The following is a 72,089-nucleotide window of genomic DNA, read 5'->3' as shown; positions in this document are numbered from 1 at the left end:
CTCATGGGGCAATGTAGGACTGGATGATGATGATGGTGATGTTCTTTTTTAAACCCTCTAATCATATTATGATTTCCGGTTACTACACAAAACCTCAGAATAGAGGTCGTCTTCTAGGCGGCTTTAGAGATTTCATAACACTCTTTTCTTGGCAATTTATTCTGCACATTACACCTCAGTATCCGCTTGTACCAGTGCAAAGCATGACGATATTAAAACCAGCATATAATATTTAGGTTCAATACGTACAATAACTCGCAAAGGAAGATAGAGTAAGGATCTACGAGGAGGCTATGTGCACAAAGGTAGCAAAAGAAGGATGGACAACTTAATTAGATCCAAAATACGCTGAGCAGAATGAAAAGCAATTATAACAGAAATAGAAAATGTAGGAGAGTTACCAAGGAAATCAGTAAGCAACGAGGGGGGAGGGAGGGGGAGGGAGTGGTAATAATGAGAGGAAGGGGAAAGCAGAGCAACGGATGTGGAGTAGGAGCGGGCAGTCGAGAAAAAGGTGTCGGATAGTCAGAGGGAAGTTACTGGAGGGCTGGTGTTTAGATGGGCCTGAGGCCACAACAGGAGGCTTGCTATTGCACCTTTTCCTTAACGACTTCTTTTTCATAGTTTAATATTCTCCTTAATAATGCATATTTCTCTTTAATATCTAAAAATCCGTATAAGTAACCTAAAATGTTTAACATACAAAAGATGCTGGGAAGCCTCCTTGACCCCTCCAGTCTCGTGATGTGTTTGAATAACCTTTGAACAGCCCTACATGATTTTACACAACTTCTGTGAGACCTCTTGGAGTGAAATGATAAATGAATGCTGTATTTATCCTATCACGTTCGAAGTTTCTCCAAAGCCGTATATATAGTCCAGATAGAGCAAAAACTAAGTAAACTAATGTTGCATTTAGCTCCAGTTCGAGGAGCTTCCCCAGACTCGAATATAATAATATAGAGATGGCAAAGACGAGGTGAAAATACGTCACGGGAGCGAAGTGGTTACGAACTGATGAAAATACGGGGAGCAATGTTGTGGCAGGGGAAGGGTGGAGTCAGGGTGGGTGTGCCTAGGTGCAGGCAGAGAGGCGGAACGGGGCCGTAATTACCAAGGATCTTAACTATACCACGTTTGTTCTAACCTAACAGATATCACTATCCGCTTTTAGCTAACATGATAGCCAGGTGTTGTCATATTTGAAGACTGACTTGTCTGGTAACAGAAGATTCGTCCCCACCTTATAACTAAGGGTACTCAAATTTCATGCAATCATGCCTTAATATTCAGGTTCGGAGTGATCCAGTCTGTCAGGTGAAAAGAAGCGACTATAATTTCTACCATAAACAAATTTCCAATGCAAATGATTAAGGACAGAATTACATCAGTTTTTTTTTTTTTTTTCCTGTAATATCACTCGCGTGGCACAGGTGTTTAGTAGCTGCACCTTCGGTACGATAACGTATATTGTTTTATTCTTTCTACCTTTAGACAAGTTTACTCAGATAAGGGAGAAAAATCAGGGTGTGAAGGGGTAAATGGAGACAATCTATCCCCCTCACCAGATTTTTTTTTTTTTAATGCAAGAAGGAACCAAACGCCAGGAGCCCGCAAACCGTTCTCTCCAAGAAAAAAACAAAAACAACATGAGAGCCAAATTCAAGCTCTGTTAATTTCGAGATGCCTGGACACACTGCGTCTGACCATAGGATGTAGTAAAAAAACACACAGGGAGACAGTTCCAGGGTCAACCTGTTGCATACATGAAGAACTGGGAGTAGCGGTTAACTCTAAAATTAGAGAGCTGGACTGAAAAGAGATGAGAGTTTGTTGCTAGACGGGTGCTACACGCCCGTCGTAGTGGTGGAGGGATGCAAGCAGAGAGTTCAGACGAGCAGTGACCACTGATGTACCGAAAGAAAAGAGATAAAGATGCAACAGTGCGTCAAAGAGACAGAGGTTGAAGGGAGCCATTAAGAGGAGGAAAGTTAATAAGACGAAAAGCCTTTGACTCCACCTTGTTGAGAAGAGCTGTGTGGGGAGCCTCCCCATACATGAGAGTTGTACTCAACACATGGGCGTATAAAACCCGTGTATAAAGTCTCAACTGTGCAGACAAAACCGTCTTGAGGCAGCAATAACAGAATACAAAATACTTAATCGATTGGAAGAGGCTGAGACAAAAGTATAAACAAGTAGCTTTATAGTATTATAATACTTAAGATAAAAAAATAGGAAAAATAGTTTGTAAATATAGAACCAGGATTCTTCACAGTGTGCTGCTACAAATGAATGCTGTGGTTATGGCACGACTGTTCTAGCCTGACAAAGATCTCTATCCCCTTTTTAGTTGATGGTCAAGTGTAGTCAGACTGGAAGGCCGGTAGGACTATACTTTGTTTACTTTAACTAAGCGTTAAATGTCATGAGTCTAAAATGGTGGCATGGTGAAAGTCATGAAAGTGTAATGAAAAGGATGCGGGGCCGCAGGATCGCGTCATCCTGCCACTGACCTGCCGGTAATTCAGTAGGTTACGAAAAGAAACTCTCCGCCTTGTTAATGGAAATAAACTCTAGTAACCATGGAGGCTCATTCCTCCCTCATAACCAACGCTCGTCGAATTACACAAAACCTCGATATAGTCATCGCGTCAGTATTCTCGCTACCGTCAGACGATTTTATTCACCCCATGTGGGACTCTGAGGATGGGACGATATTGGTACAGACTTTCTAACCCAATCACTTAAAGTTGGTGATACGGCAGCCTGACGGTGATGGACATGATAGCAAGGAGGCGATTCATGTGTAGTCAACTCTTCTGGGATTAAGGCGTCTGAATACACAGAGAAACAGACAGATATAGGATGAAACAGACAAGTAGATATGGGTAATATAAACAGATATAGGCACATAAATGGATAGACAGCTAGACAGCCAACAAATAAATAGATTCAAAGGTCCTTTCCCAACATCAACAAAATTGTCTGTACTAGCCTGAGAAAAACGTCACGTCATGGTAGTGAAGGGGTGAAAAAAAAAAAAATCAGAATATTAAGGTGCACTAGGCATATCAAATAGCTACGAAAGAAGAGCTACGAAGCCTCCAATGCCAACAAGAGTACAGATTATATCATTACAACTGATTACCCGCTGTATGAACCCTCTATTTTTCTTTTTTCCCCTCGAATGTCTACGGAACGCTTATGATTACTATAGTTCTTTTGCTTTGACCTGGTCCAGACTTTCGCCTTTTTTTTTTTTTTTCAGATACCTCCATCCAACTCAAAACCAGAGAGAGAGAGAGAGAGAGAGAAAACGCTACGGCCCTACATCCTTTCTGTAGGACTTTTTCGTGACAGGCACCACATTCTAGTGTTAAAATCTTGGTACAGTTCAGCACTGAAGATAGAGAGATGGCAATTTTACGCCTACTTAGGACGAAGGAGGAGGAGGAGGAGAAAAGAAAGCACGAATGACTAAAATACGGCACTGGAGTGGAGGGGTTAACCCAGTGGTTTCCAATCCGTGGGGCGCGCCCCCCTTGGAGGGCGAGAAGGCCTGCCTGGAGGGGGGGGGGCGCGAAGGCTTGATAAAGAGGGTAATTATATATGAAAACTATGAATTATGATGGAATTCAGTAATTTCTAAATATGGAGAAAATATTTCAGAAATGAATAAGAAATATAGTTATCTAAATAAATAAACAAGGATTAAGAATCTATGATATTTATTGACATGTGCCAACTATGCCAGTAAAATACAGTATTTGAGGAAGGGGGAAGCAGGAAACGTGTCATTCAATGAGGGGGGCGAGAATTAGAAAAGGTTGGAAACCACTGGGTTAACCTATTGGTGGGCAGAGTTCCTGTAAGAGGGATTTTATTGGACGGGTACTGAGCGTACCACCCTCTGCCTATCGGCTCATAGTCGCGAAGCTCATAGGTCTCTACCCCGGGGTTACCTTCTTTATTAGATTTTGGAAATGTCCAGTTCTGTCCATTATATTGGACGCTGGGCACCAATGGGTTAAAAACACGGACCTAAACTACAGTCAGGGAAAAGTTTCCCTGCTATTCCTCGGCGTCAACTCATGGCTTATCGTTTATCCATCACATTCCTCTCTAATGCACCGTATCACTGAGCACCATCACTAAAAAGGGCAGAGAACATATCAATCCTCTCACAGCTTTGGAATATTAACCACAACAGGAAAGTACGAGGAGTAAGGAGTAATTTTTGCCCATGACTGTATGGCTGAAGTATTTATAGTTTCCTAAACACTTCTTACGATGAACAGGTCGGCGTAGCATTTTACTATAATTACATATTTATTTTTCGTATTTTCCCAGTAATACTCCTAATTTGGCTGTGAAGTATTAGGTGCTTATACGTGAGTGAAAACAATCATATATAAAGAGGCAGCTTGAATACCTTAATATAAGCAGTCTTCATACAAGCCGGATGACGTTTTTCCTTATTTTTATCACTTCTAAACGACTTGGTGAATTTTGGAAGAATCATTTTCAGTGACTGGGTTACAAACAGTATTAACTTCCCTTAAACCCTGATTTCCCTCCTAAAGCAAAGTAAAATCGTCAGGAGGCACCAAGAATAAAATAAAAATACATCGCCGAACTGAAGGGGACAGCTTCCGAATGTTTATAAATGCTGCTCCTGGTGGTGATGCCCTCCCTGGGAAACTCCACCCATTCGTTGTTCTGAACCGCAAGTCAGACACCACAGTCACTCCAGGTTACGACCTGGAGGTGAAAAGGCCTTCTCTCCATTTCCACTCTCCAACTTCCCCTCTTCCAACCGTACACTTCCCTCCATTTCCACTCTCCACCTTCCTCTCTTCCAACCGTACACTTCCCTTCACTTCCACTCTAGACCTTCTCTTCCTACCGTACACTTCATTTCCATACAATCCTCCCTCCCAACCGCACACTTCCCTCCATTTTCACTCCACACCTACCTCTCTTCCAACCGTACACTTCCCTCCGTTTCCACAAAACACCTTCCTCTCTTTCAACCGTACAGTTCCCTTTATTTTCACTCCATACAGTCCTCTCTCCCAACCGTACACTTCCCTTCATTTCCACTCCACACCTTCCCCTCTTCCAGTCGTATACTTCCATTCATTTCCATTCCATACAATCCTCCCCTCCCAGCCATACTTTCCTCCATTTCCACTCCACACAATCCTTCCTCCCAGCCATACTTTCCTCCATTTCCACCCCATACAATCCTCCCTCCCAGCCATACTTTCCTCCATTTCCATTCCATACAATCCCTCCCTTCCGGCTTCTTCCATTCTACTCCAAACAGTCCTCCCTCCCAGCCATACTTTCCTCCATTTCCACTCCATACAATCCTCCCTCACGGCCATACTTTTCTCCTTTTCCGCTCCATACATTCCTCTCTCCCAACCGTAAAGCCATCTTTATAAGTTCTCTTCCCTCCATTTCTCCTTAACATCTACCTCTATCCCAAACACACAGTAACCCACAAAAGTTCCCTTCCCATCACATCCACTCCATACCTTCCTTCATCCTAACCGTTCACTTTCCTTCAATTCCACTTTACGCCTTCCTTCCTCCTAACCATACAGCCACCCACAAAAATTTCCTTCCCTTCATTTTCATCCTTTACCTTCCTCCCTTCTAAACGTAGTCATCCTCAAAAGTTCTCTTCCCTTCATTACCTTCCTCCCAACCATACGAATACAGTCATCCCCAAAAGTTCCCTTCCCTTAATTACCTTTTTCCCTTCCCATGCGTACAATCATCTACAAAGGTTTTCTTCCCCTCATTGCCTTCCACCCAAATGTACAGTCACCCCCAAAAGTTTTCTTCCTTTCATTATCCTTTTCCCTCCCAAGCATAGTCATCCACAAAAGTTCCCTTCCTTACAGTTCCAGGCTACAGCTTCCTCCCAATAGTACAATCACCCACAAAAGTTCTTTTCCGTTCATTACCCGTATGCACCTTCTTTCCTCCTTACTATACAGTCATGCACAAAATTCTCTTTCCCTTATTTCTTCTCCACACCTTCCTCCCTCCTAACTACATTACTGTATTTGCGAATGCGAATATTCGGACCATCAATAATATATATATATATATATATATATATATCAATCCATCCATCTTCTAATCCTACGTTGCCCCATGAGAAGCGTAGAAGCCAGGGGCCAGGCAAGTTGGTCCTGGCAATTAAGATGAGTGAATAATATATATATATATATATATATATATATATATATATATATATGCTTGATTGATTCTGTGCTCGTAAAGAGGTCGATGCTGGGAATGGTCGCTGATAGGAAGGCCGTAAGAGGACGATGTGGAGGTCTGTCAGATCATATGATTGTGGTATGCAAGATCAAGCTGTGAGGGGTGAATGGACCAGGAGAGAAAGAAGCAGTCAGGGAGAAAGACTGAAAGTCGAGAAGCTGAGGATCAAAGAAATGGCAGATGAATACAAGACCAAAGTAGGAGAGGAGTTGGAATCAGTGAATTGGAATGAAATGGATCTGGACAGCCTGTGGAATGCATACTGAGATTGCTTGGTTAGATTAATGCTAAAGCAGTGTGTGGTGTGGCAAGAGTAACAACAATGAATAAAGGTACGGCATGGTGGGATGAAGAGGCTGAAAGAGAAGTGGAGGAAAAGAGGAAGAAGTGGCTAGACTGGTTACAGAACAGGGATTCAACTGAAAAAAGAACTGAATATACTGACAGCCAGAAGCACGTGGTAGGTGGGGGGGGGGCGCCCATCATCCACCCACTTAGTGTACTGGTGCCCCTCCCCAGAAAACAACTACCTGTAACTAAAAATCCGTACGAACAAGAAGCCTCGAACCAGGACTGACCAAAAGGTGAAGACAAAGGACATGGTACGGATAGCTGCATGGAATGTAAGGGGTGCAAATGATGAGGTGAAAGGAAGAGAGATTGTCCAGGTGTTTGAGGGTGTGAAAGTAGATGTATGTGGATTAATTGAGAGAGTAAGAAAATGGGAGTATGGATGGGGTATGTGCACGAGAGTAGGTGAGAATGAAAGGGCAAAAGGAGGAGTGTGTATTGCTGTGAGTACCAGATAGAAGGCGAATATAAGAGAGTATGGATCAGTTAGCTCAAGGACTGTGTGGGTAAGACTGAAAGTTGAACTACAAATATGGGCGATTCTGTGCATGTATGCGCCATCGCAAGATCGTACAAGCAGAGTGAGTGAAGAGTTCTGGACAAATGTCGAAGTGTGCATGGAAAAGTATGAAAGGAATGAGAGAGTGTTTTTTATTGGAGATATGAATGGAAAAGTAGGGAATGTGAAGGTGGATGGAGGAGTTGGTGAGTGGGGTGTGCCTGCAGAGATGGATGAGAATGGCAGTAATTTAGTGGACATTTGTGCCGGGAGGGGGTTGGTGATAGCCAATGCCCTCTTCAGGTACAAAATGATCCATAGGCATACGTGCCGTATGATCATAAGGGTGGGTGAACTGAATGAACAGAAGGCAATGACTGATTATGTAAGTGGATAACAGGATGAGAAGGTGTGTAATGGATGCAAAAGTATGTAGAGGTTGGGGGAGTGGACTTTCTGACCACCACTTGGTGGTCATTCAAGGAGGGAGGAAAGGTTAAAAGAGGATGGAAAAAGGGCAGAATATAAGAGGGAAGTGGAGGAGCGACTGGGTAAATATGGATTGGAGCAGATGGAGAACATGGAAGGTGTGTGCAAGATATTCACAGAGGAAATCTGTGCAGCATGTAAGGTGGTGTGTGGGGTGAAGAGAAGACGAAAGGGGGGTGCAGGGAACAGCATGGTGGAATGAAGAGATAAGAGAGGCTGCGGCACAAAAGAAGAAAGCATATAGTGAGTGGATGAGAAACAGGGGCGTGGAAGAAGGTGAGAGACAGAAGAGAGAGTTATATAGAGAGTGGAAGAGAGAGATGAAAAGATTAATAAGAGAGAGTAAGAAGTGAGTGGATGAGGAATCTGGAAGGAATCTGAGTGTAAAGTGCAGGGAATGTAAGAAAATGTTCTGGAAAGAGGTAAAAAGAGTTAGACAGCGTGCCAACGAAGTTAGTTGGGGAGTAAAAGATAAAAATAGCAGATTGCTAGTGGAGAAGGGAGAAAAAGTGAGCAGATGGAGAGAACACTTTAAGGAATTGTTGAACATACAGAAAGAAAGTAATGCGAGTGTAAGTGGCTAGAGAATGGCTGGGAGACGGAGGAATGTGAGAAGAGAGAAAGAAATCAGTTGGATGGAAGCTGTGGAAGCAATGAAGAAAGTTAAAATGGAGAAAGCCCCAGGAATTGATGGAGTGTGTGGTGAAATGCTGAAGCACGGGGGAGAGATAGTAGTGGAATGGATGTGGAAGATGTGCAGATTGGCCTGGGAGGAAGGTATAGTCCTGGAAGATTGGATGTCAGGTATAATATTTTACCTACACAATGGAAATGGGGAAAAAGAAGTATGTAGTAATCATAGGGGCAATTGTCTTCTTAGTGTAATAGGAAAAGTATATGGCAGGATACTCACTGACAGTTAGGGAAATAACAGAGGAATTACTCGGAGAAGAACAGGGAGGTTTTAGGAAGGGAAGAGGTTGTGTAGATCAGAGTGTCATTCTTATATCTTTAGTGGAAAGTTTCTAGAGAGGGGAAAGAAGTTGTATGCATCCTTAATGGATCTGGAGAAAGCATATGACAGGATGGATAGACAAGGATTGTGGAAAGTAATAAAAATCCATGGAGCAGATGGGAAGCTGCTGAATGCCGTGAAGAGTATGTATGAGGGGGGCTAAAGCTGCAGTGCGTGTGGATAGTGAACTGAGTGAATTTTAAGGCTGGCTTGAAACAGGGATGCATCAAGTCTCCATGGTTGTTCAATCTGTATATGGATGGGGTTATAAAAGACACAGTACAAGGTAGGGCAGTGGATGCTGGTGCAGCCCTAATGAGAGAGGGCAGTGTGGGGAAACTCCCTCTACTGTTGTTTGCTGATGATACTGTGTTGTTAAGTGAAGACGAAGAGGAGCTGCAAGGCTTGGTGGATGAGTCTGGGAACATATGAAAGTAACGGAATCTAAAGGTGAATGCAGAAAAGAGTAAAACTGTGGTCTCTGAGAGAAGTGAAGTCAATGAATGTACAGTGAGGCTGGATGAGGAGGAAATGGAAAATGTGAGTGCGTTTAAGTACTTGGGTAGTGTGATGAGTAAGGATGGAAGTTTAGAGGGTGAAGTGCATGAAAGGGTACAACAAGGAAGAAAGGTTGCTGCTTCCTTGAAAGCAGTGATAAGAAACAGTGAAGTGAGCAAGGAAGTGAAAAAGTTACTACATGACAGTATTGTGATACCAGCTCTAATGTATGGAAGTGAAACTTGGACCTTGTTGAAGGAACAGAAATCAAGAGTGAGAGCAGTGGAAATGAGCTATTTGAGATGAGCATGTGGAGTCACAAGGAGAGACAGACTGACAAATGAGGAAGTGAAGGAGCGTTGTGGAGTGGATGTGGATGTGATAGGAAGCATTATCAGAAACACACTGAGGTGGTTTGGCCATGCGGAGAGGATGGACAGTGAGAGACTGCCGAGGAGAGTGTATGTGAATGAGGTGGAAGGGGAAAGGGAGGGGGAGGCCAAGGATGAGATGGAGGGATGGAGTGGAGAGGTATATGAGAGAGGGGGGTGTGAGCTGAGAGCAGGGCAGTGAAATGGCAGGAGACAGGGTGACATGGAGGAGCTTTGTTTGTGGCCACCCCTTGCAGGATTAAGGCATCTGGCAATAGATAAACAGATAGATAGATGAAGCATGTAAACAGACTAGTGAAGAGGAAAAAGGAGGTAAATGATGATCTAAGAAGAAAAATAAATACAAATTACTCTGAAAGTAGGAAGTTATTCTGGAAACAGGTGCAGAAATGTAAAGAGACAGCAGAAAGAAATGTGAAAGTGTGAACGATGTAAGTGGTAGACCTTTAACCCATGAGGATGAAGTAAAGACATGGAAAGAAAATTTTGAAAGCCTGATGAACAGAGAGAGCAGAGCTGCTGTAAACATGATTGGTTTTGGTGTGCAGAGAAGGAATGCAGTGATAGGAAATATGACACTCACACAGGTGAAGAACGCTGTGAAATGGCTGAAAAATAGGACAGCAGCTGGGGTTGATGATGTGTAGGCAGAGATGACTAAGTGTAGTGGAGAGAGCAGAATGAAGTGTTTGTTGGAGGTACAGTAATCCCTCATTTATCCAGACATAACAGAGCCAAAGGCATGTCCGAGTAGTGGCAACATCCAGATAATGAACACTATTCCCCTACCACACCCAGACTCTACCTATCCCCATCTCCAACCTATGCCTAACATATTTGTACAGTACCTATGCTTAATTTGGCAGTGTTTTCTGGTCATTCAGGCATATTTAGACATCAAAACACACATTGGAATATCCAAAATAATACTAAAAGCCAAGAAAACCATGCAGGAAAAAACACTGAAAACCAAAAAACACCCTACCTATACACAACTGTATGTACAGTACCCTTCCTAATTTGGACACTGTTTTCAGGCCAATCTGCCACATTTTGACATCAAAACACACACAGGAGTATCCACAGTAATGCTAAACACCAAGAAAACCATTAAAAAAAAAAAAAATACTGAAAATCAAAAAACACCCTACCTATACACCACTATATACAGTACCCCTCCAAATTTTGGCACTGTTTTCAGGTCAATCTGCCACATTTAAACATCAAAACACACATAGGAATATCCAAAGTAATGCTAAGTACCAAGAAAACCATGAAAAAAAAAAAAATGAAAACCAAAAAACACCCTCCCTATACATTACTGTATGTACAGTACCACTCCTAATTCTGGCTCTGTTTTCATGTCAATCTGCCATATTCAAACATCAAAACACACATAGGAATATCCAAAGTAATGCTAAACATCAAGAAAACCATTAAAAAAAAAAAACTGAAAACCAAAAGACACCCGACATACACAACTGTATGTACAGTACCCATCCTAATTTTGGCACTGTTTTCAGGTCAATCTACCACATTTAGACATCAAAACACATATGATTTTCCATATTAATGCTAAACATTATGAAGACACATAAACAAAAAAAATACACACACAAAAAATGATGACGGTTTGAAAATCCGTTGTCTGTGACAAGTGATTGCTCCTGGGACTCAAAAAAAAATTCCACAGCCAAATATGCCACCATAAATTTTTTATACAGTATTGTATTGGTGTAAGTCATATATCATCATCTTCGCTGGTGTTTATACTATAAGATAAGCTAATAAAAACACACAAAACTGACAAGTAAGAGTATGAAATTCAAACAGGAATAAAGTGTTCAAGAGTAAAACTTACCTTCATATAACATCCCAGCATCCTAATTCAAAATCTTGCCAGCATCGTCCAAGAGTTGAGCATATGTCTAGATGCAGAATTTCATGAGCTTTCTCGTGGTTACCACAGAATTTCCATACGACCAATTATAGTCAAATAAATGGCAAAAAATTTTGAAAACTCATGGGCCAATGCTATCACAAAGAAAGAGGGTAAGGATTGAGGGAGTGAGGGGGGAGCCAGGAGGGTATGGAGCAGGGAAGGGAGGGGGGGCAAAGGCATGGTTGTGGGCAGGATTCTCTCTCTTCTGTCAACAGGCAGACGGACGCTTTCGCCATACATTTACTCGTGGCTTGCGGTCTGTTAGATGCCAAGTGGCCATGCAGAAACACAACGCATCATGACCGGAGTACTTTCGACCTTCGATAGAGAGGTGGACAGCCGCTGTCGCCAAATCTGTACTCATGGCTTGTGGTCTGTATTTGATGGAGGTGGCGGTTGGGAAAGACTTAGCCCCCAAGGCCATGCGATATTAGATATTCAGTGAGGAATGTGCACGGATGTTTTGACACTGCTTGTGGGTTACAGTTATTACTTGGGTGCTGAATTTACTTGCTGTTATCTGGACGAAAAAGTCCCCAAGAGCTTCTGCCGGCCAGCTGACATGTTCAGACATTCAGCATCGTGGCCACTGGGCTTGAGCCATAAGCAGGAAGAAGTGTGTAATCCACAACCAGAGCTAAAATGTCCGTCCATCCCTCTACTGGATGGTCAAATACGCGTGCTCGTCTAATCACTCCCAACGAACCTCCAGCACCCAAGTAATACAACCGTAACCTGCAAGCAGCGTCAAAACGTCCATACACATCCCCACCGAAAGTCCAATGTCGCGCGGCCACCGGGCTAAGTCTTTCTCAACTGCCACCACCATTGAACACAGACCACAAGCCACGAGTGCATGTTCAGTGACCGGCTATCCGCCTCTCAACCAAATATCCAATTTCACCCAGTCAACGAACCAAGTCTTTCCCAACTGCCACTGAGACTGTAACACAGACCGCAAGCCACAAGTACATGTTCAGTGACAGTGGCCATCTGCCTCTCTACCGAACTTTCAAAGTCCACCGGTAACAGTAAGTTGTGGTTCCGCATGGCCACCTGGCATCTAACAGACCGCAGGCCACAAGTAAATGTACAGTAAAAACACCCATCCGGTTCCTGACAGAAGGGTGAAAATCCTGTCCACAGCCTCGCTTCTCCCCCCCCCTCCTCTCTCTTCTCCATATCCTCCCAGATCCCCCATCACTCACTCAGAGCCTACCCTCCTCTGTGGTGATAACACTGATTCGTGAGTTTTTACAGTTTTCTGTGATTTATTCGACTACTCTTGGTCGTGTCGAAATTCTGCAAAATCCACAAGAAAGCTCATGAAATCCTGCATCTAGATATATGCTTAACTCTTGGAAGATGCTGGCAAAATTTTGCACTAGGATGGTCGGAAGTTACATGAAGGTAAGTTTTACTCCTATTGTTTTATTCTCATTGCATTTCTGTACTTTTACTTATCAGTTTTATGTTTTTTTTATTAGCTTATAGTATAAACACCAGTGAAGATGATGGTGTACCATTTATAACTATATAACCAATTTCTGGTGGCATATTTGGCCACGGAATTTTTTTGAGCCCCGGGAGCAATCACTCATCACAAATTACTGATATTAAAAACCATAAGATTTTTTGTGGATAAGTTTAGGAGACTTAGTGAATAAGTTTAGGAGAGTGTGTATGAAACTGAATCTAAAGGTAAATGTAGGGATGAGTAAAGTTGTGGTCTCTGAGAGAAATGATGTCACTGAATGCACAGTGAGGCTGGATAGTGGGGAAATGGAAAACAGTGCATTTAAGTAACGTAGTATGATGAGTAAGGATGGAAGTTTTGAGGATGAAGTGCTTGACAGGGTACAACAGGGAAGAAAGGTTGCTGATTCTTTGAATGCAGTGATGAGAAATAGGGACACAAGCATGGAAGTAAAGAAGTCACTACATGACAGTGTTGCGATACCAACTATATGGAAGTAAAGCCTAGAACTTGCTGGAAGGGCACAAGTCAAGAGTGAGAGCAGTAAACATGAGTTAGTTGAGAGGGGCATATGGAGTTACATGGAGAGAGAGACTAAAATTTGTGGAAGTGAAGGGGCATTGTGCCATGGACGTTGATGTGACAAAAAGTACTAAGAGAAATATACAGTACTGAGGTGGTTTGACCATGTGTAGAGGAAGAGAGACTAATGAGGTCAGTGTACGTAAATGAGGTGGAAGGGAGGGGGATGGAGGGGGAGATCGAGGATGAGATGAAGGGATGGAGTGGAGAGGTATATGAGAGAGGGGGATGGTGAGTTGGGGGGAGAGCAGTGTAATGGCAGGGGACAGGCCGACATGGAGCGATTTGTTCGTGGCCACCCCTTACAGGATTAAAGCATCTGGCTGCAGACAGATACAAAACTTTAGAAATACTGGATACTAAAGCAACTGAGCAACAGCTAGAGGGATGGTAAAAGTCATCCTTCTTCTGAAAAGACTGGATAAGAGCAAATTTCAATCAAGAAGGGAAGCCACATGTGTCGACATACACAGGCAAAAGAGTTTATCTTTACCTAGGCAGGATGTAGGTACAGAAGAAAACTTCTTGAATATAACAGGAGGGGCCCCTCAGGCCTGTGCGATTTCTTAGTATTGAGACATTTAATAAAGTCCCTGAAACTTTAATTTCAAGAGATGTGTAACTGGTATTGGAAATGAGATGCAGTTCTTTCACCAGCACAGCACTGAGTGAGCACTAATTGATTATCTGCATTGATCCAGCGATCATGCTGTCCTAAATAACTGACCATGTATTTTCAAATCTGATTTAACTTAATATTTGTTTTCTTTTTCCACTTTCATCTTAAATGTCAGGACCAACTTGCCTAGCCCTGGGCTCTTATGCTCCTCATGGGGCAACATAGGATTGAATGTTGGATGGATGGATGTTTACTTTTTTCCTGGCTGTGGGGTCACCTTATGAGAAAAGAATTTAAAAACAAGCTTTGAATGCTTGAATAATTAAACATTATTACGGAGAAAGCAATAATCCCAATTGAAAAACTGAACCAAAAATTAACTAGTTTAGAACACTACATTCAATTATCTTCAGTGCTGAAGGAGACTGCTTTTAAAATCTGATGTAACTGTGGATAAATTGTAATGAAGTGAAGACAGTAAGTGCTAGGTTTCACTTACATTGGTGTACAGCATTAACAACAAAAACAGTGAAATTATCACCCTGCACTTAAGCAGAAATAAATGTATTCTCATCATTCCGACCTATTTTTCCCACTCCACAGCTTGCTGGGAGTGAGCAGAGGGTACCATTTTTCCAGGTGGAGAAGGAGACGTATATTCTAACAGACAGCACTGACATAGCAACCAGGGGTGTTATAGAAAAGCTTTTATGCTAACTATAGTATAGTATTAAGTTTTCCACTCAGGTTTCACAGTCTCTCCTGCTGTTAGGATGACCTGCATAGTTTTGCTGTGCTTGTTTCCAGTGACCAGAGAATGAGAAAAAATCTTATACACAAGCTTAGAAAACAGCATGCCGATCAACTATCACCACAAACAGGCTCAAAATAGCCCCAGCCAAATCTACAGTGACTCTTCTCACAAACTGGACAGCAGAACACAGTCACATCCCACACCTCACCATAAACAACACCCCCCTACCACACACACACACACACCCAAAATCCTTGGTGTAACATACAATACATCAATGTCATTTAAACAACACATCACAAACATTAAAAATAAAATAACACCAAGACTCAATGCTTTGAGGTCACTTGCCCATACAACATTTGGACACAACAAAGAAACCACCACCACAGTATACAAACAATATATACGTTCAGTGATGAATTATGCAAGCCCTGCCTGGGCTTCTAACCTCACCAAAACACACTACAACACTCTACAGACCATACAGAACAAGGCCCTAAAAATAATCACAGGCTGCACAGCTACTACACCCACAGACCACGTACATCAAGAAACCAAAGTCCTCAAAGTCAAGGATCACCTAGACATGAGAGGCACTCAGTTTCTTGTTGCAGCCTCCACAAACCCACAACATCCACTACAGTACATGGCAGCACATCCACCCACACCAAGGAACATCAAAACAACACGCAGCACACGATACCATACACAAATACTGTCATCTCTCCCCCTTCGCCCACCTCAGACCAGCTTCCAGAAGCATATCCACACTCAGATCACTCGCCGCTCCATTCAGTCACTTAAAGACAACACACAGCAGCATGCACGGCCTCCTGACATCCACCCTTCTGAATCCTACCTTCCTCGTGAGGACAGGGTCCACCTGGCCAGGCTGAGATGTGGGCACCATCCAGACCTCTTAAGCTACCAGAAGAGGCTGGATGACTCCGTTGCTGATGCCTGTCCAGGATGCAACACAGCACCCCATACTATTAAGCACATTATGGAGGACTGCACTGCACACAATCACCTACGCCAACAACACAACATACACTCTTTGAGAGCTCTGTGGGAAAGCCCAGTCTCAGCTGTGGCATTCCTAAGGGACTCGGGGCTGTTCGGCCAGACTGCCTAGGGAACAACTACTACTACTACTATCAAGCCACTTTATTGAATAAAACCAGGGGTTCTAGACCAATGTCAACACTAACAACACAACTTCAGCCAAAGTACCTGATTTGGACCAGTAACCCTATGATAATAATATACGTAATCAGCGAAGCTTCAGAATAACATAATAAGCCAAGCCTTGGAATAATGTAGTCAGCAAAGCTTCGGGATACGAATGACAAAGTTTTTGCTTCAGACAGTGTGGTTAATGTAACTTATTAAGCAGGCATTAAATGTACGTGATGGACCAGTAACCCTATGCTAATACAGTAATCAGCAAAGCTTCTGGATATGTATAATGAGCTGGCTTTACTGTAAATGCATGTGATTTTTTCTGCACATTTTACAATGATTTTTACTGTCTTAACTGCAGATCAGTAGATGGATTTCAGTGAGAAATAAAAATTTTAAAAGCCTATACAACAGACCGTTTTTATCTTAAGACTTAAGTGTTGTTTTACATTCTGAGATAAAAGGTACAGTACTGTACAAGTATATGAAATGTAACAACCATACCACTTGTCATCCTATCATTCCATGTGTCAGGCATATTCCATGTAAGACTGGTCACTCTGACAATTTTCACTAATTAGATAAAAGGTCGAGTAAAAATAATTAAAACTGTACCTGTATTTTATAAAGCATGCAAATAACTGACAACATGTAACAATTTTTAAAGTTTCACAAAGGGTCATGTACAGTAATAATATTTCTGACGTGACAGCACCTGGATTGACTCTATCAGATACGTTTATGTGAAGCTACAGAACGTGGTGGATATTTTTGGCTTATCAGATTGAGCCACGATTCCGGGGGCTTGAATGGTGAGCGAATGGAAGGGTGGCCCATTGGACTGGGCAAATTTGGGCTGTCTAGACATTGCTACTCCTCACCCTGCCCTAAGGTGGGAAAGGAGGTCCGGATGACAATGATGATCTATATTATATAAAGCATGCAATAACTGAGAATACGTAACGATTAAAGTTTCAAAAAGGACATAATCGAACATAATACAATAACAACATATAAACCACTGATATAAGTATACAAGTTAAAAAATCTTACAAGTAGTAATAACAGCCTTCTCTTTGGTAGGATGAAAAAATGTAAAAACTTTTAATAGATGAACAAGATTATCATAACTCTTCTTCACACACATTCACTGTACTTCAGGATGTTGTTACTATAAAATTACTGTTCACATCTGTTCAAAATACTGTAGACTCAACATAAGATATACAGCCTGCACACAATTTATGTCATCATCACACACTATAGAAAACATCTCAATGTAAACTGTACTGCTTAACCACTTCAAAAGATAGATTTTTGGTCAAACTATGCCAAAAATACAAGCACCTTCAGAGTGGCAGAAACGTTAAAATGCACGCATGCACGCATGCACACACACAACACACACACAGCTTGTCTTCTCCAACTCACGTATGTAACCAGAGAAACATAACGTATTAGCAAGACTACCAGAGAGGCATTTGAACTAATGACAAACATTAGGTTAGCTTTTAATTTTATGGATGAGGAGATGCTGAGAGATATTAAGATACTGTATACTGTATATGATATGACAAGACTTGTGTACACAGCATTGATATTGTCACCACATTTTAAAATACACATCAATAACTGTTGAAGGTACAAAGGATGGCCATAATAATGATTCCAAACTTGAGAGCTTTCTCGCGAAAAAAGACCAGAGAAGTTAATATTGCCCACATTATAGGAAAGGAGAGAGAGGGGAGACTTCATTATCATGTAAAAAGGTATAAGAAGTTTGGAATGACTGGAGAGAGAAGACCTTTGTTGCAATCGATGATGGAAGAAAAAGAGGGCATCAATACAATCTGCGGAAGAGTAGGTGTCTCAATGATGCAAACAAATTTAGTTTCCAGAGCAGAAGTACTGTACAGATATCTGGAATGTGTTGAAAGAGATGCTGGTGCAGGCAAAGAACAACTATGTGTTTAAATCAGATAAAAGTAGATGTCAGGGGAGGACAACAGAAGCTTATCTCAAAATCTGTAAACTACAACTAGGTGTAAACACACAGACACGTGCACGCATGCACACCCACGCATGCGCACAAACACGAGCGCACACGCGCGCACACACACACACACACACACACACAACAATTCTCTCTCCCTCTGTCTGTCTGTCTCTATCGTGATGGTAACTTGTCAGCTGGAAGCACTTCAGCCACAAAATTAGTGCAAATATATTTCATTTGCAAGATAAATGTCACAGTCACCTGCCATATATCTTGGAATTTTTATGCATAAAAGTGCTCTTAGTTAAGTAGACAAAGGAATAAGCAACAGAGAATATTAAAATAAATCAACAACAACAATTATAATTCCTGAATAAATTAAGTATGATGCAAATTAAATCTTAACCCTTTCATGCACGGAGTCCAATCAAGTCATTAAATACCATCCTGTACAATGCATCATGATGCACATCGTGTCAAACAAAGGAGGACACAACGTTCCCAACGATGTGTGTCATATTTTGGTATTTCTTTTACCCGATTTGTGTCATGGTGCGCTTTACAGGTTATTAAACAATCTAACGACTCAAACCACCTGCACCTGACAGGGTTATAAATTTAAAAATAACTACTCACTGTACAGTATCGAGTATGCTGTAAAGCACCAACTTTGCTACAGATACAATATCAGTTACCATATAATGCATTTCAAAGGTCATACTCTGGGACTGGAGACCTGGAGAAGTAATGCAGAAATGAATAAATCCCATTAGCTGAATTACTTAAATCTATGTCATATGACGATATAAAACATCGTTAGTGTCACTGTCAGCTACATTTACAAGTAACTCACACAAACTAAAGAGACCTCTATCCTCTCCCTTCCTTTCCAGTAAAGATAACTAAATTTCATTATGCATGCAATAACTGACTATCCTACATAGGGTACCATACATCTTATATTTCTATGTACATAATTTCAATAGCAAATAGTAAAAACTATGGCTACAATTTAATAAACCTCTCCACAGATGTAGGAATACTAGATAATAGTAAATCCTTTGTGTAGAACAGTGGGAACTTAATTCTCAGGATTCTTAATCTTAAGAACATCATGATGATGATGTGACTATTCTTAATGTGTTGTGCAGTTGTGCTTCCTTATGCACTGTACTCTGAAGTGAATGGATTACAGTATATATCTGTAGTGTTATTATTAATTATGTGTTTTAATTGTGAGATGTCTGTAGACGAAACTTACTTGGTGAATGATGCAGATATGTTGTATTTTAACTACAGTATGAGTGCTTATGTGTGACGGAACAAAGACATACTTACCATAAACTATATTAGGAATTAGTTCATAAAACTATATGTATGAGTAATATGTTTTTGTTATAAAAATACAACCTTCATACAACTACAGGTGTCACTACAGTTCTCACCAGATTAACCTTGTACCTAAGCATTTTTAAATTTTATTGAACTAGCTTGCAAACTGGTACTCTTTCTTAAGATCCAAAGAAATATGTTTTCCATTAATGTGATATGAGTACTGTATCAACATTTACCGTACGAGGGGGGGGGGGGAGGAATAAAAGTGTTGTGATGAAACATGAAGAAGGGGGGGAAGGAGGGGAATCATAAGTGTTGCAACAAAACATGAAGGGGGGGGGGGGGAATCATAAGTGTTGCGACAAAACATGAAAAGCAGCAGACATAATCAAGGAACTTAATGTATGACTAATAACAAAAACCAGTGTTGAGATTCACTGACCTTTACCACACACTATCTTCCATCAAGAATCATAATCCAACACTAAAATAAAAGATTCAGTTGGATCCCTGCACTTCAGCTTTTACAAACGAATCCGGAAAGAGCTGAAAAAAAATTACAAAACAACATCATTAATCGACACAGGCAAGGTCATACTCATTAGTTTAGTTTTTATATTGTACTATCATCATCTAAAAACTACTTTCAATTAAAAAATGGGTGGGAAAGTATCCAGAAAAAGCAAACAGAAGGCACAAACGTAGGAAAACTTAAAAAAAAAAAGTACTCCATGATGTGAGTCAAACAAGCACTCAAGCCTCCAAAATGTAGACTAAATCTCTAAGAAAACACTGTACTCATAATACTTTTTTTTTACAACACATATTAACACACATGAATAACAAAGTGATTCATCCATTCTGTCATCCATCCATCCATCACTCAATCCATTAATGCCCCATCAAGAGCACAGTGGCTCAGGGGCACACCCACAAGCAGTCTTACGTGGGCAAGAACCAGAAACACCATTCAAAATAAACTGTTTTAGGTCATATATGGTTACAGTGTCCTAATTCATTACCTCACCAAGCACCTTTAAAAAAAAACTCAAGTATAAAAGCAATGAACTACTGCACCATGTCAGTACACAGCACAAAGACTCATCCTTGATCTCCCTGTGTGCATCACAGAACTGTCAAACAGGCCAGTACCCAAATGCAACAGGCACACAAACAAATACACCACTAAAAACTATCACCTGATGTCTTACCATGCAGATTGTGAATTAGAATAAGAGTTTATTCATGACACTGTTTTAAGTTTTCTCTGGCTGGGACAATTTTTGCAGACTATAAGCCTGCATGGGAAAAACAAGTACTACTATGCCACATGACCCTAGTGATAAGTAGCCAGCTAGTCTCATGCCTTGTACACAATGCACTCCTGAATATCAACAATAAGAATCTGAAAATTATTGTACATTACTCATAATTAGGGCTGACAAAAAGATTTAAAAATGAAATCTTGGCTTTGAATTTTCAGCATGTATGCCATACTGTACTTTGATGGCTTACAGCCACTGCAACTTCTCAGAGATCTAACTAATAATTTGTACTATGCAAATTCTTAAATTCTTTACACATACGCTAATCATCTGACAATTTGTGCTTGCTTACCAAGTTATGGTGAATACAGAGACACTTGACACTTTGTACTTTTTCAAAAAAAACCTGGTGAACACACCACCAGATTAAACACCAGTATACTTACTTTGCAAAATCTGGGGACTTCGAGATGACGTGCTCAAACTCAGCAAAGGCCAACATGCCATCGTCGTCAAGGTCAGCCTCCTCTAGCACCCTTGAAACCAGTGCCTGCATCACACCAGCAACCAGCATTAACAAAGCTCTAATCACATGTTACTGAGGTCCCAGGCTCATGTGAATGTGAACCCGGTGGACTGTATGCTGGTTACCATTCTCCTTCACTCCATCATTCTCCTTAATGATGATAGGAAGCATGCTGAAGGATGTCTGCTTAACCATGCCACTCAGTTACTGTATACTGGTGCCACTGTGCAACAGTCTAGTCAGTCTCTTTACACTTGACAAAACTGGGCCATTCCCACAACTTAAATACTGAGCTGTGATTGCATTAAATTAAATGAGATTTAGCTATGAGGGAAGTGTGATTCTCTTTGGTTACTAGCCAAAAATCAACCCTGCAATGGAATAACACTTGTCCATCAACTGAACTAAATGGGGTTAGGGATCTTCATGGGTCAAAAGAAATGTACTAAAATTACCAACATAGAAATTACATGTATGTCTTTCATCACATAAGCTATGACAAGTTGATGGGTCTTGTCAATATTATGACAAAGCAGTAGTTTCTCAGCATCATAAAATCAATTAACTCAGTCCATCCGATATGAACAAATTGACGGATTTTATCTGTTTCATAAAATTTCACACACTATATATAGTTCATTAAATCAAAATAACAGATTTTAACTGCTGTGCCAAATTAGTATGTGATGTATCATCATCATTTACCTTTGATAAGCCCTGGTCTGTCTGGCTGAGCAGACCCATCAACCACAGGGAAGCAACTGCCCCTACAGAGTTGTCCGGTGCAGTGAACTAATGTTCCTTTGCAGCTGACAGCACCTCATCACAGTGAGGTGTGGGGAAAAGTGTGGAGGCTTGGTTCCTGGATGGATGCAACATTTGCATCTCTCCACCCAGTTAGCAGGGGCACCATAGCAGACTTATCACCCTGTTATTTGGTTATATGGTAACCATATAACCAAATTTTGGCGCCTGGTGGTTTAGTGGGTAATTATTGTGCTCCAATCGGATTGAGCTGGTGAAGGTTTATATCCAAGGGGTGGTTGGAGTTTATTGCTCACGTAATGCCACTCAGGGATGAGTGAGGTTGGTCACTCTCATCTTAAATGTCAGGATCAACTGCCTAGCCCCGGGCTCCTATGCTCCTCATGGGGCAACGTAGGATTGGATGATGGATGGATGGATGGATGGTTACTACCCACAGTTGTGAATGGTTTCCTGGGTTACAGAAAACCATCAGACTTGTTACTAACTGCAGTGCCACCTGAGGCAGATAGAAGAGTACAGTAATAAAAATGGGTCAGGATGGAAAGGAAGAAATAGGACAGTGGAGGAAAGACATAAAAAGAATGATAAAGGTGAAGAGGAAGTGGGCAAAACTACATCAAGTGAGTGGATGATAATTGCCTCCACCTACCACTATTTTGTGTGTATATCCTTATTATATGTTATTCTGAAAAATCCGTGTCATTACCAGTTTACATATTATGGCTGAAAATGAAATTCATTACTGAATCTCAATCATATCTTGACAGTCATGGTATACAATAGTTTAAGTCTTTGTCTTCGTGACATGTCACTCAATACAAGTACCGGCAACTACCACTGGAGCCTCACCTGCATGTCTGACTGCGAGAAGCTCTGGGGGCTGACGAGCCGAGTTATTGTTTCCTCTAGGTCACTGCGACCAAGGTACTCATCACCATCAAAGTCTGTGAGATTTAAATACAACACTATCATCAATTTATAATCATTACTTTGCATATACAGACAGTTGATTACAAAGGATGTACTAGTTGTTCCCCTTAAATTTACTATACAGACTGTGCTCTTGCACATTTAGGGTGTAATACAGTTGGTACCCCTAAACCCTCACCAAATTCTACAGTAAAAACATAGAATGTGATTCTGATAACTTACAGCACAGGAAAAAAGCAGAGAAAACTCTCTCTCTCTCACTCTCTCTCTCTTTGTGTGTGTGTGATATATACATACTGTATCGTTTTCATTTCGTTTTTAAAGGCTCGAACATGCTTGCATGTGTCGGCCTTGGTCACCTAATGGCGGCTCTCCACGCTGCACGATCCATTGCAGCCTCCCTGTTCAGTCCCTTAACCCTAAGGTCACACTTAATGACCTCGTCCCATGTCTTTCTCGGTCTACCCCTCATAACCCCACCCCCAATATTAACACTTCTCACCTTCCTCACCCAATTATCATCCCCCATCCTCTCCACATGTCCAAACCACCTCAATCTACCTCTCCTCATCACAACACCAATACACTCCATATATATATATATATATATATATATATATATATATATATATATATATATATACTGTATATACAGTATATATATATATATATATATACTGTATATACAGTATATATATATATATACTGTATATATATATATCCATCCATCCATCATCCAATCCTACGTTGCCCCATGAGGAACGTAGGAGCCCTGGGCTAGGCAGCTGGTCCTGACATTTAAGATGAGAGTGACCAGCCTCACTCATCCCTGAGAGGCATTATGTGAGCTATAAACCCCAACCACCCTTTGGATATGAACCTCCACTGGTTCAATCCGAATGGAGCGCAATTATTACCCACTAAACCACCGGGCGCCAACATTTGGTTATATGGTTACCACCCAGAGTAGTAAATGGTTTCCTGGTGTACAGGAAACCATTTGGCTTGTCACTCAGTGTAGAGTCACCCACAGGCAGAAGGAAGAGGAGAGAAAGAAGGAAAGAAAGACAGCAGAGGGAGTGTAAAGTCAACCGTAGGAAGAAGGACGAGGAAAGACTGAAGGAAAGAAAGACAGAAGGGGAGGGAAGGAAAGAAGGATGGAGGAGAGGAAAGGGCAGACACCCGAGAGAAGCACTACATCGAGTGAGTGGATGGTGAGTGCCCCCACCTACCACAAAATATATATATATATATATATATATATATATATGTATGTGTGTGTGTATTTTGGGCAGCTGAAACTACACATTCAAATCACACCAAAATTGGCAAAAAAATCGCAAAAAAATCGCTGATGTAAAAAATCTTAGTCCCATCATGATTGAAGAACTTTTGCTATATTTGCTGATGTAAAACATCTTAGTCCCATCACGACTGAAAAACTTTTGCTGTATTTAATGAGCGATCACATTTTGACCAAAAAACGCTGCTCCCGGAGGCCGGCATAGGGTCTCCGTAGAATTTTTTGCCCAGAGGTAGAACTAAAATAAACTGTAGCAGTAGCCATGTGTCTGTGTGTGTACTTCAGACTTGCGTTTGGACAACTTGAGTTCCATTCTCGAAGCTGCAAATAACACAATCAGTTGGTTAGCTGGAAAAAATTCAAGTGACAATGTTACACTAGAACAGCACATAAACGCGAGAGCCCTCCGCAAGAGCAAGTGCGAGGGGCCCGAAGGGCCGACGAGCACATGTTACTCACTAAATCACCAGGCGCCAAAATTTGGTTATATGGTTACCACCCAGTGTAGTACTGTAAATGGTTTCCTGGTGTACTGGAAACCATTCGACTTGTCATTCAGTGCTGAGTCACCCACAGGCAGAAGGAAGAGGAAAGAATGAAGGACAGAAAGATAAAAGGGGGAGAGTCACCCGTAGGCAGAAGGACATGGAAAGAATCTATCTATCTATCTATATACCTAGGCTGCTTCCCCCAAGGAAAGGGAGGTAGCCGAGACAGGACGACTCACTCTCCATTTACTCATCCATTCAAACACATTTATTCGCATCTTAGCCCCAAAGGGGAGAACGGACAGATCCTCACCGCATCACACCGCACAAGGGTCAACTGCGCAATGCAATCAGTGACATCCACAGCAGGGCCCGACAGCAGAACTGGTTTACCCCTGCCACATCATAACAGACCCATCCCCTTACCCGCACCTGACCTGACTAGCTGATCAGAATAAAGTAAAGAAAGACAAGAGGACGGGAGGAATGGAGGGAAGAGAGGAAAGAGCAAACACCCGAGAGCAGCACTACATCAAGCGAGTGGATGGTGAGCGCTCCCACCTACCACATACATATATGGTACTGTTATATATGTGGTAGGTGGGGGCGCTCACCATCCACTCGCTCGATGTAGTGCTGCTCTCGGGTGTTTGCTCTTTCCTCTCCTCCCTCCATTCCTCCCTTCCTCTTGTCTTTCTTTACTTTATTCTTTCCACGTCCTTCTGCCTACGGGTGACTTTACACTCCCTCTTTTATCTTTCTGTCCTTCATTCTTTCCTCTTCCTTCTGCCTGTGGGTGACTCAGCACTGAATGCAAGTTGAATAGTTTCCAGTACACCAAGAAACCATTTACAGTACTACACTGGGTGGTAACCATATAACCAAATTTTGGCGCCTGGTGGTTTAGTGAGTAACTTGTGCTCGTCGGCCCTTCAGGCCCCTCGCACTTGCTCCTGTGGAGGGCTCTCGCGTTTATGTGCTGTTCTAGTGTAACGCTGTCACTTGAATTTTTTCCAGCTAACCAACTGATCGTGTTATTTGCAGCTTCAAGAATGGAACTCAAGTTGTCCAAACACAAGTCCGAAGTAAACACACAGACACATGGCTACTGGTACAGTTTATTTTAGTTTTACCTCTGGGCAAAAAATTCTACGGAGACCATATGCCGGTCTCCGGGAGCAGCGTTTTTTGGTCAAAATGTGATCGCTCATTAAATATAGCAGAAGTTTTTCAGTCGTGATGGGACTAAGACTTTTTACATCAGCGATTTTTTTGCAATTTTTGTGCCAATTTTGGTGCGATTTGAATGTGTAGTTTCGGCTGCCCAAAATACACACACACACACACACGGCTACTGCTATAGTGTATAGGTATTACATTTAAAAAAAAAAAAAACAGTAGCTGTGGTAATCCAGAAATATTAGTAACAAGTATCAGTAACCTATGAAAAGCTAATTTCAATATGGCATGGCCATGCCTATTCAGTAAATAATTAAGATCAGAGTAAGTCTTTATCAAACAGGCATGGCAATTCCATCTACAAACGGTAATAACAAACTCACAATCTCAAGTTAAGTAATTCTGGTACATATGCTTTATCCTTCATTCTTTCCTCTTCTTTCTGCCTACGGGTGACTTTACACTCCTGTTTTTGCCTTTCTTTCCTTCATTCTTTCCTTTTCCTTCTGCCTATGGGTGACTCTACACTGAATGGCAAGCCAAATGGTTTCTAGTACACCAGGAAGCCATATACTGTCCTGGGTGGTAAACATATAACCAAATTATGACAACTGTGGGTTTAACGAGTAATTCAGGCATCCAATCAGATTGAGCTGGTGCAGGTTTAGATCCAAGGGGTGGTTGGGGCATACTGCTCACGTAATGCTACTCAGCGATGAGTGAGGCAGATCACTCTCATCTTAAATGCCAAGACCAACCTGCCTAGCCCTGGGCTCCTACGCTTGTTCATGGGGCAACATAGGATTGGATGATGGATGGATGGGTGAATGGAGGGATGCAACACAGATACTTAACTGCTGAATTAAGACTGCAAGAAGTGAGTGGAATAAAACAAAAAATATACCTATATTTTGGGGTATTCAAGGAAGCGCACAGATCGCCAGTGTTTACCAACAATCTCCCCAACTGGCCAAGTTTTTTACCAACCATCATTGCAACTGGATGCGCCAGTGTATCATGCACTCTAAATCCTCATTTACAGCTTTCAAATGTAAGTTTATAAAAATGCCCAGTAGCTGTGGTAATCCAGGATTAATAAGTAGCTAACCTGTGAAAGACTGATTTCAATAGAATATATGGAAGGGCCACTCCCGTTTGGTAAAGAATTAAGCTCAATGAATTGATGACTTGTAGGACAACATGGAGGCAGCTAAGGGCGACGACAACACTGCTTCCATTGTCTACACACTGGACTTTGAAGGGTTCCTGAGGGAGGCTGATGAGGAAGTGACACAGAGGCGGCAGCATGAGGCAGTGGCACACTCGTCTTGTGCTAAGAGGCCATAGTCCACCTCAAGTCTCAGAACCCTTCCCCCCTCCCCCGTCCATACAAGCAATGTCATCAGTCAAAGTCAGGTAAGAATCTTACAATACTGTTTATTCTCATTAAACATGCTTTGCTAATTTCTTTTCCAGGTTGTTATTCTTTGCTGGTGACCAGTTTGATGTTGGTTTGGGGGTAAGGGGGGCAACTTTTCCAATATGACAGACCCACAAGTAATTTTCTCCATAATATTAATTACGTCTAACTCACATAATTCTCAAATCATGCAGTGTGCTCAGTCTCATAATGCCACGAAGGCCTGAGATTTAGGAGATTCCACTGTAATTTAAAGGAGAACAACTTTAAAATGAAGATTAACTGCAAGGAACACTCTAAATATTTGCTAATTTGTATGCAGCTACAGTTTTGACTTCACAGACTTTGCCTACAGTTGCTGCTTTTCATGTCACATATTCAAAGAAGTCAGGATTTGTTCCATGAGAGTTCTTCTTGTTGCTGTAAGGCACTGTACATACTGAATTTACGTATGTTTGGGATGGTGGGTACACAAGTACCAGTACAGTAAGCCCTTAATTCACGCGAGGGTTACATTCCCAGACCCTTCACGTACGGTATGTGGTAAATTCATGTATATGTTCTGCCCATGTGTGCACATAATTACGCACGTGTATTAAGTATATTACATCTGAATAATACTGTTTATATACTACATATACCTTATAAAACTATCATAAAGTATGAAAAACAACAAATATGTAAGAAACTTAACACTGAAAGCTGACAAGCACAGGCATAGGTGGAGACATTTCAGCAGTTTGGTGCCCTAGCCCTCACTGCCTCCCGTATGCTACATTCTGCCTGAGAACATCTGACTCATTCACCCCAAACATATGGCTCCGAGACAGTTCACAACCGTAGGTGGAGACACTTCAGCACAGTCTGGTGCACTAGCCCTCGCTGCCTCCCGTATGCTACGTTCTGCTTTCTTTATTGTATGAACAGTTGACTCACCCCAAACATACGGTTCCGAGACAATTCACCGTCAAAACATGGACGATTCCCCGTCATTCTATAAATATACTTATTATTGATTAATTAATACTTTAATAACTAATTTTCAGGGGGATTTTATAACTCATATAAGTAAAAAACTAGTGTATTGTACTTGCTAAATAAACTGGTATGTAAATAAATGACAGGGAATCATCCTGAGGGCGAATTGTCGCCGACATTCCTTCCCTAAGTTTGTCCAACACTTTATCTTTCTCTATCAGCGACATCACTTTACGAGCCCATTTTGGTGTGTTACCACATGCATCACTAGCACTACGTTTAGGCCCCATGTTGGCAAACAAGGCAAGCAATCACTGGAAGGCAGAAAAATAAGCCACAAATCACGATTCGCGAGTCACGCATGGTTCGACCGTCGGATTCAAACTGATTGTGTGGTGCGTGGTAGACCGACCTCAAACACACACACACACATATATGTAAGCACATGGGCAGCAGGTAGGCATTTTTATATTTTATTTATTTATCCAGTATATTAAAATTATTTATTTGAATACTATAATTTTGTTTTAGTTATTGTACAAAAAATTCATGGATAACTGAAATCGCATGAAAAAAGTTTGCATGAATCAAGGGATTACCTGTACTACAGTCGTTCTATTTTATGAAGGCAGTTTGGGTGGGGCACTCTGGGCCCTCACTCTGTTAGCTCTGTTGCCACATCGTCGCCACACAAGTGCTCTCTCTCTCTCTCTCTCTCATATTTATATTAACGACTACTAATTGTATTTTCTTTATTTTTCTCTTGTTTTCGACTTTTTTTCCACACCACCCCTGAGGTAAAAGTCTATAGGTCGTTTTTTTTTATAGCTTCCACTGCGGGAGACTGACCGAGTATGACCCGCTCACGCAGGGCTGTCCCTCGTGTCACCACCTGACAACGTCGCAAAAGCAACTCTGACAAGTCCTATGAGATTTATACTATAGTATAGCTTTTTTATTGAATTACATTTGTGCAGAGTGTTTAAAATTCATTTATAAGTAGTTACTAGCTTAAAATAGGAGAGTGAGAGAGACAGAGAAAGAGGTGAGCATAAATAATTACACGTGTGTCGGCGGCGATGTGACAACACAGCTAACAGTGTGAGGTCCCAGATCGCCCCACCCAAACTGCCTTCATAAAATAGAACGACTATAACCTTTTTAATTTTAGTGTGAATGCATTTCTTATTACTTTCTACTGTACTGCACATACTTATACCTGTTCTAACATCTGTTTACTGTCTTTTAGGGAAGGGAAAGAGCTCTTAACTGCTATAATGTAATCTGTGTACAGTAATCCCTCTACTATCCGATGTAATAGAGCCAAAGGCATGTCCGGAAAGTGGTCCCGTCCGGAAAGTGGGCCCCTAGCTCCTGGACTGGTACTTAAGGACCCTAACCCAGCCTAACTTTGAAAGCCACCTAAATAACTCCCTACTGGACATGCATAGCACCTATTTAAACCTATTTAAGACCCTATTCACACCAATAATGGACATAAAGCATGAAATAAATGAAAAGGAACCAAAGAATGAGGAATTAGAAGTGACTGTACCTCAGCCAGGGTACTTACAGCACGTTTGTGGCCGGCTTTTCTAAGGTTTTGGCAGTGGTGAAAATGCTCTTGAAGCATGTACAGTAATCCAGTGTTGTGCTGCACTTAGTTCTTTGCACTGTGAGTTATAATTGTTTAACACTGCACACTGTTCTTAACTGCACCACGCCAGTTTCAACCACCAATTTGCACTCCACAGTTAATCCTTTGCACTCTAAATTCTAATTTCTTAACACTGCACAACACTGTAAATTCCCATGTGGTATAGTGGCGAGGTATTGCAGTTTATTCACAAAAAATGAGCATGTGTGGCTTCCATTGCAGTAGGCATCTACTTGCCATCGAAGTTAGGCAGTAACTGATGGAGCGGTGACGGGGAAACAGAGTTGCCAGATCGCAATGGCCACATTACCAAACTCCTCAATTTTCATTACCAAAGTTAACTTTTCATTACCAAATTCGTAAAGCTAGCATTTATTCTTCATTAATTATATATACGAGTGGAAATACATGTAATCACTCTTCTCATAATTAACAGCATGTTGCTTATTTTCATGCTATGTTGGCTAGCAGATTAATGAGAGAGAGCAAACAATCCATCTCCATCCTGTGTATCCTTATACATGTGAAAAATCAGTTTGGTAATGCATTATTCTGATTCATTACCAAATGAATTATTCATTACCAAATTGGCCCACATTTGGTAATGAAAAATACCAAATGGCAACCCTGACAGGGAAGGAGGGAGGGGGGAGGAAGGAAAGGGTGAAGGGGCCGTGGTGTAAATCAGCTGTTTGGCGTGCAGCAATTTCAAATTACGGGTGGGGAAAAAATTAGGATTTTGGGGGGATTTTTTTTCTTTTTCTGGCCATTTTTGGGTTCGGAAGGTCCAGGCCCACAATGTCCGGTAAGCGGGGTGTCCGGAAAGTGGGCGTCCTGAAAGTACGGGGATTACTGTACATCATGACTGCAGATGACTTTTGTATGATTATCAATAAATTGCAGAAAAATTTATCATCATCATCCAGACCTCCTTTCCCACTCAAGGGCAGGGTGAGGAGTAGCAACGTCCAGATGGCCCAAGTTTGCCCCCCAAATTTATATCTACAAATATCAAATTTAGGTATGTGACGAGTATTCTAAGTGAATTTGAAGGAGGGAGGAGGTGAGGTAGGCCAAGGAGAAAGTGGAGGGATATGGTGGATGAGTGCATGAGGAAACGAGGTATGGAAGTCTGTGAGGCTAGGGAACTGACATGAGATCGAGCTGGCTGGATAAATGTTGTGAGAAGACGTGCATGAACAGGGATTTGGCACCCCTTTTTAACATGACTGCGTCTCAGATACGTTTGTGAAGCTACAGAATGTGGTAAAAGTTTTTGACGTATCAGATACAGCCAGGATTCCGGGGGCTTCAATGATGAGTGAGTGGAAATGTGGCCCATTGGATTGGGCAAACTTGGGCTGTCTGGACGCTGCTACTCCTCACCCTGCTCTAGGGTGGGAAAGAAGGTCCAGATGATGATGATCATGATGATGATGATAATGAGGGGGAGTATTTGCAGGTTTTTATTGTAACATGCATTCTAACTGTACTATGCTGGAAATATTGCTTACCAAATATCCTGAAGGCATACTCTGCTTTTACTGACTTTGGTGCAGCCTCACTGAAGACCGACATCATATCCAAGAAGTCCTCAAAGGTACAGTCACCATCCTAAAACAAAGAAATGAAATCTTCAGTGTGTGTGCATATATATACAATCACATACCATATGAAAAAAAAAAAAAAAGTTTTAAGCCAGGTATCCCCAGAAGGCTAAGGCATTGCCCCTGGGTAGAAGACTTTTGGACTAGAGCGTGTAGCATTTTATGACCGGTTGCCCTTCCTGATGTCTACCAATGACCCTTGGGTGGATTCGATCCTCAGACCCTTCGGTCAGAGCGGAGCGCTCTAACCCACTGAGCCACGGCTGCTACAATCACATACCATATGCACCCAAGAAAAAATCTTTAACACAAAGTAGCAACTGTTACTGTCTAATTGCTCATAATGGCTGCAACTACCACTACTTTACTGATGAGTATATACTGAAATCAAATCACCTACGAACTTTTTTTGAGTTACATAATCAATACACATTTGCCCAGCTTCTAAAAATATACTGAAAACCTTATATGTTCTTAAAATATAAATGGTAATTATTTCAAGCATTAAATTGATACTGCATTATTAAGTCAATATGAATGTCAAAATGAATATAAAATTTCTTCATAAAAATATAACATCTTTGGTGTAAGCTTATACAGAGTTAAGCATAATATTTGTACACGAACAAATATTATTTGATTATACAGTATTAATGCCACACAATTTTCTTCAGCTGAGGGAGAGCCCTGTCGACAAAAGGTTACCGGGTATATGCTAACAATGACTGCCTGACGGAGTAGAATGATACAGCATGCCCTCATTTTACGATGAGAAAGGGTTTGAAAAAATCCACTGGATAATGATTTATCATATATCATAGGTTCAATGGGAACACGTTTTTGGCAGAGGGTCATCCACACAACAAAGTCTAAAACAAGTTTTCAACTCATCTCAACTGGTAGTTATTTCACTTCACTCCACTTCACTTGTCCCTTGCCACCAAAAGTCTAAAAAATAGTTTCCAATTCACCTAAGACAGTAGATGTTTCACTTCACTGATATTTACTTGCTGCTTGAACTCAACACCACACTACTGTCCCACCACTAACACTTAAACACCCTATCAAGACTGACTTCAAACGCTACCTTGGAACAAACAAATGACTGTAAGCTTGCGGCTGGTGATCGTACATCAATAAGTGAGGCTTTGTACAGGATCAAAATGATCATATGAGCGAAGATGGTATCATATATTGAAAAAACTATCCCAACTTTTTTGTCATTGTATAAGCGATTCATTGCATACCGGCTCATCACATAATGAAGGGCTGCTGTACTCTCATCTTTTCACTATGTGTGGGCTCTCCTTACCTAAACAAAATCATCTAGCAGTAGTATGATTAAACTACAAAGGTCATCACCACAGTGAAAGGAATAAGGAAGACTACAGTATTTCTAATGCTGTCATTAAGTGAGGTATCTCCAAGGATGAGTAAAACCACCTGGAAGAAGCACAATACTGTGCAAAAGTCACACTTGTAGCAAAATGATTAAAGGATCAAAGTATGATATAGTGTGGAAGGGCTGTCCACGGTCAGTACTAGTTTCTCAATGCAAAACATTTTCATAATCTTATAGATTCATTATTTCATTCATCTAGCAGCTCAAGTATACACTGAACAAAAATGGACTTTTTATAGAAATCACAGTGGCCCCAGGTTCCTCTGAACAGCAACTGGATGGACTGCAAGTTGAGACTGCCCTTTTCCTGCAATCCACCATCCTCCTCTCAGGAAGCTGGAAGGGAGCTAAGGGATGTTTGTAACATCAGGCACCCCCACTGCCCCGTTATACTGGTGCCACTGTATGGAGCTGCTTCTCTCCAGCACTAAAGAAGTCTTATCATCATAATACAATACAAATGGAAATGCAAATTAAAATGTACAAAACTTAAAAATAAAAAACACATCAAACCTTTGTAGAAGAAAATATGAGGCACATGCGTTCACCGAAGGGATTGGCTCGTAGTTCTGGCAGAGTAAGTAGCTTGTCCATAGGAAGTTTGGCATTACGATTGTGGCCAACTTTTTCCAATGCCAAGTTCTTGAAACGTTTGTGAGCACTGTGGAGAATAGAAATTTTTTTTCTAAGACTATCAACAAGGCAACAGTGCAGCACATTCTGGATACAAAGAATATAAGACAATGCATCACTCAATACATTACCACACCTCTTTCAAAGACAACCACATTCAGCTTTTTCTCTACTTTCAATCAATTAAGACACCCACAAGAAAGACAGCTTATCTTTCTCATCAGCTATTGCCAGCATTCTGCAAGGTCTGGGGGAACTATCTCAGCCCGAACATGGCTGAGGCTGTATTCATTATCCATCTGCCTGCCTAGGTCAAAGGGAAATACATGTAAATGCATACATTCATCATTAAACCCACAGAAATATTGGTTCCATTTCAAAAGCAATCAACCTACATAAAAATGTGCTTCAAACTGCACTGGAAGAGAGACCAGTAAGTTGACTGCTCAGTTAAAAAGGGGTTCCAATACTTCTCATATGCATCTTCATACATGCTTCATCTATGTTTCTGTCCTTTATCATCACTTCGGCTTCCTTTGCTTCTATCCTTTGATATGTTAGACATTAACATATTCTGCCATTTATCAGCTTGTCTTTCCACAAACTCCTATCCTCAGTCAATTACACCTACCCTTCTCATCATCCTTATCATAACCTTTCTATGTGACCACAATTTAAATTCTGTACTCTCTTCTACCATTATTTCAATGGACTTCCTTACTCCACACTTCTCACAAATCTCTGTATTTCTTATGCTGTCCAATTTATGCATACACAGTATACAAATTCCCTGCCAGTCTCATTTCTACTGCTATAACTCACATCATTTCAGTCTCACACTCATACATAAATAAGGGCATTAATCATTCTGCAGCATCTGCAAGCTCAAATAAAAGTTTGTGGAGTCCAAATTTCATACATCTATGTCAATTTTGTACTAATAATTCATGACCCAGAAAAAATCAATACTGCAGTTTAGGGCATACTGTAATGCATACTCACTATAATATCTCCTTCTTTGTAAAGTATGTCAGCTCCTGTAAAAGAAATGGCCTGATTTTACAACTGGGCATACAGTACTGCACTATGCTTTAATATATCACTGCATGCAAATTATATATGTCAACACCTTACTCTTGTTTTCGCACATCACATGGAATTGACAGGTCTACAGCATCTTCCAAGTACTTCGATCATAGAAAAGGAAGTACAGTATCTCCAAAATTCAAGAACTCAGTATACCCTCCCATGACACAGGAATAGTAAATGCTGCTTGCACCAAAAGTGAGCAGTTCATATGTCATATTCCTTTTACAATGTACAGGCATTATGTGGGCAAGCATGCTGTCTCCCAAGAACTAAGCAAGACCCTGAATTCTTCATTTAGAAATGTATGGGCAACTGCATGAATAGAAAGGCTGAGTCATGCAAAACCAGCAACAATAATAATACAGACAACAACAACCACATTAATAATAATAATAATAGCTAATAATAATAATAATAATAATGCTAACAATTTATAATAATAATAAAAAAGATTTTTTTTAGGCCGAAAACCCACTTTTCACTCTTACCAAGCATTATTATACAGTACGGATATAATAATCATGACTTACAATTATAATTTTAGCTTTCCATGCAATTTCTTGTAAAAGTGCCTATGGTATTTAAAATTTGCAACACCCTTCTTCAGATATCATTCCAGTATTTCTGTTTCCTCTTCCTGCTCTTTATGAGTAATGATGGTCTCAAGGTCTCAACTGATCTCTACAGACCCAAAGCAGCTGTTAATTTTGATTTTCATCATCCTTATGGGGGGAGGAGGCAAACACCTCACTCATCCTCCAACTCCACCTACAGAGGTCATTTTGTGCAACTCTCCAGGCAGTGATTATTCCTCTAACAATCTCTCATCATGAATGATCAACCTGTTCCAGTCATGAGTTCCATGGCTTTCCCCTTGACCTCTTCCACCCGGGGTTAACTCTCAGAAATCACCCTGCATGCAGAATCAGTTTCAGGAAAACAGGGCATGTGCCCAGATAACTGGAGTTGGCACTGCTGTGTTTGGTGAGTACTATAATAACAGGTCTCTCACGTAGCAGTTGCTAAATTACATATCCAGATGTACCAGTGATATCTCATAATCCTGCGAAGGCACATGGTCTCAAAGAAGTCCTATGCCACTTCAGGTCACTGTTCAGTGTTCATGCATCACAACTATAGAGTAAGACAGGAAGCACCAGTGCCATGAAGATGTGATTTTTGTCCTACATAAATAATGACAATGTCAAATAACCAAGCTGAGTCAATTCATAGCCCTATAGGCCAGACTGCAGCAACAAGAAATCTCACCATCTGACCTACCATTGTTACTTATCACTCTACCAAGATGTGTGAAGACCCATCAGAAAAAACAGAAATTGAGAAATGGTTGGGTAAAAAAAAAAAAAAAAAAAAAAAAAAAAAATCCTCCTATGGGTTTCATTCTACTCGTTTGCTCTTCAAACTACCATGCTAATTTTGATCATACATTTTCCCTCTTCTTAAGCCCTCTCTGCTTTCGGAGGGTCAAATTAAAGATGGGACAAAGTACGGTATCTTTCCTCACAGTATTCTTCAATCACTGATTTTAAATAATCTAATGGATACGGGAAATGAATTAAAGGTAATTCTTTACCACACGAGCACAGCGATTCCACCTACCTGTACATTACAACACGCACAATCTCAAGTAATTCTGGTAATTATGCAACAACGACAGATCACTGTTGAACTGTGACTGCAAGAAATGATTGGAAAAAAATATATATATACTGTACTGTATACCTATTTTGGGATATTTAAGGAAATGGCCAGGTCTCCTGTAGCAGTGTTTACCAATGATCTCTCCAACTGGTTGCATTGTTTACCAACCATCGCTCCAACTGGAAGCACCAATATAGCCCGTGTCAAACGTAAGGGAAACTTAACGATTTAAACAAACCTAACCTTACCTAACCTATCTTGCATTTGACAGTCAGCTTTCAAATGTAAAAATGCACACTAGGAACATAAAACATGGTCAACTACTACTAGATGTCAGAAGAATATTTTAGCATTCTGAATCATCGTTTATAGCTTGCTGTGGCAAATTTATAAAAATGCCCAGCAGCTGTGGTAATCCAGAAAAAATAAGTACGATAACCTGTGACTCATTTCAATAGAAACTACAGAAAGTTCGGGCCCGTTTGGTAAATAATGAAAAAAATAAAATTGGATCAAAAACAACATTACCGTGGTTGGCTTAGGCTAGGAATTAACACATGCATCAAATGTGGAAAAACAGCGCACTATACCGCAATACTAACATAAAAAACACCATTATATACCTGGTATTCCTCCAGTTCGTGCTCACTAAATTGGCTATTGCCCTGACCCATGCTGAAAACCCTTATACAGCACTCCTTAACCAAGTGTTGGTATTAAGCACACCCTTATCAAACAACGATCATCAGTGTGACTGATACTGAACGTCAAAACAATAATACGGCTGCCGTAGGGTTGCGTCCTCTTCTTCCTCTTCTTTATTGAGCTTAGCCTAGGTCCTCGAGTTTAAACTGGCAGTAACTTTTTTTAAAACTTATTTTCATTATTATTCCCACTCTTCCCAGTCTCCGTCTAATTTTCTTATTTTCCACTACTTCATGTTAATCAAGGAAATTAAATGAAGTGGGTAGAGTATCTCACTGGACCTTGGTATTAATCGACTTCGTTGCACCTTTTGACGTTATTCTTGCCTGAACTTCTTATTCTTGTCTCGGTTTCCAGATTCTGATTGACTGACAATATTTACTGTTGTAAATGTATACAGAATACTTATACAACAAAAGCAGGTGGGGGGTCTTGGTCTCAGCACACGAACTTCTTCAGCAAAGTTATATAGTCTATCTATCTATCTATTGCCAGACGCCATAATCCCGTAAGGGGTGGCCATTTGACTTTGAGTTATTTGTTTTACTGGGAGGGGCACTAACCCTCCACCAACTCACTTGTTGGTACGTAGGGAGCACGCATGGTTTGGTTAGATGGTTACCACCCAGCGTTGTAAACGGTTTCTTGGCTTACAGGAAACCATTTGTTTTGTCACTCAGGAAAGATGGGAAAAAGAGGAAGAGAGGAGGGCAGGCACTGAACAAGAATGATAAAGGCTAAGGAAGAAGTAGGCAGCACTACATCAAGTGAGTGGATGATGGTCGCCATCACCTACCAGTCAGTGGTTATAAATTCGTGGGTGTAGCCATGGAAATTTACCTCCAAATATCTTACTGCTGTATTATCTTTCTCAGTGGCTCGTCCCTGAAGTATAATCACACTTTTTACTCCGTAATATTCATAGTTGTTTCATTTTCGTTGTCTTTTCCTCCAAAACGACTGTAATACCTCACTCCTTATCATTTATCATTACATCATCCACTCGATGTAGCACTGCCTTCAGGTGACTACGCTGAGTGAAAAGCCAAATGGTTTCTTGTAAACCAGGAAATCATTTACTACGCTGGGTGGTAACCATATAACTAAATGAGGCCTGATGGGTTAAGGCACTTCAGTCCGTAAGAGCTTAAATCCGATTGCTGATTAGGGCTTATTGCTGACGTGCTGCCACTCAGGGACAGGTGAGGCTGGTCACTCTCGCCAATGTCAGTGAAATACCTGCCGTGGCAACCTAGGGCACCACAACACCCCCAGGAGGCAACTATGGAGGGGTTTGTAGGGCGTGCGCACAGTCCATGCGATATGAGCATACGTCCCATATGGCCGCACGCCTCTATTCCACGGAGAGTGCCCGGCACAAACATCTCAGTCCGGGCACAATACCCTCTAGTCAAGCAAGCCCTCACCAGGATCGGGGTGGAGCTGAAAACCCAGCTCCTGGCAGCATCCCAGTGACAACCTGTAGCTGCACATATCAAGAGATGGCCTGTAGCCGCTCAAATACAGTGACGGCCTGTAGCCGCACAATACAGCGACGGCCTGTAGCCGCGCCCATAGAGAAACGGGCTGTAGCCACTCCAAGTGCTACCTACCCCCCCTGCAGAACCAGTGACGGCCTGCAGCCGCACTTGGGGAGAGAACGGTACACCCCCTCTCCTTCTGCAGTAGCCTCGAGGAGCATGACACCGGTGATGGCCTGTAGCCGCACCAGTAGTCAGGAGACGGCCAGTAGCCGCTCGTCGCATACACATCGCTCCTCATACGGACCATCAGCTATGGCCTGTAGCCGCACCCGTGGACAAGTGACGGCCAGCAGCCGCACTCCATCCACCGTCCCGTCAGGAAGTCCTGACATACTGCTCACACATTCTTCCTCCTACCCTTAAATAAGTCTTCTTTTCCTCATGCAAGTCCTTACCATTCCTTAGTATTTTTACATTCTTATGTTCATATACCTACAATAATTACTGAAAAAAAAAAAAAAAAAAAAAAAAAAAAAAAACTTGGAAAATCACTTCAAATCACTGCATGCAGAGTCTACAGTTTCCCAAAAATAAATACTAAAGGATATGGATGCAGAAATTTTACACTGTTAATCATTTATTCCTCAGAATGAGTTGAAGTGTCAGGTGTCAGATACTGAGGAAGTTGATCTGCAGCACATCTGAACCCTAGATTACCTGCTGAGCTGTCAGGTGTGTTCTGGCTCCGAGCAGCACATCTGTACCTGTTCAAAGAAAAATGGATTCTAAAAGACAAATAAACAATGTACCACATAAAAAAATATGCGTTGTTGTTGTTCTTGTGATCGTGGCCCCGGGTTCATCTGAACATGAACCTAGGATGAAGGTGCCCTTCTGCAATCCATCCTCCTCCTCTCAGGTAACAGGAAGGGATTTGAGGGTCATTTGTACTGTCACCACTGCATGAAAGTATCCCTCTCCAGAACAATACCTGCACATCCATCCATCCATCATCCAATCTTACGTTGTCCCATTAGAAGTGCAGAAGCCCGGGCCTAGGCAAGTTGGTTCTGACATTTAAGATGGGAGTGACCAGCCTCACTCATCCCTGAGTGGCATTAAGTGAGCAATAAACCCCAACCACCCCATGGATATATACCTTCACTGGCTCAATCCAACTGGAGCACTGTAATTACCCACTAAACCAAAGGGCGCCATAATTTGGTTATATGGTTACCACCCAGCACAGTAAATGGTTTCCTGGTGTACAGGAAACCATTTGGCTTGTCATTCAGTGTAGAGTCACCCACAGACAGAAGGAAGAGAAAAGAATGAAGGAAAGAAAGACAGAAGAGTGACTGTAAAGACACCCTTAGGCAGAAGACACATACATACTGTACATATTTAAAAATGATGCCATTCTTCTTGCTATCGAATCTCCATACTAGCATTGCCCATAGGACAGCTGTTGTTTTCTAACGATGGGAACTAAACCATGTGCCTAAAACAGCTGATTACTTCCTAACAGTTGCTGGAAACGTAGGGGAAAGAAAAGAAAAAAAAGAAAACGAAAGGAAATTTGAGATGTGTAATAAGAGTTGTAATGATGTGTGAGTCTCAGCTTGGACTCTTGATTTCATATGCAGTCATTCACAAGCAGTATCACCAAGTGACTGTACTTTGGTTGAATGTTCCCTAAGAGTAATGACTGTGTGGCAAGTTATCAAGCCTGTGCAAAAACCAGCTATATACTTCCCAACAGTTGCTAGAAATTGCTGGACAAAGAGGTTTGTGATGTGTAGTGGTAGGTGGGGGTACTCACCATCCACTCACTCAATGCAGCGCTGCTCTCACGTGACTAACCTTTCCTCTCTTACTTCTTTCTTTCCTACCATCCTCTTCAGTCTTTCTTTCATTCTTTCCTCTTCCTTATGCCTATGGATGACTTTACACTCCCTCTTCTGTCTTTTTTTCCTTCATTATTTCCTCTTCCTTCTGTCCATAGGTGACTCTACACTGAGTGACAAGCCAAATGGTTTCCTGTACACCAGAAGACCATTTAGTATGCTGGGTAGTAACCATATAACCAGATTATGGTTCAGGCATTCCAATCGGAGTGAGCCTGTGCAGGTTTCCATATCCATGGGGTGGCTGAGGTTTATTGCTAATGTAACGCCACTCAGGGATGAGTGAGGCTGGTCACTCTCGTCAGAACCAACTTGCCTAGCCCTGGGCTCCTACGCTCCTCGTGGGGCAACACAGGATTAGATGATAATGACAAAATAAGATTTATAACATTAAAGTCTCAGCTTGAACTCTATGCAGTTATTCACCATGCGACTGTACTTGTAGCTGAATGTTCCCTTCCTAGAGTGATGATTGTGTTGTTAGATACCAAGTTTATAACTATATTTCACTCTCATGGTAGCACCTCCCTGGGTCAATGGTAGCCCTCCATCTACTGTACTATCTTTAGATGCAGATAATACTAGAATAATCGAGCTGACTGGATGAATGTTGTGAGAAGAAGTGCATGATAAGGGATTTGGCACCCCTTTTCAAGGTGACAGCGTTCGGACTGATTCAATTGGATATGTTTACGTGAAGCTACAGAATATGGTGAAAGTTTTTTGGTGTATGAGATAGAGTCAGGATTCTGGGGGCTTGAATGATGAGTGAATGGAAGTGTGGCCCATTGGACTAGGCAAACTTGGACAGTCTTGTTATTGCTACTCCTCATCCTGCCCTAGGGTGGGAAAGGAGGTCCAGATGATGATGACACTGTTGTTGCTGTGGGCCAAAGCTCATCAAAATGTGAACCTGGTGGGCTGAAGGCAGAAGCTGCCCTTCTCCCACAATTCACCATCATCCTTTTGAGGGATAGTTTTTAAAACATTTCCATAATTTCAACTACTACACAACTCTCTATATTAGATAAAATACTGCATACTGTACAATAACTATTTATGCAACATGAAATTACCTGTAACAGTACTGCTTGGTGCACATGTATGATCCTCCCTTCTTCACTTTGTCCTCCCCAGATGGTGGTCCAACCTGTAAGATTTTGCACAAAACAAAAGAAATAAAGAATACTAATGAATACTTGATGGGATACTGGACAGGTGAATGGACAAAAGACGGATCACAAACTGTGTGGAAATTATTTCCACTTGAAAGTTTCTCCTAGACTACTTAAATGCATCAAAGAACTGGTCAGTATAAATATCTGGCTGCTTAGAATGCCTGATGAAATAGAGAAGGGGGGATTTTTCTATTATATCATATGAGTTGTTGTTGTTGTTAAATACACACCTAATTATCTGGAGCTAATTTCATAATCAGATTGGTTACAGCCATCCATCCAATCCATCATCCAATCCTACACTGTCTCATGAGGAGCGTAGGAGCTCTGGGCTAGGCAGTTGGTCCTGACATTCAAGGTGAGAGTGACCATCCTCACTCATGCCTGAGTGGTATTACATGAGCAATCAACCCCAACCATCCCTTGGATATAAACCCTCAATGGCTCAATCTGATTGGAGAGCAATAATTACCCACTAAACCACCAGGCACCAAAATTTGGTTATATGGTTACCACCCATCGTAGTAAATGGTTTCCTGGTGTACAGGAAACCATTTGGCTTGTCACTCAGTGTAGAGTCACCCACAGGCAGAAGGAAGAGGAAAGAATGAAGGAAAGAAAGACAGAAGAGGGAGTGTAAAATCACCCGTAGACAGAAGGACAAGGAAAGAATGAAGGAAAGAAAGACAGAAGAGGGTGGAAGGAAAGAAGGATGGAGGAGAGGAAAGGGCAGACACCCGACAGCAGCACTACATTGAGTGATTGGTTACTTTTGTACATAAATATGCATTGAAAATCTTGGGATGTGACATTACCATTATGAAAATTATACCATGTAATACCTTCTGTAAGTGTATTACAATAATAAGGATTGCAGAAGAAAATTACTAGATGCTGTTGTTACTTAATCCTGGTTTGCCTGGATGAGCAGGTCTGTTGACCACAGGTAAGCAACTGTGTCTGTGGGGTTGTCCCACAGGTTTCTTACATGATTGACGCTATGCCTGCATCTCAGTGTGGCATATGCTTTGCCATGTTCCATTTAATGTGTTATGCTGTGTGGGTCTATTCTACATGCAGGGTATGTGTCACATTACATACCACCCAACCCGAATCTAAGCTTGTAGCTGTGGATGGCTGGGTGGTGTCCTGATCTAAGCATACCTTGGTGAACCTGATCACTTTTGTTTAAAGATACCTCTGATGGGTGAGTGTTCAGAAGGGGGAGGGCTTGTACTGTAGTGTTCTGACTGAGATGTTGTACAGCCCTGTGTGTGAAGTTATTGTCTGTTTCTTCAATGCTAGTGTACTGAACTAATGTCTGGGGATAGGATGCTGTCAAAGAGGGTCTAGAAATGTTTGTTGGTGAATGTTTTGTGTGTCTAGTTATGTTGTACTGCTCGTTATGTAGTCATGTAATGACACAGGTATTGCGTGTTGTCACTGGCTGTTGCACAGAACTGTGTGCCTCTCATATCAAGATATTCTCTGACAGGGAGGGCATTGGTTTCCAAGTGTATGTGAATTGTGGGACTGGTTTCAGTGCAGCCAATGACAGGCACAGGGTACTGTTCTTTGTGGTCTGCATGGTGTTACAGTGGGTGTTAGATAGGATGGAGGCCCATGTTGCGGGGACCATGGGACATTGCTTGTCTAATATATTGCTCGTGAAGTAGAGAAAGCATTCCACCTCCACCCCCCGAAAGTTCATCCATGTAAGTGCCCTGAATGCATTAAGTCTAAGAGTGCACTGCCTCTTGATGTCTTGTATGTGGTCCTTGCAAATCAGTCCAATGTATGATGTCACTCCATGGATCTTAATGAAAGGGATGTGTGGTGAGGGGACACTTAAGTATGATATTAAGGGAGTACCTGTAATTGTGCTTGCTGCTGGTGATGACCATAGTGGTGTCTTTGGCTGAAGTGACTGTTGGCCTGTTGTTCTCAACCCATGCCTGAACTGTACTGAGACAATCTTAGTGCAGTGTACAGGCTGTGTTTGTGATGTGGTATGAGGTTGTTATATTAATGTCATCTGCATAAGGGTCAATGTATGTGGGCAGTTGGGATGTCATGCAGGTATAGGCTGAAAAGTATGGGTGAAAGAAAGGAGCTCTGTGGAACTCCACAAGGAGTTTTAAGTTCGTGATTTGTCCGTAGCATGACATGTGCTTGTCTACTAGATAAGCAGTCGGCAAGCCAGTATTTTCCATTGTTCTCCATGTTTGTGTTGTAGATTTTTGTATTTAATTTGTGCTGGGGATAGCATCAAAGGTTTTACTACTGTCCACTGCTGTATACAGAGTCACCTGTGAGTACAGTTGAACTGTTAAGAATACTGCATAGAAATTTATACCTACGGGATTGATATGGGTACCGGGAGAATGAGCGACTTTCCACCAGTCAGCAGTCCACTCCCACACATTGCCCACCATATTGTGAAGGCCATAGCCATTGGGTGGGAAAGCTGTTATGGGACTCCTGCCAGCCCATCCATCTTCTCCTGTGTCCACGGTTGGAAACTCTCCTTGCCAAGTGTTTGCTCTGCAAATTTATTATATCATAATTTGGTGAAGCACAAGATTTTCAAAGCATTTGCATACTGGAACTTAACAGAAAACTGTATTTTCTGGTCCCTTCTCAACTGCTACTATATTGTACTGTACTGTACTCTAGTGGGCTAGTTTCATGAACTTAGTTCAAATCAACATAAGAGAAATCCTAAGCTAAAGTTAGGGTTCTAGATGTTTAAACAATTAGCAATACCTTAATCCCTCAAGCACAGATCCTGACATAAAAAGCTGCATCATCATCACAGAGAGAAAAAGAAAAAGAAAAAATGAAGCATTCTGCAAGACCAAAAAGCCATATTCCACTGACAGCATAAGTTCTGGAGTTATCAAATGAAGCAGCACTGGGCCATTTACCACACAACACAGTCATCAGCAATGCTGGTGAGAGGAGTCATCCCACATTCAAGAGTGCATGGGTGGATTTGTTATTATCTTCCTCCAATGACATTTCATGAGGCCTAATGACCATCCCCTGATGCCATTAATGACTTGTAGAAAGCTGATTTTTCACTTGTCGTTCCCTTCTTTTGGAATCGTTTCTGATGGAGAGAGAGCAATGGCACCCAGGATACTGAGAAGCTGGACAGAGACAGTGTGGGCATATGTCTGATAACCCAGCTATGGCAGGGAGGGATACTGATGTAGTGTACAGAATTTCCTTAAGCAACGTTGGGTCTGGTTAGTACTTGGATGGGTGACCGCCTGGGAACACCAGATGCTGTTGGCATCCCTACGTGTCAAGTGGGGTTGGTGGAGGATTAGTGCCCCTCCCTGTAAAACAATTAACTCTAAGCCCTTGGCCACCCCGTCTGGGATACATGGCGTCTGGCAATGAATGAATGAAATGAACTTCTGCCATCTTTAATGGGTGAGTTAATTTTGCTGTTTAATGCTCTTGGAAATGTCCGCAGTAAGTCTTGGTATTACAGTGTCCCAAAAATGAATGTTACGTTAAGAAACAGGGTACAAAACTGGCCAAGTCAAAGGCTCTGGTATGAATTACCCTTTCAGAATATAAACTATGCTTAGAGTTAGGTTACGCTATTCACATCAGTTATTTTTGGTACATTTAATGAATGAAGATAAAAATCTCGCTGTATAACAGCAGCACTAAAAGACCCCACTCCTTAGTTCTATGCTGAATAGGCACATAACTGAAGAGGGCTATGGTGGCTGCAAACTTCTTGGTGTCTCAAGATGGGAAGATCTCCTCTGGATTGGCTTCCACAAAAAGTATCATATTTCCAGCAACATATCTAAGACCACTGAGGACACCTGCTTGTTGGTCTGTGAGTTAAAAAAGAATGCCCATTCTTTTTTTTTAATTGGTGAGTTGTAGGTACTGTAAGATGGCAAAGATACAGTGATGAACCTTCTCATCAAGGAGGTGCATCCTGCTACTGAAGTTCAACAACCACATCCTGCTCCCTTCCACTTTCATATGAATAGTCTCTTTCCCATTGGTACCACATGCTTATTTATTAGAGGTACAGTAGAAGTCCGATTTTTCGGCATCTATGGGACCAGGCAAGTGCCGAAATGTCAAAATTGCCGAATTATTGAAAACCCTACCCACTCAGTACCTTATATGTTTCGGTGAACACTATCATCATTACTCATATCATTACAAATGTGTTTGGAGAGAGTACTGTATACTGTTTGATACTGTACAATACTGTAATGAATACAGTACTATACTGTACATGAATATGAAAAATAAAGAAATTAGTGAACATACTGTATATAAATGTAATGGTACAGTAGGCCTACAAGTTCACATGCACTTACCTAAACTTATAGTAGGTTCCTTATTTACATATGTACAATAGAAAGGGTTGATTGGAGTCTGCTACTGCTGGAAGAAGTCCCCAGCACACTCGAATAGTAATTTCAGAGGTATTTCGGTACGAAGTTCACAAAGCACACAGAAGAATCAAGAGAAGTCGGCAGCAGCACGGCAACAACTCGGAAGAAAGGCGAAACAGATTCTCTTTCCCATGCTAGACTCACTACATGTTTGTCCTCTCTTTATGCTATAGGAGAAAGAGCTAGCCTCTGAGCTTCATGGCAGTGGTAGACTCGTTCCATCACTTTCACTATCTCACTCACTAAGGTGGGTAAAGGCGGGTAGCTAGCTGGCGAGCCTCATGGAGAATTTCAAGACTGACGAAAAAAATCGGAGAATCTGCCGAACGATCGGAGATTTTCGTAAATGGGACTATTTCTCAAAACTGCCGAAATGTCAGATTTGCCAGGGAATTGGATGCCGAAATATTGGACTTTTACTGTAATACAGTATACTGGAATTTCTAGGAGACTGTGCAGGTCATCCACCCAATCTTAGGTAAAACTACTACAGATGTTTCTTTCCCCAAAAAACAGATCCCAAACTCACCCAAGTCTTGAGTACAGTACAGTACCATTATTTTTAATGCACTGTACCAATTTTTTAAAGTATCAACCTAGTCAAATGGAACTAGTATATTCCACTTCTAACATTATGAAATTTGGATTAAGAAACTTGAAGGTTACCACATACTAACTGAACTATCGAAGACATTTTGAAACTTGGATTACAGTATAAAACTATACGTCTAACACATCCTGACTGAACTATGGGCAAAGGGGGAACAATATCACCTAGCCACCACTGACTGCAGGTGAGTCAGTAAAATATTTAGTCCATACTGGCTGGCTAAACTCCCTTTAGCAACAATTTCTAACTCAGACACACTAGCTACAGATTAAAGAATAAGAAGGTACCAAGGGCTATGCTTTTATATGCCATCCAAAAATATATGAAAATACTAAATAAGGGGAAAAAAAAAAAATCATGCTAGTTAAGCACTGTAACTAAGCTCTGATGCATTAGCCACAATGAGCTGCCTAACAGTGACTAGGTACTTTTGACAAAATACATCTGGGGACTAATATGTGTCCAAATACATGGATTACGAGCAATAACTATGGCTAATACCGAGAAATAAGTATAATGGCTCCAACAGAAATCACACGATCTCAAGAAAGGTTATGCCCATAATCCCATGGCCAAAAAAAAGGTGTGGTAATTTTACTAATTATTAATTAACTGTGGTAGGTGGGGGCACTCGCTATCCACTCACTTAACATACAGTAGTGCTGCTCTCGGATGGCTGCCCTTTTCTTTCTTCCTTCTTTTCTTCCTTCCTCTTATGTCCTTCTTTCTTTCCTCTTCCTTGTGTTTATGGGTGACTCTACACTGAGTGACAAGCCAATAGTTTCCTGTACACCAGGAAACCATTTACTATGCTGGGTGGTAACCATATAACTAGATCATGGCGCCTGGTGGTTTGGTGGGTAACTAAGGCGCTCCAATTGAGCTAAGCCAGTGCAGGTTTATATCCAAGGGGTGGTTGGGGTTTATTGCTCGTGTAATGCCACTCAGGGATGAGTGAGGCTGGTCACCCTCATCTTAAATGTCAGGACCAACTTGCCAAGGCTGGGCTCATACACTCTCCTCATGGGGCGACACAGGATTAGACTAAATGTATGTAATTTTACTAATACATTGGAAACAGTATAAATGAAATAACCATCCATCCATCCATCATCCAGTCCTACGTTGCCCCATGAGGAGCGTAGGAGCCCAGGGCTAGGCAGTTGGTCCCGACATTTAAGATGAGAGTGACCAGCCTCACTCATCCCTGAGTGGATTACATGAGCAATCAACCCCAACCATCCCTTGGATATAAACCTTCACCGGCTCAATCCGATTGGAGTGCAATAATTACCCACTAAACCACCAGGCGCCAAAATTTGGTTATATTGTTACCACCCAGCGTAGTAAATGGTTTCTTGGTGTTCAGGAAACCATTTGGCTTGTCACTCAGTGTAGAGTCACCCACAGGCAGATGGAAGAGGAAAGAATGAAGGAAAGAAAGACAGAAGAGGGAGTGTAAAGTCACCCGTAGGCAGAAGGACATGGAAAGAATGAAGGAAAGAAAGACAGAAGAGGATGGAAAGAAAGAAGGATGGAGGAGAGGAAAGGGCAGACACCCAACAGCAGCACTACATCAAGTGAGTGGATGGTGAGCGCCCCCACCCACCACTAAAATGAAACAACAAGTCGACCTATTAGCAACAAGGCAGTGCTGATGACATGCTACATGCTGCCCTTGCTCTACGCACACACAATGCCAAGAGCCGCCATTATATATATATACTGTACGTATATATATATATATATATATATATATATATATATATATACTGTATATATATATATGCAGTAATCCCTCCACTATCCGTTGTAATAGAGCCAAATGCATGTCTGGAAAGTGGTCCCGTCTGGAAAGTGGGCCTCTGACTGCTGGACTGGTACTTAAGGACCCTAACCCAGCCTAACTTTGAAAGCCACCTAAATAACTCCCAACTGGACATGCATCACACTTATTTAAACCTATTTAAGACCCTATTCACACCAGTAATGGACATAAAGCATGAAATAAATGAAAAGGAACCATAGAATGAGGAATTAGAAGTGAGTATGGAAAATACTTAGGCCTAGCAACATACAGGGTACGGTACAACCAGCACTTCTGTGGCCACCTCCTCTAACTCTCTAAGGCTCTGGTAGTTGTGAAAATGCTCTTGAAGCACATACAGTAATCAAGTGTTGTGCTACATTTAATTCTTTGCACTGTAAGTTATAATTGTTTAACACTGCACAGTCTTCTTATTTCAACCACGTCAGTTTCAACCACCACCTTGCACTCCACACTCACTCCACACTTAATCTTTTGCACTCAAAATTCTAATTTCTTAACACTGCACAACACTGTAAATTCCCATGTGGTCTAGTGGCGAGGTATTGTGGTTTATTCACTGTTTATTCATAAAAAACAAGCACGTGCGGCATCGACTACGATGGACGTCTTCCCTGAACGAAGGTTAGGCAGTAACTGGGGACAGGGATGCCAAATCTGAACTCGGCCACATTATCAAACTCCTCAATTTTCATTTTCAAATTTGTAAAGCTAGCATTTATTCTTCATTAATTATATACACAAGTGGAAATACATGTAATCACTCTCCTTATAATTAACAGCATGTTGGTTATTTTCACGCTCTGTTGGCTAGCAGACTAATCAGAAAGAGGAGACAATCCATCATCTCCATCCTGTGTATCCTCATACATGTGAAAAATCCGTTTGGTAATGAATTATTCTGATTCATTATATACCAAACGAATTTTTCATTACCAAATTGGCCCACATTTGGTAATTAAAAATATCAAATGGCAACCCTAACAGGGGAGGGGGGAGGAAGGAAGGAGTAAAGGGGCCTATAGTAGGACTCGCGTAAATTTGCGGCTTTGGTGTGGCCTGCACCTGTGTACAATGGTGCCACGTTTCCCCAACTTGCGATGTGAAACGGAAGCTATTTATGTACAAGGCATCACAAATACGATAAATTCAGATGAATAAAACTTACACTTGTGTATTTTGATGGATGAATCAACAGTAATCTTATTATGCATAAAATATTTATACAGTAACACAGAAACATGGCATACATATTGTACAGTGTTGCTAAAAGAAATTGTAGTCACTTTTAATGGTTTTTAGCGTAGTTTTAGGGTGGGTAATAATATCACAGTTATAGATATAAGATAATGAGCCTGAAAAAAGAAGAAATATGCCAATGTCCAAAGTAAAAGAAATAATTCATATAATTCTTGTGAGTGGCAACACTGACACACCCAGTCTGGCCTAAGGTAAAGTATGTACCTCCATAGACCCAAGCAAAGCTTGTACAGGTGTTGCTAGGGAAAAATGCTCACATTTACTGGCTTTTACCGTAATTTTAAGGGCGAGGAATAATCACATTTATAATCATAAGCTAATATGTAGGACAAAATAGTAGGCATATGCCAATACCGAAGTAAAAAAAAAAAACAATATTCACTCACGAGCGGCAACACTTCCACACCCAGAGAAAGAGAATGAATGAATGAAAATCAATCATGGTACTGCAATAACGGGTCATCTGTAGCCGTATACAAAAAATGATAAATATCACTAAATATATCTATCTCTATCTATCTATCTATAGCCCGACGCCCTAATCCCGCAAAGGGTGGCCGCAGACAAAACGCCTCCAAGTCACTCTGTCACCCACCATTTGACTCCCCTCCCCCCAACTCACCCCCCCCTCCCTCATATACCTCTCAACTCCATCCCTCCACCTCATCCTCGGTCTACCCCTCCCTCTCCCTCCCTCCACCTCACCTACATACACCCTCTTAGTCAGTCTTTCATTCTCCATCCTCTCCACATGTCCAAACCACCTCAGTGTATTTCTCCTAATCTTTTCAACCACATCCACATCTACCCCACAACGTTCCTTCACTTCTTCATTCGTCAACCTGTCCCTCCATGTCACTCCACATGCTCCTCTCAAGTAACTCATTTCCACTGCTCTCACTCTTGACTTGTTCCCCTCTTGCAAGGTCCACGCCTCGCTTCCATACGTCAGGGTAGGGATCACAATACCATCATGCAGTGACTTCTTAACTTCCATACTCACCTCCCTATTTCTCATCACTGCTTTCAGTGTGCCAACAACCTTCCTTCCCTGCTGTACCCTTTCACGTACTTCATCCCCCAAAGTTCCATCCTTACTCATCACACTACCCAAGTACTTGAATGCACTCACATTCTCCATATCCTCACCATCCAACCTCACTGCACACTCTGTGACTTCATTCCTCTCAAACACCATAACTTTACTTTTGTTTACATTAACTTTCAGCTTCCTCCTCCTACACACTGTCCCAAATTCATTCACCAAACCTTGCAACTCCCATTCATCTTCACTCAACAATACTGTATCATCAGCAAACAGCAACACCGGAAGCTTCCAAATCTCACCCTCATTCATTAAGGCCACCCCCACATCCACTGCCCTACCTTGTACCTCCTTTACGACCCCATCCATATATATATTAAACAGCCAAGGAGACATTACACACCCCTGTTTCAGTCCCACATTGAGATCAAAGAACTCACTCAGCTCACCATCCACTCGCACCGTAGCCCTAGCTCCCTCGTACATACTCTTCACAGCACTCAACAATTTCCCCTCCACTCCATATATTCTTAATACCTTCCACATACCTTTCCTATCTATTCTGTCATAAGCTTTCTCCAAGTCCATGAAGGCAGCGTACACTTTCCTTCCCTTCTCTAGATACTTCTCCACTAAACATCTTAGAACAAATATCTGATCTACACACCCTTTTCCCTTCCTAAATCCCCCTTGTTCTTCTCCAACTAGCTCCTCTGTCATATGCCTAACCCTATCAATGAGTATTCTACCATATATTTTACCAGTCACACTAAGAAGGCAAATACCCCTATGGTTACCACATACTTCTCTCTCCCCTTTTCCTTTGTACAGAGGAACAATTATACCTGATTTCCAGTCCTCTGGAACCCTTCCCTCTTCCCAAGCCAATCTACACAACTTCCATATCCACTCCACAACAATCTCACCCCCATACCTAAGCATTTCACCACACACTCCATCAATATAACAAAACCAAATTAACAAATGAAAGCACAATTATAAATAACTTATAAAAGAATCAAAAGTACTCAGGGTGGCTCATATCTCCCGCCAGCAGAGAGAGAGAGAGAGAGAGAGATAACGGTATAGAAAACGTGGCAACACTGTACACAGGTGCGGGCCACACCACAAGTGCAAATTTACGCGAGTCCTACTATAGGTGTAAGCAGCTGTTCGGCCCCACACGGCAATTTCAAATCACGGGAGGGGAAAAAAATCAGATTTGGGGGGGATTTTTTTCTTTTCTTTGGCATTTTTGGGTTCTGAAGGTCCAGGCCCACAATGTCCGGTAAGTGGGGTGTCCGGATAGTATAGGAATTACTGTATATATATATACTGTACTGTATATACAGTATATATATACAGTAATCCCTCCACTTTCCAATGTAATAGAGCCAAAAGCATGTCCGGAAAGTGGTCCCGTCCGGAAAGTGGGCCCCTTGTACTTATGGACCCTAACCTACCTTGACTCAGAAAAACACCTATACAACTCCCTACTGGACATGCATAGCACCTATTTAAGACCCAAATCACACCAATAAGGGACATAAATGACTGAAATAAATGCAAAAGAACCAAAGAATGAGGTTTTAGAGGTGAGTTTATACAATATTAAACATTCTGAGTACTTACAACAAGTCCCTGGCTCCTGGACTGGTACTTAAGGACCCTAACCCAGCCTAACTTTGAAAGCCACCTAAATAACTCCCTACCGGACATGCATAGCACATATTTAAACCTATTTAAGACCCTATTCATACCAATAATGGACATAAAGCATGAAATAAATGAAAAGGAACCAAAGAATGAGGATTCACAAGTGGCTGTACCTCACCCAGGATACTTACAGCACGTCTGTAGCTGCCTTCTCTGTCTTTGGCAGTTGTGAAAATGCTCTTGAAGCACGTACAGTAATCCAGTGTTGTGCTGCACTTACAGTAATTCTTTGCACTGTGAGTTATAATTGTTTAACATTGTTAATTGCACCATACCAGTTTCAACCCCCGAGAAATAGGCCCTGCAGCCTTTGCCCAGAGTCGGACACACACACACACACACACACACACACACACACACACACACACACACACACACACACACACACACAAAAACGCCAGTTTCTACCGACAGTGTGCACTTCACAGTTAATCCTTTGCACTCTAAATTCTAAATTCTTAACACTGTGCAACACTGTAAATTCCCGTGTGGTCTAGTGGCGAGGTATAGCAGTTTATTAACAAAAAACGAGCACATGTGGCTTCCATTACGATAAGCATCTGCTCTTAATCGGAGTTAAACTGTGACTGTTGATAATGGGGTACCAGAGTTGCCAGATTGCAACGGCCACATTATCAAACTTCTCAATTTTCATTACCAAATTTAACTTTTCATTACCAAAATCATAAAGCTAGCATTTATTCTTCACTAATTATATATACAAGTAGAAATTCATCTAATCACTCTCCTTATAATTTACAGCCTGTTGATTATTTTCACGCTATATTGGCTAGCAGGTTAATCAGAGAGAGCAAACAATACACCATCTCCATCTTGTGTATCCTCACACATGTGAAAAATACGTTTGGTATTGCATTATTCTGATTCATTACCAAATGAACTTTTCATTACCAAATTGGCCCACATTTGGTAATGAAAAATACCAAATGGCAACCCTGACAGGGGAGGGGGAAGGGGGGAGGAAGGAATGAGTGAAGGGTCCATGGTGTAACAGCTGTTCAGCACCGCGTGGCAATTTCAAATTACGGGTGGGGAAAAATTTGGATTTGTTTGTTTGTTTGTTTTTTTCTTTTTTTGGCTATTTTTGGGTTCCAAAGGTCCAGGCCCACAATGTCTGGTAAGTGGGGTGTCCGGAAAGTGGGCGTCCGGAAAGTACAGGGATTACTGTATATATACTGTATATAACTGAAACTGGTAAAAAATAATCTAGATACCAGTATTTATAAAGAGGACAACAAAGCTCAATAAGAGACCAGGGTTGAGGAAATGCACAAAAGCAGAAAAAAAAAAAAAATGAAAGTATGAAGGAGGATGACTATATAAAAGACAGTCACTAGATAAAGTGATTCAACATAAATTCCCTGAAGCCAAGCAAACGAAGACACAGAATGATGTCAATAGTCACTCATTTTAAAACAGCAGATGGGACATCAATGACCTTGGAGGATGGTCTTCATGCTTTGTGAGGCATTATCAATAGAGACAAGAAGCAATGCATTTACTCCTCTGCTCTAAGACTTTCCTTCCATTACTATTTCTAACACGTGGGTGGTGTCAAAGTGGCCTGAAAACTCTTCCTATATTCTTTCCAAATGGAGAGGGCACAGTGAATAAAAATCAACAATATTTTTCGTCAGAGACAATAGTTAGCACAGTGACATGAACACATACTGAAGTATGGGTGTACCTGTTCCAATTTTCCAGCCAATACCTATTACACTATCAACAGTGACATGAAAACAGATACTGAAGTATGGGTGTACCTGTTCCAATTTTCTGGCCAATCCCTATTACACTATCAACAGGGTAAGTGTCTGTAGATTCAAATTTTGGTGGGATACTATGGTACAGCATCCCTCTATTTCATCAAACATAATTTGACTGATGCAATATCAACTGGTTCAAGATACAATAATATAAAGTATATGCTATCAAAGACAGCAACAGGCTCACAGCTTCATTCTTCTAGCCATGATGAATAAAGACTTCAATAAATGTGCACACTTAGCCTGACAACAAGAATTCAGGTGGTAGGTAGTGGCAACCATCATCCACTCACTCTATGTAATGCTGCCTACTTCCTCCTCCCCCTTTATTATTATATCTTTTAAGTCTTCCCTCCCCTCTTCTTAATTCTCCATTACTTTCCCATCACATTTGACTACTCTTCTTTCCACTTCCAGCAGCTCTACACTGAGTGATAAGCCTAACGATTTCCTGTAACGCAAGAAAACATTTACAGCATTGGGAGGTATCTATATAACAAAATTATGCGGTGAAGTGGAGCATAGTATGGTGCCCCTGTTAACTGGATGGACAGACTCAAACGTGGCATCCATTCAAGAACCAAATGTCACACATTTCTCTGCACATGGCTATGGCAAGTGCTGTCAGCCACAAGGGAACATCGGTTCACAGCATGGGACAGTCCGGAAGTGGTGACTGCTTCCCTGCAACTGATGGGTCTGCTTGGCAGACAGACTTGGGGTTAATCAACAACAACAACATAGATTCTAAGGGATGATGATTTGAGGGTGGCAGTAGCCTAGGTGGAAAAGAGTAGCAAACAGAACACCAGTTAACTCCACATACACTCCATCTCTCTGCATTTTCCTCTATCTGTCTGCCTCATATGATACAAGTGATGGAGAGGCTGGGGATGGCAGGGGAGGTGGATTAGGGGACAGTGAAAGTTGTGGAAAACCCTTTAGCTTGAAAATAACTACTCTGCATTATATTTGGGCTAACATTGGGCAATTTTACTATGTTCAAAGCAAGGCACGGGCACCAAAAATGTTAAAACTACCACAATTAATGATCTGGATGTGAATAACGACATTTGCACAATATTCCTGCTTACGCGTGATCATTTTATTTAAATCACAAGAACTCCCCACAGCTAAAGAGTTAAGAAATCATCATCATCATCTGGACCTCTTTTCCCACTCTAGGGCAAGGTGAGGAGTAGCAACATCCAGGCAGCCCAAATTTGCCCAATCTAATGGCCACGCTTCCATTCACTCACCATTCAAGCCCACAGAATCCTGACTCTATTTGATGGCAAGAAAGATGGGTAATAATGAGAGGGAAGATGGTATACAGGAGGTTTGGGAAGAGAGAAGAATGGATGTTTGGGCTCTGTGAGGGGTAGGGGTTATTGCACTGCTGCTAATCATCTGTTAGGTCAGGCTGAGTAAGCTGAGGGGAAAGTTTGGGGAGGTTGGGAGGGGTTATACAATGCAATGTGCATGGCCTCATGATGATTTATTTGTAGTCAGTTGGAAGCACTTAAACTCAAGAACAAAAACAGAAATAAAATTTAGCATTCTAAGAAACATGTTGCAGATCCTCTCCCCATACAGTATCTTGGAAATCATATTACAGTTTATGGTTCAGCAAAAACTAAAAAATGGTACTGCTGCTTGTACTATACATATGCTTTTCTAACAATACAGATGCACTTGAACATCTAAATATAGTAGGCAAATGGGTATTCACTGCTAAGTATACCTAAGCAAAAAACAATGTAAAAGATACAGCACAGTACAGTAAAATACCTGTGCTTATTATCTGGTGTAAACTTATTTCCCCAGGGATATAGGCGATCTTCTTTACCTGCCCGACATGCACGTTCCCATTCAGCCTCAGTCGGTAACCTCTTTCCCATCCACTTGCAAAATGCTACAGCATCATTCCACGACACGTGAACAACTGGATGGTTCATTCGATCTGGTAATTATCAGGTCTTTGTAAGGCTAAAAATTAATTTTTAACTTGAACTATGAGACATACACAGACATTTGCACGGAAAAAAAAAAATAAAAATTACTCCTCCCCACAACAACCAGCATCATTTGCTGAAGGTAAGGGAGACTCATCTCCAGCCTATGGCTGCCTATACACATCGGGACATCTTACGTAAGACAAATAAATATAACCTGGTACGAAACAAAGTAAAATGTCATAGACATCTCTCGACTGGGGGGGTCAAACTTTGACCATAATAATGAGCCTCAGACAAAAATTGTCTGGTGCATGTTCTGCACCATGGGGTGCGCACAAATACATCAGCGTTTTCATTTTGGAAGGCTCCAACATGCTTGCATACGTCGGCCTTGGTCACCTAATGGCAGCACTTCATGCTGCTCGATCTCAGGCAGCTTCCCTGTTTAATCCATTAACCCTGAGGCCACACTCAATGACCTCATCTCAGGTCTTTTTCGGTCTACCTCTCACTACCCTATCCCCAACATTAACACTTCTCACTTTTTGCACCCAATTATCATCCCCCATCCTCTCCACATGCCCAAACCATCTCAATCTACCTCTCCTCATCACAAAACCAATACACTCCAGTCCCATCCTACCACCATAAACCTAGCCCTCCCTGGCCTTGCACTCAAGGATGCACTGCACATAAGCATTACATGGATACTATTAAATATTAAAGTGTTACTGTACTCTGTTGTAGTTTCAGTTTGATGAAATATCATGCATCATTAGTCTCCAGAATTTATCTTACTAAAGAAAGAAGGGTACATACCTGAAATATGTGAGTCTGGTCCCTCAGGATGTCTCCAATCAGCTCCTTTGACTGGGACCCACCAAGGAGCTGCAGCTACTGCATTCTGTAAAGTTGATCTGACATCCTCAGACACCTCACCATCCAGCACAAAAGAGTCACCAAAGTTCTCCGCCTAAGTATTATTATTAGAATTAGAAAAACAAGAAAGGACAAATTTCTATTGCTGATACTTTAAGTCTATCTATCTATCTATTGCCAGACGCCTCAATCCCATTTGGGGTGGCCACAAACAAATCGCCTCCACGTTGCCCTGTCTCCCGCCATTTCACTGCCCTGCTCCCAACTCACCCCCCCTCCCTCATATACCTCTCCACTCCATTCCTCCATCTCATCCTCGGCCTCCCCCCTCCCTCTCCACCTCACTCACATACACTCTCCTCGTCAGTCTCTCCCCTTTCTAAGACTGGAATATGACAAAACTTTACCAGAATCAGCCCACCAGACCAAAGTACCCAAACCAGTTTTACTGGTCATTAGTTGAAGTCTTCCTCCTTTTCCATTTTACTTCCATCTAGGAATCTTACAAAATTAATGTATTATGGCGGAAGCAGGATGATGATGATGATGATGATGATGATGTAAACTACCTTCAAGTACTGTATTTACAATGCCTGGAATATATAAACAACCACTTTTATTACCCACCTCAGTTACATACCCTGTTGCATTAACAAAGTGTTCAAACTCTGCATTGCTGACTTCAAACACATCCAGGTAGAAAGAATTAATTTCTACCCATCTTGCTGGGTGCTCTCCATCTGCAGTAAAAACAGGATTGTTTGTCCCCATTATAAACTTTCCCTCTGGAATCTTTATCATCTGAAAGGTGCGGGATACATCTCCGTCTTTGTTAGCTTTCTCGCTATACTTCCAGCTTGGGTGTTCTTCAATTTTCTCCTCCAGCTCTTCATCAGTGCTCTGACTGGAGGTGTCAGAATTAGAGGGAGACTTCCTACTGGTTGCTCCACACCCACATTTTCCTCCATCATCTTCCTCATTCCCACTGGTACTGGAAATACATTTGTCACTTCTGTCACAACCAACTGAGGCTAAGATTCCAATAACTACCAGCCATAACTGGATCTTCAGTATCATTCTGAAAGCTGTAGGAACCTGGAAAGGAATATATTCATGTGAATCATTATGTACACTGATTCCACCACCAATTACATTTATGAAAACTGCCAATAACAGAACTTTATAAATCTGGGCATCCTATGCTGTAGCTTTGAAAACTATGAGTCCTGCTGTGTATTTTGTGGACTAGGTCCCAAGTTGAATGAACCATGTCAATGAATCAGCTGCAGTTCCTCCAGCAGTAAATTTATAGGTACTGTACATGCTCATTTCACATGAGACTTTCACAAAATCTGGCTATGAGGGAAAGGGAAGAAATGAGAGAGAAAAGAAGAAAGGAGAAGGCCTGTAAAATACAGTATGATGCACAGGGGAGTAAAGTAGGGATAGTACCATAAGGAGAGAGGACAACTTACACAAGACACATACAATTGTAATGTCTTACAAATGAAAAGGCCAGTCACAGGGAAGCCAAGTAAAGGGCTGAACAGTTGAACAGCATTTGGTACATGCTTAGATTTGGAAAGGATCTAATCTGCCTGGTGCCACCCTCTACTGCTTAAGGAATAATTCAGAACAAATAAGGCTCTCCAAGTGCCATATGCTGTCTGTCCACCAACACTTATTGTAACAAAACACATACTACCAGTAGTACCTGTTCTGTGCAAATGAACTCTTATTACCTCTCAAGTGTCACTTCTATCTATATATCCACAATCAAACACCTTAATCTCTGAGTAAGTGGACAAAAACAAATTGCTCCTATGTCACCCTATCCTCAGCTGCCCTTAAACTACCTTCATTCATGTATCTGTACGTCTCTACCTTATCCCTCCATTTTATCCTTGGTCTTGGTCTCCCCCTCCTCTCTTCTCTCCCTTATCTCACTCACATACACCTCTCTTCTCCATTCTCTCCACATGGCCAAAACATCTCAGGGTACTTTCCTTTACACTTTCCACCTCATCCACATCAACATTTCTCACCTGAATGTAAAGATTATTCTAAATATCAGCAAGGATAGGCTCAAAGAATCAAAATTTAGATCCAAAGGATGCTAAGGTTAGAATCAAAGAATGCAAGGATTAAGTTTGAAAGAAGCTAGGGTTAAGATCAAAGGATACAAACAGTTGAGGACAAAGCATTTGGTTTTCTTGGAAAGGGATGGTATATAGGTATGGTTTTCAGTATACAGTATAATACCATGAAAGTTTTTTTTTTTTCTTTTTTTTAAATGCTGCCAAGGCAATGTACAAAGTCATGTTGTTCTTCACAGCATCATAGTGCTGCTACTGCATTCTTTGTTAGCCATAAAACTGTGTAGCTTGTTACATCAGGTTTAGGAGAGGTTGAGTTAATTAGTTTATAATCAAAACTTAACTAACCTAAAGAAATGAGACTGTCATTGGCTAGCGGAGATCAAACTACTCTTGTGTGAAAAAGAACACAGCATCTTACATAACCTGAACCAAACACTCTTATCCCCATCATAATACACCATTATTTTACAAGAATATGAAAAAAAGGGAAACTGAAATAAAATGACTTTCCCCACCATCAGTAACGTCTTCCAAGTAAGGTAAGTGCACAAAATAATCACATCCATGCCATGCAAAAAGCTGTAAAACTGGACCTATGTTGCAGATTTTATTTTTTCACTTCTTATACTGCTTATACCATTTTACATGGTTTGGATACCAGCATACTATATTTTTATTACTGTACTATAATTTTTAAGATAAACTACCATAACACATGAGGTAAATTTTCAAAATTACACTCATATAATGGCCACTGAAATTAATATGTCCACCTGTTACTCTATGCACTTCTAAGCACATTCTCTTCTAAAAATATTGAGATGACTCTCCCTTCATGCCAATGGACCCTTGTACAGTGGAGTTTCTTTTATCCAAAATTCTTTTAACTGTAATATTCCATTAACCGTAAGTTTTACTAAAACGTTCTCATTTCAATTAACCGCAAAAATCTGAAATCTATCCGAAAATTCAAACACGGCGGGCTTGTTTCATGCCACTAGCGTTAGTTTACGGTTGCTCCGCTATATTTTTTTATGGTCACTAGAGCTAGCGTTGGTTGCACCAGCCCCTATCCACCACCTCGGAAGATTTGGATGATAAGGGAGATTACGTGGATGATGTGAAAATGACTGAATAAGGAATCAGAAAATATGTTAAGACTTTATTTGTTCGAACTGCATACAGTGAATTACGTAATTGTTTTGGTGAAGATTTATTTAAGTTTATTTGAGTGAAGATTTATTTAACTTGACAGTTTCTATTACAGTTACAAAAGTGCAGTTACATACATAGTTACTACAGCGTATTAAGTGTTTTGGTGATAGCTGAGTGGCTTTTGGGGTGCTGGTGGTGGTAATAGGCTAGACATCACCAGAAATGGGTGATGGGTGAGTACAATACTGTTCCCTTGTATCCTACATAATACTGTATTACAGAATCCTTTATCCTAAAAAATCGATTAAACAAAACTGAAAGTCCCATGATTTTCGGATAAAAGAGACTCCACTGTATGTGGCTTGTGTTACGAGCATAATGCTGTACGGTAGTGAGACCTTGGCAGTAAAGGATGAGGATACAGTGGAATCTCCTAACTCGCAGCCTTACGTTTTTTTTTTTTAATGCGAGGAAGAATGAACCAAAGGCCATGAGCCCGCAGTAACAGTTCCCTCCAAGAGAAAAACAAAATACAATAAAGAGCCAAATTCAAGATCCGATCATTTTGAGATGCCTGGACACACTGAGTTTGAAAGACTGGAGATCATAGGCAGCAGGAAATACAGATAGAGGGAGACAGTTCCAGAGCTGACCTGTTGCATAAATGAAAGACTGGGAGTAACGGTTAACTCTTGCATTAGAGAGTTGGACAGAAAAGGGATGAGAGTTTGCTGCCAGACGGGTGCTACGCGCCCGTCGTAGAGGTGGAGGAATGCAAGCAGACAGTTCAGAGGAGCAGTGACCATTAAAGTAGCAATAGAAAAGAGATAAAGATGCAACAGTGTGGCGAAGAGACAGAGGTTGAGGGGAGTCAGTAAGAGGAGGAGAGTTAATGAGACGAAAAGCCTTTGACTCCACCCTATTGAGAAGAGCTGTATGTGGGGAGCCTCCCCACACATGAGAGTTGTACTCCACACAGGGGCGGATAAAACCCCTGTATAGAGTCAACAATTGTGCAGGGGTAAAGAAAGAGCAGAGTCGGCAGCACACCCAATCTCTTGGAAGCAGATTTTACAAGAGATGTAATATGACCTTTCCAAGATAAGTCCCGAGTAAATGAAACCCCAAGCATGTTCAAGGATGATGCAGGATTAAGCTGAATATTATTAAACATTAAAGGGTATACCTGTGGAAGATTTTGTCGGGTTGATAGGTGTAAGAACTGAGTCTTAGATGCATTAAAGACAACCATATTATTTTTACCCCAGTCAGAGATACGAGCCAAGTCAGACATTAGGTGTGCCATAGCCTCATCCCTTGTTTCTTGAAGTAACTGTTGAGATGGGCGTTGCGGGAACCGAATGGAAAGGTGAAGGGTGGAGTCATCAGCGTATGAGTGGATAGGGTTAGCTGTACAGCTTAGAAGATCATTGATGAATAAAAGGAAGAGAGTTGGTGATAGGACAGAGCCCTGAGGAACACCACTGTTGATAGATCTAGGAGAAGAACGATGGCCGTCTACAACAGCGGCTATAGAACAACCAGAAAGGAAGCTAGCGATGAAGGCACAGATAGAATTATAGAAACCGTAGGAGGGCAGTTTGGAAATTAAAGATTTATGCCAGACTCGATCGAAAGCCTTTGAGATGTCAAGTGCAATGGCAAAGCTTTCGCCAAAGTCCCGAAAGGAGGATGACCAGGAGTCTGAAAGGTAGGTGAGAAGATCGCCAGTGGAGCGTCCCTGATGGAACCCATACTGACGATCGGAAAGAAGGTTGTGATAGGAAAGATGCCTTAAAATTTTTCTATTAAGAATTGACTCGAAAACTTTTGAAATACAGGACGTTAAAGCAATTGGACGATAGTTGGAGGGTTGGGAGTGGTCACCCTTCTTTGGGACTGGCTGAATGAGAGCAAACTTCCAGCAAGAAGGAAAGGTACAAGTTGACAGACAAAGAATCGATGACTTGTGATGACATGGGTGTGTACTACGCACATGCCACGATTTGAGAATTCCGCAAGTTAAAAATAACTAATCATATGGGGAAAATTACTAATGGGTCTGTCATATCAGAAAGGTTACCCCTCTTACCCCGAAACCTACATCAAACTGGTGATCAGCGAACACTAACAACCTGGAAAAGAAATTAGCAAAACATATTTAATCGGTATGAGCAATATTATAAGATTCTCACATAAGTCTGACTGACGACACTGCCTGAATGGACAAGGGAGGGGGGAGGAGTTCCAAGGCTTAAGGTGGACTAGCTATGGCATCTCAGCATGACGCGAATGTGCCGCTGCCTCTGTGCCGCCTCCTCCTCATCAACCTCCCTCAGGGACCCCTCAAAGTCCAGTGTGGAGACAATGGAAGCAGTGTGGTCATCACACTCAGCTACCCCCATGTCATCACAAGTCATCGATTCTTTGAGATTAATTCTTCACCAAACGGGCAAGGCCTTTCCATATTTTCTATAGACATAAGTTTTTCACAGGTTATTTGTTATTACTCCTGGATTACCACAGCTACTGGGCATTTTTACCTGCAGCAATAGCCACCATGTCAATGAGTGGCCAGCATTCTTCTTCTTTTGTTTCTGACAGATTTGTTTAAAGGAGGCCTTTAGAGACAAAAGTGGTGACATATAAGGTAATTTGACATGGAGAATCCAAATTTGCCATCAGCTGACACCTACGGTGGCACTATCTAGTGACTACTTTAGTAAAACTGCTTAATTTAAGCCTACTGATACACAAAAGAGCCTCATCCTAGGTCCCAGAATATTTCTGTTCATGTTATATAATTTATAAATGAGGATTTAGAATGACTGATACATTAATGCTTCCAGTCACAGCAGTATGGTAAACAACACAGCCAGTTGGAGAGATTATCGGCAAACATTGCTGTGGGTGACCTGCCCACTTCCTTAAATACCGTACCCCAAAAGTTTTTTTTTTTTTTTTTTTTCAACCACTCCTTGCAGTCACAATTCTGCAGTTAACTATCAGCACTGCATAAGTACCAAAATTACTTAAGTTGAGATGGTGAGTTTGATATAACATTGGTGGAATCGTTGTGCCCGCTTGGTGAAGAATTACCTCGTTGAGTCTGCAACGGTGGGCAACTTTGACTTTCTTCTCGCTACCATCAATCCTCCTTGTTAAATGCAACTTTTGGATTTAACGCTGGCTTCTTCTTCCCCTTCCATGTAGAAGTTGTTGGCTTAGAAGGGTTACGATTGACCATAGTAACATTGGGTAGGCAGAGGCAGCATGGGAAGAAGAAAAAAAAAAAAAAAAAAAAAAAATCCTCTCGTAAACCACACCAGAACCACATGCTAACGATGGATTGGAGCCAATGCACTGAGCTGGATGCCTGGGCGTCAAGCATAAATGTCATTCATACTTGGCAAGGGAGGGATGTGCTGTGATTGGCTTATTGTAAGTGCTATGTTTGAATTTGATTGGTTTAGCAACTGCCATGCTTGACTATGATTGGTTTACGCCCGGTTAGTAACATGGACTTCAGGAAGTGGTGTCGTGTATTACATGAGGCATCAGAAAAGCATCACTTTTGAGACTGCATCTACAAATTTCATGCAATGTCCAAGAATTACTGATGTTGCAAACTGTTGCCATGTATTACAAATCATCTAAATATTGGGTCACACGATTTAGGAGATTCCACTGTATTTGTAGGCTCAAATGTACAGAAATAACAATGATTAAACGGATGTGTAGTGCATCCTGGAATGTGAGACTTAGAGGGGGGGAGGGTTAGGATTATGACTGAAGAGCTGAAAGGAAGGATGAGCCCTGAAATGTGTTGGTTTTGTGATGAGGACGGGTAGACTGAGATAGTTTGGGCAAGATGAGGGGATGGAAGATGACATCTGTATGTGGACAATTAGAGGTGTGAACATCGAGGGTAGGATTGCCAAAGGCAGACCAAAATGACTTGGGTTGACTGTGACCTCAAGGATACAGGAGACTGCCAGAGATAGAGCACGGTGGAAAGTCACCATTTGGTGACTAAGGCCAATGCATGCAAGCAAGTTGGAGCCTTTATTAATGATGCAAAACCACAATGCGTGATATAAGTTACTATATTCAGTATACAGAAATTAAGTCAAATAACTGATACTACAACCAATCAAATTATATACTGTAATACCATGATCAGAGTTAAAAGATGCTTGATCATACATCATTTGGTTATATCACCTGACTGAGCTAATGAGACAGCTGCAAGGTTTCAAAACTTCGTAAGATTACCTCCTGCCCCTAATGTAATAATCCAAAGACCAAACATTTGGGCCTACCATTCCCTATACTGTGTGTGTGTGTGTGTGTGTGTGTGTGTGTGTGTGTGTACATATAACCGTATATATACCGGTGCGTGTGTGTGTGTACATATAACTGTAAATATACCGGTGTGAGTGTGTGTACATATAACCGTATATATACCGGTATGTGTGTGTGTGTGTGTGTGTGTGTTTATATATATATATATATATATATATATATATATATATACACACACACACACACACACACACACACACCAGTGTGTATGTGTGTACGGTATATATATATATATATATATATATATATATATATATATATATATATATACACACACACACAGGCATACCCCAGTTTCACGATCTAATTGGTTAGGTAAAACCACATAGTTAGGGGGGGGTATTGTATATCAGAGTACTTTAAACATGTAATGTGGAGCGTTTACCAGCCTTGGGTTTCCCCCTAAACCAAGCCCAAAACCCACCCAAATGAGCCCAAAAACAAGTTTATAGCCAATCTTTATGGCCTAACAGCTGTCATGGAAGCAAACCTAAGCCTAACACCTGTAAATAAATCACTAAAACCAACACATCTAAAAATTGCCAAATATAAGTCAGGAAAAAATCAAGCTTAGTAAACTGGACCTCAAAGTGACAATTCACCCCACCTATGGCTAAAACACATTAATCGGTCTAAAAACAGTTTATAAATGAACCTAAACAAACAATATTAGTCTAAAATATAATCAAAATCAGTAAAAAAAAAAAATAAAAACCCATCTTTAAACCGGGGTTTGGCCATCGTTAGGCGGGGTATGGTGGTATTTCTACTCATCGTTAAGCCGGGGTATCGTTTCTAGGGATATTGTATATCAAGGTATTACTGTACAGTATATACATACATATATATATATATATATATATATATATATATATATATATATATACTGTACAGTATTTTTATCCTTCGGAGCTTTTTACCAGACACCAGCCTCATGTACCGGTATACAGATTTTAATGAGATATAATCAAGTAACATGCATGTCTGTTGAATATACATAAAGCATAGAGTTACATCCTCATTTTCAATATGTGAGAGATGTAATGAATTACTGTACTCACTTGCAAACATGTGTTAATTCATACTGCAGTATTCTAACCTGTGAAGTACACTATACAGTAATCCCTCATTTATCTGGCTGTGCAGTATCCAGACCTGTTCATTATCCGGATGCTGGACCTTGACTCTATTAAACCATTATCAGAATTTACTTAAAATTATCTGGATGTAAAAGTCCCCGAGAACTTTGGCCAAACAGCCAACATGTTTAAACATTCAGTACCATAGCCCCTGGGCTCAAGCAGTGAACGGGCAGTCTCAGTAGACCGTGACCCATAACCTGAGCTAAAATGTCTGTCTGCCCCTGTATTGAATGGTCAATGTCATGTGCTTGTCCTATCACTCCCAACGAACCTCCAGCACCCGAATAATATGACTGTAACCCACAAACGGTGTCAAAACGTCCATACGCATCCCCACTGAATGTCCAAAGTCGCACGGCCATCAGGCTGTCTTTCCTAACTGCCACTGACACTGTAACACAGGCCCCAGGCCATGAGCACATGTTCAGTGACAGCAGCCGTCCGCATCTCAACCGAACGTCCAAAGTTGCCCGGTCACGGGGAGATATGTTTCCGTATGGCCACCGGGAGTCTAACAGACAGCAAGACACGAGTAAATGTATGGTAAATACAGTCTCGTAACAGAAGGGTGAAAATCCAGCCCACAGCCTTGCTTCTACCCCCTACCAATCCTCCTCCATACCCTCCCGGCTTCCCCCCTCACTCCGTCAGTCCTTACCTTCCTTCTCGTGGATAGCACTGACTCATGAGTTTTTACATTTTTTGCAATTCACTTGAATACTATTGGTCATATCAAAATTCCAGAGTGACCACGAGAAAGCTCATGAAATTCTGCATCTAGCCATGTGCTTAACTCTTGGAAGGTGCTAGTAGAATTTAGCACCTGGATGGTGGGAAGTTATATGAAGGTAAGTTTTACTCCTGAACACTATTCTCACTGCATTTCTGTACAGTACTTTTAATAATTCCTGTGTTTTTATTAGCTTATAGTATAAACACCAGTGAAGATGATGGTATACTATTTATACCAATTTAACCAATTTCCGGTGGCATACTTAACTGTGGAATTTTTTTGTGGCCCAGGAACTGCAATCACTGGTGTCAGATAACTGATTTTCCAACCATCCTGTGGTTTTCTGTAGATGTTTACAGTTTATGCATTGTATTTTTTGGCATTTAGCATTAATATGGATAATCCTATGTGTGTTTTGATGTCTAAATATGGCAGATTGACCTGAAAACTGTGCCAAAATTAAGAGGGATACTGTACATACAGTAGTGTATAGGCAGGGTGTCTCTTGATTTTGTTTTGTTTTGTTTTTTTCTTTTTTCATGGTTTTCTTGGTGTTTAGCATTACTCTGGATATTCCTAAGTGTGTTTTGCTGTCTAAATACGGCAGACTGACTTGAAAACACTGCCAAAATTAAGAGGGGTTTTGTACTTACACAGTAGTATGTAGTGTATACGTAGGGTGATTTTTAGTTTTCAATGTTTTTTTTGTTTTTTTTTCATGGTTTTCTTGATCTTTTGCATTATTTTGGATTTTCCTGCGTGATTTGATGTCTAAATATGGCAGACTGACCTGAAAACAGTGCCAAAATAAGGAGGGGTACTGTACATACAGTAGTGAATAGGTAGGGTGTCTTTTAGTTTTCATTTTGGTTTTCAATGTTTTATTCACATAGCTTTCTAGGTGTTTAGAATTATTTTGGATATTCCTTTGTGTTCTGATGTCTACATATGGCAGATTGACCTGAAAAACAGTGTCAAAATTAGGAGGGGTATTGTACATACAGTAGTGTATAGGTAGGGTGTTTTTTGGTTTTCTATCTATCTACGGTATCTATCTATTGCCAGACGCCTCAATCCCGTTTGGGGTGGCCACAAACAAATCGCCTCCACGTCGCCCTGTCCCCCGCCATTTCACTGCCCCACTCCCAACTCACCCCCCCTCTCCTCTCTCATATACCTCTCCACCCCATTTTTGGTTTTCATTTTTTTTTTTTCCACATTACTTTGGATATTCCTATGTGTGTTTTGATGTTTAAATATGCCTGAATGACTGGAAAACACTGCCAAAATAAGCAAAGTTACTGTACAATTAGGTTAGGTATAGGATGGTGGTTGGGTATAGGTAGGGTCTGGGTACAGTAGGGAGGATATTATTCATTCTCCAGACATTGCCACTACCTGGACATGCCTTTGGCTCTATAACATCAGATAACTGAAGAATTATGGTATATCATTCGTTAGCTTGTCGTGTGAAATGGAAAATCTGACTCTTCAAACTCCACTGTTTAGGACTCGCAATCACAACTTACACATCTTTACTTCAATAAACTGGAATGCAGTTGCCACTATATGTGATTTTCCAGACACAATATACCTCAAGCATGACTTGGTTGAAATTACAGTATTATTTCGGAAACACACCCAGCAAACGTGAAGTGAAAGTCATATGTTCATTATTTAGTTTATGTGATTTAAAAGAATTTTTCTTCTATAAACATGTCACAAATGCACTTTTCAGTAGTAAGTAGATAAGGAGTGGGAGTGGGGGTTGTTCGGCCGGTTACTCCGTCTGTTATCGAATCGACGTCCACACGGTTAAATTGGGTAAGGTTAGCTTAAGTCTGATTAAATTAGGTCTGGTTAGGCTGTCATGTTGGATACAATGAAAGATGGAGATACGAGATCTGGAATCTTCCTCTCTCATATCTCCTTTTTTTTATATACGAAAAAAAGCATTTGCAACAAATGCTTATATAAGAAATTTTTTTTTAGAACTGCTTAAATCCAGCAATGACCATATTTATTTCAGTGTTCACTAGTTGGGCGTACTTCCAAGAATATACCGAAATGACACCATAGTGTGGGCGAAATGACCTGACACCTCCAACCGCGATGGTAACTACGGAGTTCCTACAACAGTAAGTAAAAATTAGTTCATATTTAACCCTACCTAACTTAGCCTTGTAATCTGTTTTGTACCACCGCAACAGTTGTGTCTATGAACTCCAGAGCAAACACAGCACTCTGGATAAGCTATACAAACTGAAGTGCTACAATACCTCTTCGGAACACAGCTGTGCAGCATCAACCAATGTGAAGAAGTATCTGTCGAACAATATCTCTAGCATACAGCAGTGACTGTCACTACCATCCAGTCTGAAAATGCAGCAGCTGCAAAACACTTGTGTAAGTTGTCTGCAGTGTTGCCAACCGTAGGGTAATTACCATAAGCTCTCTCGTGGTGGCGGCGCCCAGCCATCACACACTCACATAACTTTTCTCCTTACGTGTCAAGTGGGGTTGGTGGAGGATTAGTGCCCCTCCTTGTAAAACAATTAACTCTAAGCCCTTGGCCACCCCGTTTGGGATACATGGCGTCTGACAATGAATGAAAAATGAATATAGTTCAGACTCGTTTGTCTGCAGGGCAGTAGGGAAGTTTTGCTAAATCTGAACAAAACGTAGGGTAATAACTAACACTAAAACGAAGAAAAGAAATGATATGGGCCAGAACTACTGAATGCTATTCTTGTAGCAAAATCTAGTATGATAGCAAAGGAAGAAGATTGCAGAAATAAGATAATTAAACCGGAACACTATAATCTACATTTATGTATGCATTCAGAAAAAAAAAAAAAAATCTATCTATTGCCAGACGCCTCAATCCCGTTTGGGGTGGCCACAAACAAATCGCCTCCAAGTCGCCCTGTCCCCCGCCATTTCACTGCCCTGCTCCCAACTCACACCCCCCTCTCTCATATACCTCTCCACCCCATCCCTCCATCTCATCCTCGGCCTCCCCTTTCCTCTTCCCCCCTCCACCTCACTAACCTACACTCTCTTCGTCAGTCTTTCACCCTTCATCCTCTCCACATGGCCAAACCACCTCAGTGTGTTCCTCATAACGCTTCCTATCACATCCACATCCACATCCACACCACAACGCTCCTTTACATCCTCATTCGTCAGCCTGTCTCTCCATGTGACTCCACAGGCTCCTCTTAAATAACTCATTTCCACTGCTCTCACTCTTGACTTGTGTCCTTCCAACAACGTCCAAGCTTCACTTCCATACGTTAGAGTTGGTATCACAATACATTTGTCATGTAGTAACTTTTTCACTTCCATGCTCACTTCCCTGTTTCTTATCACTGCTTTCAAAGAACCACCAACCTTTCTTCCCTGCTGTACCCTTTCAAGCACTTCACCCTCCAAACCTCCATCCTTACTCATCACACTACTCAAGTACTTAAACGTACTCACATTTTCCAATTTCTCACCATCCAACCTCGCTGTACATTCACTGACTTCACCTCTCTCAAAGACCATCACTTTACTCTTCCCTACATTCACCTTTAGATTCCGTTTCTTACACACTCTCCCAAACTCATCCACCAAGCCTTGCAGCTCCCCTTCGTCTTCACTCAACAACACAGTATCATCTGCAAACAACAGTACAGGGAGTTTCCAAACACTATCCTCTCTCACCAGGGCCACTCCAACATCCACTACCCTACCTTGTACCTCTTTTATTGCCCCATCCTTGTACATAGTGAACAACCATGGAGACATGACACATCCCTGTTTCCACCCAACTTTCAAAGAGAAAAATTCACTTAGTTCACCATCCACACGCACTGCAGCCTTCCACCATCGTACATACTCTTCACAGCATTCAACAACTTCTCATCTACTCCATATATTCTTCATACTTTCCACAATCCTTGTCTATCCACCCTGTCATATGCTTTCTCCAAATCCATGAAAGCCGCATACAATTTCTTTCCCTTCTCTAGAAACTTTTCCACTAAAGATCTAAGAATATCTGATCTACACAACCTCTTCTCTTCCTAAAGCCTCCCTGTTCTTCAACTAATTTCTCTGTTCTTTCTCTAACTCTGTCACCAAGTATCCTACCATACACTTTTCCTATTATACTAAGAAGACAAATGCCCCTATGATTACCACACACTTCTTTTTCCCCTTTTCCTTTGTACAAGGGAATAATTATACCTGACTTCCAATCCTCCGGGACTCTACCTTCCTCCCAGGCCAATCTGCACATCTTCCATATCCATTCTACTACTATCCCCCATGCTTCAGCATTTCACCACACACTCCATCAATTCCTGGGGCTTTCCCCGATTTAACTTTCTTCATTGCTTCCACAACTTCTATCCTACTGATTTCTTCCTGTCTTCTCACCTCCCTCCTTCTTCCAGCCATTCCCCAGCCACTTATACTCGCATTACTTCCATCCTCTGTGTTCAACAATTCCTTAAAGTGTTCTCTCCATCTGCTCACTTTTTCTCCCTTCTCCACTAGTAATCTACCATATTTATCTTTCACTCCCCTGCTAACTTCACTTCCACCCTGTCATACTCTTTTCACCTCTTTCCAGAACATTTTCTTACAGTCCCTCCACTTTACACTCAAATTCATTCCAAATTCATTCCAAATTCCTCATCCACTTTCTTCTTACTCCCTCTTACTAATCTTTTCACCTCTCTCTTTCTACATATAACTCTCTCTTCCGCCTCTCAACTTCTTCCACGCCCCTATTTCTCATCCATTCATTGTATGCTTTCTTCTTTTGTGCCACAGCCTGTCTCACCTCTTCAGTCCACCACGCTGTTCCTTGCACCCCCCTCCGTCTTCTCTTCCTTCCACACACCACATCACATGCTGCACATATTTCTTCTGTAAATATCCTACATACACCTTCCACGTCTCCCATCTGCTCCAGTTCATATTTGCCCAATCGTTCCTCCACTTCTCTCTTATACTCTGCCTTTTTCTCATCCTCTTGTAACCTTTCCACTCTCCTTGCAACTACTCCTTCCTCTCGTCTTTCCCTTCTATTCCACCATCTTACTTGAATCCTAATTCTGGCCACCACCAAGTAGTGGTCAGAAAGTCCACTCCCCCAACCTCTATAAGCTCTTGCATCCATTACACATCTTCGCATCCTTTCATCCACACACACATAGTCAATCATTGCCTTCCTTTCATTCAGTTCACCACCCACCCTTCTCATCACTTGCCATGTATACCTGTGGATCATTTTATGCCTGAAGAGGGTATTGGCTATCACCAACCCCCTCCCAGCACAAATGTCCACTAACGCACTCCCATTCTCATCTATCTCAGCAGGCACACCCCACTCACCAACTATTCCATCCACCTTCACATTCCCAACTTTACCATTCATATCACTAATCAAAAACACTCTCTC

At 41.4% G+C, this 72,089-nt stretch overlaps 2 protein-coding genes across 3 annotated transcripts; both read right to left on the bottom strand.

The window, feature by feature from the left end:
- Positions 1 to 19,788: 19,788 nt before the first annotated feature.
- Positions 19,789 to 37,132, bottom strand: LOC145408063 (calcium and integrin-binding protein 1-like). The gene is made up of 7 exons (XM_080278868.1): positions 36,968 to 37,132; positions 34,596 to 34,630; positions 33,474 to 33,621; positions 31,466 to 31,565; positions 22,846 to 22,940; positions 21,149 to 21,252; positions 19,789 to 19,983 (listed from the first exon to the last, which is right to left on the bottom strand). Exons 1-7 carry the CDS (start codon positions 37,016 to 37,018, stop codon positions 19,962 to 19,964), a joined length of 555 nt encoding a protein of 184 aa, XP_080134994.1. The 5' UTR covers positions 37,019 to 37,132; the 3' UTR covers positions 19,789 to 19,961.
- Positions 37,133 to 39,131: 1,999 nt separating this feature from the next.
- LOC145408060 (formylglycine-generating enzyme) lies at positions 39,132 to 68,952 on the bottom strand. 2 transcript variants are annotated; one of them, XM_080278864.1, is made up of 7 exons: positions 68,914 to 68,952; positions 57,768 to 58,235; positions 57,081 to 57,234; positions 56,095 to 56,266; positions 43,979 to 44,162; positions 41,517 to 41,590; positions 39,132 to 39,297 (listed from the first exon to the last, which is right to left on the bottom strand). In XM_080278864.1, the coding sequence occupies exons 2-7, from the start codon at positions 58,215 to 58,217 to the stop codon at positions 39,171 to 39,173; spliced, it is 1,161 nt and encodes a 386-aa protein (XP_080134990.1). In that variant the 5' UTR covers positions 58,218 to 58,235; positions 68,914 to 68,952; the 3' UTR covers positions 39,132 to 39,170. The 2 variants fall into 2 exon arrangements, with proteins under 2 accessions (XP_080134990.1, XP_080134989.1); XM_080278863.1 differs by lacking the exon at positions 68,914 to 68,952 and adding an exon at positions 68,164 to 68,339.
- Positions 68,953 to 72,089: the final 3,137 nt, after the last annotated feature.

The sequence above is a fragment of the Coenobita brevimanus genome, chromosome 75 (genome assembly GCF_032717465.1).
Source record: "Coenobita brevimanus isolate Jiangsu-jjx chromosome 75, ASM3271746v2, whole genome shotgun sequence".
NCBI classification, from domain to species: Eukaryota; Metazoa; Arthropoda; class Malacostraca; order Decapoda; family Coenobitidae; genus Coenobita; species Coenobita brevimanus.
The sequence above is the reverse complement of the archived record's forward strand: the minus strand, read 5'-3'. Positions and strand labels throughout refer to the sequence as shown.

Coding starts and splice junctions, on each gene's coding strand:
- LOC145408063 (XM_080278868.1), bottom strand. CDS start 37,018: ATGGGTCAGGGCAATAGCCAATTTAGTGAGCACGAACTGGAGGAATAC. Junction 34,631..36,967: donor ACGAACTGGAGGAATACCAG/GTATATAATGGT, acceptor TTTCTTTTACAG/GAGCTGACATACTTTACAAA. Junction 19,984..21,148: donor AAGTCCCCAGATTTTGCAAA/GTAAGTATACTG, acceptor ATTTTTTTTCAG/CTCTTTCCGGATTCGTTTGT.
- LOC145408060 (XM_080278864.1), bottom strand. CDS start 58,217: ATGATACTGAAGATCCAGTTATGGCTGGTAGTTATTGGAATCTTAGCC. Junction 57,235..57,767: donor CAACAGGGTATGTAACTGAG/GTGGGTAATAAA, acceptor AATAATACTTAG/GCGGAGAACTTTGGTGACTC. Junction 41,591..43,978: donor CCGGTACCCATATCAATCCC/GTAGGTATAAAT, acceptor AAAATCTTACAG/GTTGGACCACCATCTGGGGA.